Genomic DNA, 72,089 nt, shown 5'->3' on the forward strand with positions numbered 1-72,089 from the left:
ATATATAAGTTACCCTTTTATAAACCCCTATATTTATACACAATCAGACAGTGCAGATGTTTACAGTTATTTCAAAATTACACATATGGCAATCACTGTATGCTATCTGATACACGTTTTAGAGTGGAAATGATTCAGCACAAGCCGAACCCACGGAATGGCAAATTTCAATTCACATTTCTAGTTGAAACACACAAGCACATCTGATACACAAAAGGAAATCTGACACACTTTTTATTTTAGAAAAATATGGGATATCATATTGTACAGATGAAAAACGTAACAGATCAGCTCAGTCAGACCCTTAACTACTGCTTAAATCACTGGAAATAGTCACATCTATGCGTTTGGGTGCTTGAGTTGTAAAAAGATGCTGATTCACAAGCTTTGAGTATGGATGAATAGGATTCTACCAGCACTTCAGATTGGGTCCTCACTGCAATGCCTGGAGTATAACTTAAGTCATCTATTGGGTGTAATTCTGATAAAATTCATTTTATTTAACATATTAAGACTAATGCAAGTCCCCTATATTATAACATGACCTTCAAAAGCTGATAGCAATTTACTGATTTGAAAGCCACCCAAAGGAAGACATCAGTTCACAAAGTATTCTGACATCAATGTATCTGCAAGCGGTTGTACTGCTAAAGTGACTGAAAATGCTTTGATTTGAATGCGGACAGCTTTTACCGAATGCTCCAGGATCATTCAGTTATTCTTAAATGGCAACTGTGTAAAATCCTATTTCTAACTGAAGGGGAAAAAACCCCACAACAATCAGTTCAAAGTAATATAAGGAAACACTACTGAAGTGCCCAAACTGTTTTAATATTCATTTGAACCCAAGACTCTGGAGAGGTGAAGTATCCTGTTCTCAAACATGTATGGTCCACGATCTCATGTTAAATCCTTTGTTACTTTCACCCATGAGTGCACTGTATGATTAGTAGGAAATCTTTAGCAGACACAAAAAAATGGAAGATGAAACTTGCAGCAAGAGAGCATGGCAAACCTGAGAGATCTATTAGTGCATAAATCTGCTTAAAAACTAAAAAGATAGAAAGAGAGAGCTAACAAACTACAATAAAAGTTATGTCTTTAAAGCAGTAAGTTGTAACAGGGTGGGAAACGTTTGATTTGCACATATGCCTGCAAAGGGGTCACTATCTGAAAATAGAGTTGGTATTTTTCACAGCATCAGATTTATGGTAAAGAGCCATAAATAGCAGTTTTTAATACTACGCTTTTCCCACCCTGGCAGAGAATAAACATGAATTTAGAAGCACAGTAGAAGTGAAAAACAAAGAGGAGGAGAGATAGAAAGCAGCAGAGAAAGACAGAAAAGGTGAATACAGAGCTACAGAAGTGTTTATTGAGCATGCTACAGAGGTAAGCAGAGTACACACAAAATGAAATTAAACAACCATCAAACCTCCCAACTTTGTTAGAAAATTAATTTTTAATTGTGCCACTTTCAAACTATACTGAATTTTACAATTCTAAAGATGTAAAAACTCAACTAATAGAAAATATACATGACCTTTTTTTTCTACATAGATAACAGAATCTATGAATCTTGAAACTAAGTACATCAATTTCAAAAAGTATTGGTCATTTAAACAGAATCAAGGTAACAGTTCAGACTCTCAGTGAACTGCTTTCAAATTAACAGGATCTGCAGATTCTGAGCCATGTTTATAGTAAAGTCAGATCAATTTCTAAATACAAAATATTTTGAAGAGATTTATTAAAACTGAATATTACAATGCAAGGTAAATTAAGACTAAAGGCACATAAACTTTGGTCCCACCTGGTTGTCAGTTTTAGGAAACTGCCACAAAATTTCCTGCAAGCATTTGCAGCAAACTTTCTTCATCATTGAAAAATACATGCACCATTTCCTGAACTAGCTTGACCAGTCTGTACATGCTCAGAAATCCACAACCATATTCCATGTCTTAATTACAAACTAAAGATGGCAATATATATTGAAATGCACGTAAGTCATGTCAACTCCAAAAACATCTACGAAAAATATTCAGCCACAAACAAGACATTACTTAGTGCTGACATTTATATGATACATCCCACAAGAGTGTGTACAAAAAGGTTAAGATTCCACAATGCTTTTCACGTAGGGCTCAAAGTCACAGAAGTCACTTTTTGTCCTTTAAGAAATTAATATTCTGTACCTTGTTAATTTTAACTAATGCCTACATTCATAACTGAATCTAGACCAGAACAATGAAATACAAAAGGCCTTTTTTAAAAAAGAAAACAAAGCAAAAAGTAGCTAAACTCAAATAATATCATTTTACTCTTTCAGCATAATGCATCTTATCCAATTAAAAAGAAAAGTAAGTGACAAGCCAGCATATAAAGAAATCTATCAAGCAGGAGAAAACAAAAACTTAACCTTTTTACACACCCCTGCCTAAACATATTTAAATTATCATGTAACAATGTGCCCCAGACAACCAAATTTGCTTTTTACTAGTTATGCAATTCCAGCAGTACTAATTTTCCTTTTTAAGGCACGTACGTCAACTAAGTTGAAAAAATGTGGTATTAACTTGAAATCTTTTAAACAAAACAATGGTTTATCTAAACAACAGTTAAACAGTTGAAAGGCAGTTAATATCACTGCCTTTTTTTTTTTTTAAACAATCAAGGAATGATAACAGCATGAAAAAAAATAAAAAAACAGAAGACAAACTCTGGTCCCCACTTTCCTGAACAGTCAAAAGGTGACAACACCAAACAATGCAATACACCTTCATTCTCTATCTGCCTTTTTAAATAGTTGACTTAGAGAAAGAAACTCTCAGATGGTGACTTTCTCCCAGATTGTAATTGTGAAGATCAATCAAAGCCTGAATAGCTTCTTCTACTGTTGACATCTGAAGAAGTGCCATCTTGTGATCTCTTCTGAAACAAAATAATGGAATTAGGAACTTGAACACTGCAGGGGTTGCTCCTAATGTTTGCTATCTGATATGTACTTTTTCTTAAGATGTGCTGCAAAAACTCTTTTTTTAGAGCTATGTGCAGAAAAGCTACTTACTGAAAAAATTTAAATGCCTTCACAGTGCCTCCAGTGTTAGCAAACAATGTGCGTAGATCCTCTTCTGCTACTGATGGTCTACAGACAGACAAAATAAGCATAAGCAGGAAATCATTAGGCAATTCAGTGTGTTGTGATTCACATGAATATTAGCGGCTTACTGACAGGGAACACTTACGGAATATTGGACAGATGAAGTGTTGCAGAAGGAGGGAATATATTTTGAAAGTTTTTTGAACCAGGTTTCTTGAAGCGGTGCAAAGGTGAATTACCAAAATCTTTAGTCAGCCCTTGGTCATCGAGTCCCTCGCGAGGTAGTTGTACTGTCTGATGTTTAGAAAGGGTAACCCGAATAATCTTTCCATACATTTTTTGTCCATTAAGATGGCTCATGGCTGAAAAAGACAAGTTTACTCAGTTGAGTGCTACTTTTCAACAGCTTGTGGTACATTACACAAGCAAAGAAGAAAAACACCCAAGCAAATCAAAGGGTCAGTGTGCTAAAAGACTGGAATCAAGAAGTAGGTCTGCAGCCTCTTTGTGAATAATTAATTTTATTTAGGGATCACCACATTTGATTCGCTTTTGAATTCATTTAGGGTATTCATTTAGGTGCAGACCTTCTGGAACACAAGTGCATGCAAAAAGATTTTGGATCTGGTGGGTAACCAGAGTAAGAGGCAAACTGACAAATATAAACACACTTAGTTCACCTGATCTTACACAGCCTAATTTCCAAGTACTTAAACTAATGGGAATATAAACAGAAAACTAATCTTACCCAGCTGTGACTGGTTTCCATCAGCCATCTGTATAAGAGCACTATCTTTCTTATTGTACAAAATCTTCACACGCTGCACATCACCATAAACACCTTTTCAAAGTCAAAAGTAACCCAAAAGAAAAAGCTCATTTTAAAGCCAGCCACCTTAAGTAATGTATTTTGACATATCAATGGAACATTCAGACAGCAACAAGATCACTCACTCAAACTCAACACACTCACAAATGAATAAAGGAGATAAAGATTTTGAATAGTGAATTTTGAAAAGAATAATTTCTGATAAACCCTCAAAGCTATGTGAATGATATAAAATTAAAGACCATGCAAAATATATTAGCATGCATTAAAAGAAAATCTGTGTCTATGGAGAGATTTAAACAGCAAAAGAAAAATAGCAAAAGATTTACTATTCAACTTTAAGCCAAAGTGCTAGCTACAAATAAGAATTAAGGTGAAACAAAAAAACCAACCAAACAAAAACCATAAAAACAAAATCAAATCAATAATAAAAGTATAGTGCTAACAATAACATACCGAAGAGGGTAAACAGACTTTGGGGCGTAACCATCTTTAGAAGGAGAGAAGAGCAAGCAGCGTAAGACAAGAAGAGAGAAGAGTCGAGGAAGAGCGGAGATGAACAGATCATCCATAACGAAGGGTGGTTCCCGCAGAATGGTGAGGTGGTCATGGATCATGGTTCAAGGCGGTTAATTGGGGCAAGTTGGTCCGAGGAACATTTTGTTCAAGCACAGAAGCATGAACATAGGGAATGAAGACAGGGAATGGAGACAAAGACGAGGAGAAGGGTAAGACAGGGAAGGGCACGGGAATTTGGGTAAAGACAAGGAAAGGGAAGTTGAACACATAGGGAAAAGGATGAAATGGGGGAGGGAATACAGCAATGCAGAAGAAAAAAAAATAAGGAAGTGGGGAACAAAAAAAAATAAAATATAGGTCAGTACATAGGAAATGCAGGAATTTGGTCAGAAAATGGTTGGTTTATGTACTGTACAAGAAAAACTGAGTAAAATGTAGTCACCCAAGACAAATATGGGTAAAGTACATTCATATTAAGAGTAAACTACAGCATTTCATCTCAACATGAACATAAATTAAAAAAAGCATGCAATAGAAATTTTAAAATTTAAACTTTAACTGCGTAAGCATGGCTGGCTATGAAATGCAGGCAAAATATCTTTCAAAATGGCACTCTGATCTGAAACATTTTAACATGCAGGACTGTGGATGACAAAATAGTACCAGATGATAAAAAAAGCTTAATGATTTACAGTGACAGAGGCCAGTTAAAAATGGAACAGCTAGACTGATACAAACTTCCCACATTTCATACCAGCTTTCACAGCCATCAAAATAAATGTAAAGGACAGTAAAAATGCAAAACTAAATTAATCCCTTTAGACTTCAGAGTTAGCAAGAAAGATACAGTTAAGGTGAAAATGCTTTGCCACCACTTTTTTTTTTAAGACAAATGAGTAACTGCAAAGAAAAAAAAAATTACTAAGAGAGACTGGAAGACTGCCTCGTCAAGATCTTTGGGAGAACCTTCAAAGAAAAATGTGTTAGAGTAGTTCACATAAATTAAGACTCAAAAATGTGAGATACAAGCATGAAATGAAACAGCAAACAATTAGAAACAAAACAGAAATTCTAGTTTACATGATTACAATTACAAAAGAAAGAATAGTTGGTATTCAAACATGCAGTAGTTACCAAATTTTTCTTAGAAAAAAATAGGTAGCTGACTGTCAAAGGATATTTTAAGTTGTTAGCTACCTAGGAAAATAAATGTATTTAACAATAATGGCTTTAAAATAAGCTTTGGGGATTATTAAAAAAACCAGCAAAAATCCTTTGAGCTTAAAATCCAAATGTAAGACGCCAAATGCAAAGAAATTATAAACTACTGAAAAATGAAGTGTGACTCAAGAGGAAAAAAATAAGTAGAATTGTTTCACTGACCTCTTCATTTAAATTGCTAACCAGAAGGACTGTATTGCCACCAGCTGAAACTCCAGGCATTCCCACACGGCCAGCAGCAGCAGCTGCAGCTGCAGCTGCAGCATTTGGAATAGCCAAAGGACTCAGAGCTCCTGGAACAGCTGCAACAGGAAGCCCTAATTTTAAAATAAAGCATATTTTACGAAACACACACAAGTCGTTTTAAAAAAAAAAGTTCCTACATCAGTACTAGTGCTGCATACACCACTCTACACAGCAGACCATCCCACTGTTAAAGTCATCCAAAGGGTTGTGAAATGGGTTGCTAAATTAACATAAGAGAAATGTAGAAAATTTTTTTTCAGATCAAGTCTGCAAAGTTATGAGGTATAAAAAGTACTTTCTATTCAAACAACCATTATTGTGCACCAAAACTTTTTCCACTGCACTCCAAAATGCTTGAAGTGTCTAGTTTATCAAAATGGTACAAAGTAAATGTCGATTAAATCAGTAAGAATAAACACTAATTGTGCTCTCTGCATCATTACATGCTTATTTTCCATCATCATTTGAGAGACATTCCTCACTTCAACTTAATGCTTGGCTAAATACTCAACAGTGAAGCTGACCACATGAAGAGGTTTACTATCTCTCACAGCCTCAGCATGAGGTGGGGAGGCAACCCTCTAAATTCAAAATTCAACATGCTCTGTGGCTTTTGTAATCCTATTGTCTGAAGAAGCATGTTAGCCTCAGCTAAAGCTTCAGCTGTGCTTTTATGTTTTCTTCTTCCAAGGAAACTCAAATCCTACAGAGAAGTGTTGGTTTTGTCTGGTCAGGTCACTGGGGTATGAGATGAACGTGCTACTCCCAGGATTCACGAAAGGTTCTTGTGATACATATGCACTACACATAGTTTATATAGGAACAGCTTTATCATATTTGATCAACATTGTATTTGCACATCATGCAGGGCTCAGTAAAAGAGCACTGATGTATCCAAATACTTTTCCAGGGCAGTAAGGCATGACAGATGTCAACACAATGGAAATACAACTTATTTTATACTAGGTCAATAGCAATCACTTAAGTTTTAGAAAATGTCAAGCTACCAGGTCTTACTAGAGCATATCAAGTCTTCTAGTATGTCTAGACACCTCTCCCTAACCTTAGGAACTTTAAGCCAGTCCAGCATTTTTAGGAACAAAGGAATCTAAAGAAGACTAGTGAAGTTCTTATGGTTCTTTCCATAGCTGGGCACAGCACAGCCAAGTAACTCATACTTTAAAAGGCAAAATTCTTCATAGCATCAGACCCTCCCAAGGACATTCTTGGTCCCACTGAAGAAGTTAAAAAACAATGATTAATTAAACACCATTCCTATAAAAGTATTTTCAATTATTATCCTTCAAAATTATTAGTAAGAATCTTAAAAAGGGGCATTAGTGGAAAGTGCGAACAAAGAACGCCAGCAATGACAGCAAGGGATAAAGCTCTGGGAGCCCTAAGCACAACAACGTATTTCCAGCTCTAATATTAAACAAATATCTAAATTGCAATAGTGAGTAACGTATTATTTCATATCAGTATTTGCAATTATAAACAGTTCTTCTATGAAATACTTTGTGTTTGTTGTGGTTCAGTATAATACAGCTGCTGTCTATCCAAAGTTTTTCTGTAACATCTGTAACTTTGGGGGGGGGGGGGGGGGGGAGGGAGGAGGGAGAATGTATCTACTGTTTCATATGTGAGGTAAAAAACAGAAGATAAATAAATTTGCTTCTGATAATTCATTTGAAACCATTTCATCCACTAGTAATTTTCTCCTTCTTTCAAAAAATATTAAGACTCATTGAATATTGTCCAATTTACACTCTCAAAGATTTCTGAAACCTTATTTTATCACAGGTGAGGATGTAGTAGATGAATGAGTGATGATGCATGCAGGCTAGATCATCTATTTGATTGATATGTTTTTAACTGATTACATAGCACACACAGATTTCATTTTTTGAAAAGGTCAGACAAATTACAAAGCCACAGCAAACAGAATTCTTGGTCTGCAGGCTCCACTGTACTTTGTCATGCTGATTTAAGCAATTAAAAGGTTTTTAATAAATAAAAATAAGAAGAGTTTCTATTATGGATAAGTTACCATGTAACACACTGTTTAGGACTTACCTGAAACTATTTAGAAACCATCCCCATTTGATAGATGAAGAGTTAAGAATATAACAAGCTCACCCAACTGGCCACGAGCAGATTTAGAAAATGTACCCAGCTCCCTTAAGTCTCTTTTGAAACAATGAACATTTTTAAAGAACAAAAAGCCAAGATGATATAAAATCTCCACTGCGCATCAAAATAAACATGACTGACTTCACTGATGCTCTGAAAATGTTTCATAGCTGCAATGAAAGTCCCTCAGGTTGTGTACCTTTTATTTTTCTACCACTTGGAAAAACAGTGCATGTAAGGAGGTCTACCCAAGTAGTACAAATTATAATATTTAATTAGTTATTGAAACTGCCATCCTCATAATTTTTTTAGAAATTGCTTTTAATATACACAAAAGAATGAGTGATTAAAATCAAAATGTTAGAAAACTTTGTAGTTTTGCAGACAAAAATCAAAAGTATGTAAGTGACTTTCAGGTGTAAAGTACTAGATCATAAATTCCACTAAAGTCACTTGGATAACTGCAGAAAGTACAGTAACCCCAATTAAATATATCCATAGAAATGCAAAGCCCCAAGCATCTGCAGAGTGTGATTTCACCATGCCAAGCAAATTAAACCTGTTAATTTGATGCATACTGTAAGTATTATATACAAGGAAATACTTTAGTAAGCCTGAGACTAGAAACCAACTACTCAGGATTCAGGAAAATGTCAGAATCAGAGTTACATAAGTAGTGCTGCATTTGTCACTGTTTTGTAACTCATGAATCTTTACTCTCTCCTCTCCTAAATCCCTGCCTTACAATCCCTAATATTATGGGTCTCATTAATAAGCAGCTTTACTTTGCTTTTGTCTACTTAAAACTCATACTGCAGCCCCATGTCTACATTCTAGTCATTGTGGGCTGACAAAAGAATTACTAATTGCCTCAAGGGTGCTCCTACAGCACTCATCTCTATGGTGTCAAACTTCTCCACAAACACTCATCTACCTTCCCAACTGAAGCATGAAATGAGAGATTTCAATTTTTAAATTATGGGAAGTTAAAAGAGAAAAAAAGAAAATGAACTTTAGGTACAAGTTTTTTTCTGAGACTTCAGATTCTTACAGTATTTTTTACTTCCCAAAACTTTTGCTGTAGCTGCAAGTGATACATCATTTTGCAAGTCATGCTGGAGATGTAAAGTCAAGCGCTCTGGAATTTGGGGGAATTGGGTTTGTGTGTACTTTACAACTAGATATAAAATGTATCCTTCAAGTAGCCTGGTTTCAGAAAAGGGGCAAATACAATGCAACATTCAGTAGCCCTAGCTACAATATTCACCTCTTCCTGGGCTCACATCATTCACTAAGTGCCTTCTATCTTTCATAACAGAGAGCAGAGGCCCCTCTTTCCTACATTAACTCAAACTTACTTCAATTTGGCCCAGACTGTACAAAAAATCATGAAATCTATGTTGTTGTTATGTTTTCTTCAGAACAATAATGAGAAAGGATAAAAGAAAAAAAATAAGAGAAAGATTAAGTGGGAAGAACAATGATCACAACATAACATCAGCTTTCATAAAAGTAATGATTCTACATCTGAGTGCTATTACATTTTAAAGAGTGAAAGGTGTTCTCACTGAAAACCAATTTGACAGGAGTAGGAGTACACATTGATTATTTTGGTAATAGTCAGAAGATAGATATATCTGTACCTTTATCAGAGCATTTCACCAACTTCTGACAAACTCAAAGGCTGACAGGATATTAGAACTCATATACCGTAGCACTAGAAGTGCAACTACTGATTTTTTTTCTTTTATTCACAGAAAGATACAGGCTAGCACCACATGGTTTGGGTTTTTTAAGCAAAGAGCATAATCTTTTCCTCTTTGAAGGAAACCAGCAAAACATTATTTTCATTATCGGATAGTGCAAATAAACATTAGCATGAAGAAATCGTGCAAATCTTCTTAAGTCTCTCTTACAAACTTGGTGGGAAGGTGGGCAAGGTGGCCACAGACAGGAACATATGAAAGAGGGAAGGATGGATTTCGGGATACAAGTTGAACTAACTTGATGTTTTCTAACACTCTGTGCATTTGTCATTTTATCACGCAAGTTTGCATTCATTTTTCACAGTACTTCTAAAGACAATGTAATTACGTTACTACAATTCAGATCACAATATAGACTGAACCTTGAATGAGCCTTTGGACACTACTGCAATTTAAGTTGTTAGAAGGATTAATGAATATTTTAATGAAGAGGCTTTGCAATACAGAAGAAGAATGTCAGCGTCATACCGAGAAGAGAGGTCTCCTTTGCAAATGCTGCAGCAATAGCTGGGTCCAGCGTTGGCTGTCCATCTCCAGATGGAAGGTCAGGACGAGTGTAGTCCCTGCTTTTATCGTTGTTGTACTTGACATTCAAATTCACCAATTTGGAAAAATCAATTCGGAGGGTACAGCAAGCATTATAAATATTTTGACCATCTAAGGCCTGGAAAAGAGAGCACAATTTATTTAAAAGACACAATACAGGTTGGTTGCACAAGGTTGGGGTTTTTGGTTGTGTTTTTTTAAACAAGGTCAGCGTATAGATATTTATCTGTCTTACTGTCTAGCTTAAAACCAATTAAAATGCTTTAACCTCTCAACATGATTCCAGGAAGCTCGATGTTCCCTTCTTACCTAGAAACTGTTTTTATGCACCAAAGTAGCAAGGGACATTTTAATGCAGTCAAACTTAAATTTAGTCTGTTGAATATAGCTAATTAACCTGCATTCCATAGCACAGCTTAAATTCAGACATAACACCAAACAGACTTCTCAAAGAAAAATAATAATAAAAATCAAGAATCTCACAAGTACTCTTTTACATGGAAAATCAACTGAGGAAAAAATAAAATCTAGACTTAACTACCATGTTAGAAAGCCATCTGTTAAGGCATAATATATACATTATTCCTGCATGTTTTCCTTCTCCCGTTAAAGGTAATTAGTGCCAAAATTGAAAGAAAACCAACTTTAACTGCTAACCTGATGTTACTGTTTTTTAGAAATCTCATTTTCACAATTAATTGGTACTTCTGAAAGAATGCTTATTAGCATGACACCTAGTACTCTGTGAAAACACTCTTTAAAAAGGCCAATATATATACCTGGATTTCAGTCCATTTACATTTTGGGCATATCTTCCTTTCACTCAAAGTACTACCAGTTAAATATGAGAGACTTAAAAACACGGAAACTTTTTAAACAAAGTCAGTTTAATTCTTAAGGAATGTTAGGAAGTGAAGATGCAGCTAATCTTAAAAATTAGCATTCAATCAAGTCATTACGTTAAATATAAAACTACTTTTTATATATGTATTTATATATATATATATATATATATATGCGCTGAAAAAAAACCCAAATAAACCAAATTTTCAAATACAAACATCAGATCTTTTATTTCAATGTTTGGACTGAAACATTGGACTGAAATGTACCACTTCTGGACCTGAGCTAGCTCTTGCAGTTAGCTGGGTTACATCTACAGTGTACTTTACAACACATTCAAGTTCTGGTAGGGCTTCTTATTTTGAGCTAAGCACTGCACAAACCTTGTGTGCCTGCTGGCTGTGGAAGCAACATAGCTATTTTCATACAGTGATGAATCTGAAAACTGAACATCTTGCCGACACCCCTCTGCTAGGCCTGGGCCAGCAAGGCCATCCCTACAATATATATTATCACAGCTGACATCTCCAGGGCTCATGAAACCACTTAAAAGAACTACTCCCATTAGCAGCCAATGTAAAAGAATATCTAAGTCAACATAATTATTTTGCCATAGCTTGAAAGTTCTAAAAACATATAGAACAAAAAACCAATAGAAACTGGAAAATCTAGACTCTGTATCAACAAATCCTTAGCAATTAAAGAGAAACTCCTATGCTTGAAACTCCAATTAAAAAGTACTTTATATAATATTACAAAAGCAGAACTTACTGTCCTTATTCATAGAACACAAGCTGAGGATTAATTCTGTATTGTTGGGGTGGTGGTGGGTACCACCATTACAGCATACACAATTTGCTAGCTCTTTTACACATGGTGACAAAGCAGAATGCAAGACTCCTAATGTTGGTATTTGGGAAAAGAGTATCACTTGAACACTTACACCTAAAAAAGTTTATACTGAGAATCAGCCATCACTTTTAGAAGACTTCCTACCTTCTAAAATACACTAAGATATGAATTAGAGGAAGGTCCAATTTACATGGCCAGAGTTTACTTATTGTCAAATACAATGCCACTGCCCATCAAGGGAATACCCATTCCCCTAATGAAAAAAACAGGTATGAGTTAGACTGAAAGGTTGTATTCTTTAGCTTTGTCCCAATCACGGGACCCATCAGGATTCATACTATACCTCTATGTGGAGTCTGTAGAAATATTGACTTGTGGCTGGCAGAAGGCTGCTAAGTTGATGGAAATACTTCAGATTTAAAAAGTAGCAAACCAAGATATATCTGTGTTTGCAGTTCCGAGCAGTCAGTGTTTAAAGGGAGCTATGTAAGTAACTAAAACTTCTACTGAAACAGCAAAAACTCCTCTTTATGACTCAAAGTGACCAAAAGTACATATAAAAGGTCCTGCACAAGAGAAATCCATTGTAGCTGGGACACCAACAGGCTGAAAGAACATCCTGAACCAGAAAGGAAGGAGATGCACTCTTAAAAAGCACTGTAGTCAAACTCTAAGAAAGGCTTCAAGCACCAAAACAAAAAAAAAACCCTCACCCCAACCACCTCTACCATCAGCATTATACACCTCTAACAATGCAAGAAAAATGGTGGTTGGTGAGAATCTTTTTCAAGATTAATTGTTCACATGTAAAGTCACAAATGTGAATGCGTGTCCTGAGCTCTTACTTGTATGGCAAAAGAATGTGCAACAAACCGTCAAACACTGTTCCTCTCACAGACATACTGAAAAAAAAAAAGAGACCAGCCGTACTGCTAGTGAATGTACATTCTAACATCATCTCCAAGAACTCTAGTTACTGCTAAGCAACTTCTATTTCAAGTATTTATACATACATTCACATGGGATACCATACCACACACACATGGGCCAAACCAAGATCAAGTATCATGAGACCCTTCTACAAATGTGAGTACCATTCTTTATCTTGGCTGTGCCAGTAAACCCAAAAAACTAAAAACAAGATCTTAGAAGGGTGTAAGAGCTAAATTCATAAAAAAAACCCCAAACCAAGCAATACTTACAAAACATACTCCAGCTAAAATAAGTACCTCAAAGTAACTGAAGGTCATAAGATAAGTATCTCTTGGGAGAGATGTGTCCCAAGTGCATCCTATAGATAGGCATCTGAATGAAAGTAATTTCTTTTGAGACAGGTGTCTAAGACACAAGAAGTTTCTGTGGCTAAAAAGTGTGTGTAAATACATTCTGTTATCAAAAATTAACATATTTTATGTGCAAAGGACCTGTTGCTGCACTTCCTGGGCTTTCTGACTCAACGCAATCCAGCACTCTCCTGTTTACCTGAACACTGCTTATTATTTCTGAACATAAACTGTGCTCTTCAAAATTAAAGATGTCCAAAAAAGCCTAATACAATAATAGCAGATAATAGCCCTTCAGCTCAGTATCCTATCTGGAGATGTCCTTTCTTTCATTCTGCAATGACTACCTGAAGTTCCTATTACAGATTTTAGGGCAATGCAGACTAGCAGAGATCTTTTGCAGACTGCCCCCAGCACAGACCCACCCTGAAGTTGTAAGTCAAAACAACTGGAAAGACGACATCTTGAGTGCAGAGTCAAACCTCACTGGAATCTTTGAATAGCCTGTGGGCCAAGGAAGGATCAACTGGCCAACTGTAACAGAACCTCTGTGATATTTTTAACCTGTGCTGGGTCAAGATGACTGGCATGCACTACGTACGAGCCTCAGTTAATTTTCTATAGATGAGTCATTAATAACTGTTAACATCCATTATTTGGCAAGGGTCCTTCCAGTACATTTGCACAAAAGCAACACTCTGAATTAGCCAGCTTCTCAGACAGAAACACCAGCACTCTCATGTCTCCATGGTAATACCAAACTGCTGGTGTACTGCTGCTTATGCTAAGACTACTCATCATTTACAGTAAAAATGGGCTATTTTTAGTGCTTAGCTCCATACCCATACAGACATCTCCAAACAAAACCTTCAGCAGCAGCAGAAGCACAGCAGTCCGATATGCTCTACTCTTGCCTATTCTCAGTTACTTTCTCCACCTCGACTAGACTGCTGCATTATACGGAACCTCAAGTTCCCAGTCTTTACCCAAGGAACCTGTAAGGATACAACCTGAGGGTGGTGATAAAACAAGTATCAGTGTAGCCACACTCTACTTTTACAGGAAATGAGTTGCTTACAAAACAAGTGAAGCAGGAATGAGGCTTTTTACCAGCTGCTCATTCAAATAGCAGAGGAGATCCCACAGGGCTACAGGCTTCATATTGTATATTCTTGTCAGTGTCACTGTTTTCTCAGAACCTTCAAATGCATAGCATCTCTCCTTGGTACTTACATCACTTGAGTTTTTCAAATTGCTCTTTAACTTCCTTAATAAGTCTTCAATTTCTATTAAGGCCACATTCTGATTTCCTGTGAAGAGGGCCACCGGAAAATTAAATTTCCCCATTATCTTCTACAGTAACACGGATGGAAAACAAATCGAAAACTGTACTTTTTTACCATGTGTTTGATTGTGAACTCCATGCAACTTAATTGTAGCCACCACATCATCTTGCTTCTACTTCCAGATGTATTTAAACTGAAGGGGTTTTTTCCCCTATCACCTTACTGCTTCCTTTCTTTAGTTATTTTTGTTCTGGTGGCACTTGGCTTAACCGTAAGAACTGTATTTTACTCTATTTAGTTTGTGAGGGTAGTGGGGAAATCAAACCTTCCTTCCAATTTAGCATCCTTCAATACTACTCTTAACATTCTGTATATTTATGCATAGACTGCTTAAAATATGAAACTATAAACCTAAGACCATTTCAATTTGACATTAAGGCCCCAACATCACTGACAATGACTGTACATACAGGAGTCACATACTCAATGAAGTTTAGTCACTCTCACATGAGCTGCTACTAGTGAACATGTACCCTAATCAAAACATGCAAAACTGGAGAAACATACATGCTGGGCTTTTTTAAAGATAAATACAGTATCACACAAGCTAGTATCAGTTTGCCTGAAGTCAACAACAGAAAAAGATTTTTAGGTTCCTTTCATACCTTTACATACCTCATCCTTTCGTTTGTAACTTCTTTATAATATATTCCTAAACTGGTAATTTTCACATCACTACAGCCCATTTCGCAGACGTCATCTTTCCACTGAATTTTCTGATAATATGTATGACTCAAAAAACGAGGTCAAAAGATTTATCACTTGATGTCATATTTTGCGTCAGAAACGCACTCTAAAAGCAGCAGTAACATCTACTACTGAAAAATAGCTTTCCAAACACAAGTCAAGCCTGAATTACAACCTTCTGTAACAAATACATTTAGCATCCCACTATTTATCAAATATTTCTAATATAAATCTAAATGTCCACAATTGATTTCTGCAGCACTTGTAGGTTAAGATCTAGTTTCTGCATGACTATTTTAAACCCACAAGGTTTATCCCATCCATATAAATTCTTATGTAGTACAATGATATATCTGCATGTCTCTGAACTCTTTGATATTATTTCAACTCTGAAAAGCACATCCCTAATTTAAACTGTACTCCAGATCTACAAGTATTTCCAGACTGCTTTTCAGGAGTAGATTATCTTAAAGTTGACCACCATATATCAAGCTGCATATCATCTTGTCTCTTCTCTCTTCTTTGTTTTCCTCTATAGCATGAAAACTTACACTCTGCTTTTTGAAAACATGTCTTATTTTCTGTGATTCCCTGTCTTGATCATCTCACAGTTTTTTACTCAATGCCCAGTATTTCATTTGGCGATAAGGACAAAAACGACCATCCTCCAGCACTTAACGAAGTCTTTACTTCAATATAGTCCTCATTCTTTTCAACAGAAAATTAAGCCCATTTTTGTCTTTCCTCTACTAAGAGGAAAATTTGCCAACTTAGCCTGAGGTGTGAGCTTTTCACTTTGGTGAAGTTCTCAGCTCGTCTGTCTTTTACAGGCAATAAGCACTTTCTGTGCTGCCAAGCAACACTTAACCAGCACATCAATTTTAATCAGCCTTCCTCAAACCCAGACTGCATGTGAAGGTTTGAAAATATAAATTAATTCCATTTATCTCTTGAAAATTATAGTAATAATAATAATAATAATAAAAATCTCACCTTCCCCTTTGGTTCAACTTTCCTACTGCCACAAATGTGCACATATCTCATTCAATTAATTCAAACCATCTGGTCTAGATGACATGCTGTTGATCTTTGCCATAATTTATCCAAAGGCTCTCTCCTGCTATAATGAATAAAACCAGTTACCTGTTCTTGCCTCTCCTACCCAGGATAGGAGAGTTTCCTATAAAACAAAAGCAAGATCCTGCTCACCATCACTGCTACAAGGCTTCTTCACACTCTGGCCACATGAGTAAACTGCACTCTGTCTTCTGTGCATTTATGGTTACAAATAAGTTTACTCTTAACTAAATACTTTCACAAATCTGTAACTAATCCACAAATCACATCTTTGTACATATGCTTAAAAGTACCTGCTGACAACAATCCAATAGGGTTACTAAATTTGCTGCTTCTGGTGAATTAATTATGCATCACCATGACATCCTACATTCTTACTTCTGGTTGACATTTTTACTACTGCAGTCTTGCATATTATTTCATCTCTGTGCAGTCTTATTATAATATTTGTTCATACAAATGTCTAAAATAGTTCAGACACAGTATCCATAAACATACCATCATTAAACACCGATTTCACATGGTATAACAACATACTGTATAATAACTTCCACTTCTTTTTTTTTTTAATGTCAAAAAATTGTGGAGGAGTATGACACACTTATGGCAGTACTCTGTTAGATCAACATTTGTAGAATGTTGGGAGTACAGGAAGATCTCCAGCCTTAAAAGAGAACTATACTTACTTGTTTTGCTTGCTGTGCATTTACTGGATCACCAAACTGCAGTAAAGCTTGAAACTGGTTATTCTTTGTGAATGTGATTATCTTCAATACAGCACCAAACTTAGAGAATATCTGCCAAAAACATTATAAAGTTTTACATGTCTGTTTCTCCCAATCATAGCTCAAATTAAAATGAAATTTGACTTACCTGATGAAGAACATCCAGGGTTACTGGATAGTACATGTTGTCAATAATTATTCTAAGTACTGGACTCTGAGCTGGAGTCACTGCACTCTCACTAACAGTGGTCCCACTAATGGGAGCGTTTGATGCCTGCACAGCCGTCACTGCCTGAAGAACAGCTTGGGCCCGCTTAAAAAAAAAAAAGACAGAAGAGAGATTTTCTTAATATTTCAAGATAATCGCTTGAAATTAATTAAAAATATTAATATAGTTAACTCCAGAAACACAAAATAGTCCACTTATTTAAAACTCAGAGCTACAGACATAACACAACATTAAGTGCAATGCAGTCTGACTGTGAGAAGAGACAACAAAAATGAAAACATCAATTAATCCTTATGTCACATTAATGAAGGGCTTCAAACGGCACCAATATCAATCTTTCTAGTAGCAAGCTTATTGTTCTACTAGTAAGGATAAATAAAGTGAGGATTTTGTAGGTTTCAAGATTCTTTCCTTTACAGGAAATAAAACTAAACAAACCCACAAACCAACCAATGAAAAACCCCAACCCTATAGAAACCAGAAGTGCTTATCTTACTGTTCAAAAGACGGTATCTCAGCTCACATTTCACTGCCATTTTAATTATGTAGAAGGCTCTGATAGGAAGGGAAAATTCTAAACTAACACACCCAAACTTCTCAGTTTTAACACAATGAAATAATACACAAGACTAACAAATCTCAAAGAGTAGTATCCAGAGAGGTAAATGAACTGGTGTCTGTTATCCACCCTCTTTTGTAAAAAGAAAAACAAAATCCTCTCCATATATGGGGATTTCTTGTTTTAAACACAAGCAGGATTTTAGAAATTCAAAGGTAACCACATGATGATACCACGAGAACACACATCTATGTAACTACTTCCACTGCCAAAACTGACAGTATCAGAAAGATTAGATGTCTTTTTCTGAGAAAGAAAAAGTGCAGAAAAAAGGGGTTCCATTTACTACTTCCATTACAGTAGCCTTATGAAGCAAAACAATACAAAACAAGAGAGACAAGTGAGCATGCCAGGTAAAAATAATAACCATCATATTAATGCATACTGCATATTTTAAAGGTATTAGAGCTACTAAACAATTTCATGTCTCACAACTTACATGATACTCCTCATACTGAAACGAATCAATGAATAAGGAAAGTGGGGGGGGAAAAAAAAAAAAGACCTGGTGAACACCAGTTGGGAAAACAAAATTTACCTCTACATTTAACATTAATTACTGTAACTGTATAAAAAGGTCTTTTGATTACACTTCTTTTCCCTAATGTATGAAACACACAACTTTCAAGATGGCCAGATATTTGGCTGAGTTGCATAATTATTTCCTACTCATTCTATAAGCACCTATCAATTTACAGTCAGTCCTTAAAGTGACTGGAAAAGTTTAAACTGTATAACCCAACAAAATACAACTTGTGAAGTCAATTTTAACATATGACCCTTGTCAGCACTATCTACCTATGCTTATACATCATACTTCATTCCATTAAAATTAATGTGAATACATGAAGGAATAGAGAACTAAGCAATGCTAAGTATTAAAATTCTTATGAGTATTTTGTCAAACAAGTTCAAAATAACATCCAGCATCATATATAAGTAGCCAATTTGAAGACATTTAAGTAGTATGTAGCACCGTTTCCCTATTTTTGCAAAATTGAAACTAACATCATAAGATCAAGTACACCACCTGAAGTACATTTATTTCTAAAAGTTGCAGTGTCTGTGCAGAAGGACTAAACCCATGCATTTATGACAGGCTGATGATTAAAAAAAACCACAGTTAGAGGTCCTTCTATTCTCAATTCTCCTGAGTCTTGATAATGCACTAAAAGTAAGAGATATTTGTTTTATATCTGAGTTTAAATGCTCCTCTCAGTGTTTTGATGTCTCATAGGAAAAGGATTCTCACAGAATGATAAAACTGAAATGAAAACTTAAAAATGGTCCCTTTCCAGTGTGTTTATTCAGAATAGCTCATTCTGAGTATACAAGTAAAAATAATCTCTGAAGATACTATTACTGAGCAGTTCAGAAAGACACAGCTTAATGGAACCTTCCCAGCCAAGGCCTGGCTGTTTGAAGTACCCCTTGCTTAAATTTTTTTTCCTATCTTCTTTTTAACTAAGACACTTGCACATTTCTCCAATTCTTTTATTCTATCTTTCCAGTTACACATACTAACGTTCTAACATCTTCACATCTTCGTGACTTAACACCCAGAAAAAAACAATTTCAAATGAATTTGGGTTGATCAGAAAAACTTTTAATCTGATTTGAAAGCTAAGTTTTGAGTATCCGAAAAAATGCCAGACTACAAGCAATACCTGCGCTATCTTTATTTTTTCTTACAGGAAGAAGAATGTCTGACCATCTTTGTTTTATAGAATGCTTCAAGAGATAGTAGTTACAGAATGCTTACTGCCAAGTACCTATTTGTTTTATTTAGTTCTAAATAAAACTTGAATTAAGTTCTGAAAGACTTGGAATACAGGTCAAGATGGGGTATTAATATGCATGGTGCCATAAAAGCTGCTGAAAAGTCAGCACATCCTATACACTGAAAAGGCGAACATGTGAAGTACCAAATCAGTATCAGCAGAGAAACCACAAGACAACATAAGACAACACTTCTTAAGGGAGTATGTCCCTCCACTGTAAGATGAATAAATTCATCCCCTACTCTATTTTTCAAAAGTAAATGAAGGTATTTATTTTTCTTTGTAACTGACACTTGGGAGGGTGGGGAATCTCAATTTTAAAAAAAAAAAAAAATCAAAAGATTCTAAGGAACAAGAGTACTTAGAACAACAGGAAAATCAACACTATACTTGGCCTGAACCAAGTCTTTCAATAGATTAGCCTGAAATTGCTTTCAAAGGCAACAGCTATAACTTCACTATTTACATGTCCTAATAGAGGACACAATTAATAAAAACTAATTTGGCACTTACACTATTTTTTGTATCATCAAAAATGCAACAGAAGAAATTAATCTTAAAATAACCAGACTTGTGCTAGGTTTGAGTCTCTTATCTCTTTATAGTTTGTATGACTTGGTCACCACGTTACTTTTGCTAATTCTTCTGTTCTACTAAGAACAGATGTATGTATCTCTATTTATTGTGAAATGGGTCCTGGAGAGGCAAGAGCAAAATGTTTTTTTGTTATTAAGTACATTTGTCTCTGGAGTGATCATTATGGTATTATTCTCCAGAAAAAGCAGATCACAAGCTGAGGTTACCGGTGCTACTAGAGTGATCATTCAAAGCACTGAAACATAAGGCATTGGCGTCAGCCATTACCACTAGGGAAATTCAAATTGGCATTGGAATCTCAGGTGTCAGAACAAGAAAGTTAGTTTTATCATCCTACAGTCTATAAACTAAGACAGGAACTTTAAGTTATTTAGAACTTTTAAATAACTATTAAAAACACACTTCAGAATCTTTGCCTTTTGACATTAAGGAAACATTAAGAAAATTTATCTTAATGGAAAGATCATGCAGAAAGAAAATCCCTTTCAGTGTCACAAACTGGAATGATCATAGGTAAGACTACAGTAGTGTTAGAATGTGGACAAAACCGAATGATTCAAACATATGGCACATGAGCCAAGAACACATGCCATGCCTCATCTTCTACCGTCTGCATTTGTAATACTACTGAAAAGTAAATATACCTGGTTAAGTGTGTTATCAGTCTTTAGTTCTTTATGATTGGAATACTGGATATAAATGGGTTGGTTACGAAGATGAGGCGTCACAGCAGAGTAGTAATTAACCATAGTGATAGCTGCTTCTTCTGTAGCAAGTTCCAAAAACGCCTGTAATTAAAACAGGTAATTTTGAGTATTTACAAAGCAGATAATCTTCATATTAGCAGCACATAAAAAACCAAAAGGTTTTATAACACACTTTAACAAATACCAGTCTTCAGAAAATGTCATTCTACACATACCAACTTTATTTTCTAAGGTACTTCATCTCCAAAAATTCATCTGTGAAGATGCAGGAATAAATATTTCTCTTCCAGCTAACTTTTTGCTTTACGTAGCTGCCAGCCATCCTGCTTCCCCCCCAAATATACTAAAAGATGGTGTAAATGCATTAAAAAAAATAAAGGAACAAAAGCTCTTGTTTAATACTTACTGCTTTATGACTTACTTCAATAGAACTTTAACAAAGTATTTTGAAATCAGACAGTAAGCATATTAAAAAATGGAAAGCAATAAATTACCTGGTTTTTCCCTTTCAGCATCAGGATGTTGGTTACTTTACCAAAAGGTAAACCTAAAGCAATAACTTCTGTTTCTGTCACTTCCCCCGGCAATTTCCTGATATGAAGGACACGAGAAGGAGCCCCATCCATTTTATCATCACCTTTGAATTTCTTGTTGTCATTACCATTGGCTGAAAGACATATTCAGACTCTATTTGAAAAGCTTACTGATATTAATAATGCTTTATTAAAAAATGCTTTTATTTATAAGCAAGAAATTAAGTTTAAGTGAGCCATCTCCTCATTTGGTTTAAGCTAAATTCAAGAGTTCAGAACAAATTCTGCAGAGACAAATGTTAGTTTCACAAAAGGTGGACTGTTCAAGACTAACTTAGTCCACTGACTAAGACCACAGCAAATCCTTTACTTCTCACTTTCAGCGAAGCATCTCATACAATAACATGTAATAAAGTATTAATTATGTCTAACAAGGGCTCACATAAGAACTCCAACATACATTAAAGAAAAAACAGTTAGTGATTACCTAGAATTTTTTGAAAGCAATAAAATGGTGGTAAACCGTTAACAGATCCCTACTTTTTTTAAGAACTGCTTGCACCAAGGAACTGGACACAAAAAGTAGAAAAGTAACAAAGCAAGACAGGAAGAGTCATTAATGCTGGGAAAGATCAGAGTGGAGAAACGGGATGACCCAGAGGCCTGACATCACAAAAGGCTGATGAAGCCAATTTAAGGACAAAGTAGAAAAATGTCAATTTCGAACTACGAGCTCACTCACAGAAAAGGAAAAACCAACCAATAAACACAATGCAGCCAACACAGACAGGGGGTGGGGGAAGAGCCAGATAAATTTCCCTAAGAGAATCAGGGAAGCATTAGCATCAATGTACAAAGCCCCAGAAAGACACTGTCTAGAACATTCTTCAGAATTCTTGTACAGAATTCCAGCAAAATTCCAACTTGAGTTCCTTTTGCTTAATATGCAGCTAGCCAGTTGGATGGAAGAAGTCTTGCTGTTGGAGGAAGGCCAGAAAAAAATTACTTTGGTTAAAAATATGTCAGTGGAGTAAATATCAGAGTCAAGAGCTAAAGAAAACAGTGTCATAAAATATTTATATTAATGAATTAATCAGTGCTGGAAATCAGCATGCATTTAGGTATTAGTAAAACAAGTGATAAGACTTCCTTTTTTCTACCAAAAATGCAAGATATTTAGATCTAAATATAAAATTTGAAGTACTCTATTAGTTAAAAACAGTGCTTAGAGGCATGTCATGCAGTAATTCCATACCCACACCCTGTACCACCACCATCATCCCTCTTCCAAAAAAAATTTCCACAACTAAGCTTTTAGAAGTTCTTGCACTGAAGAACACGAAGTATTTTCTACCTTACTAGAGCACACAAAATAACAAAACCTAACAATATTCAAAACTGGTCAAAATTCAGCTAGCAGTATCTCCAACTGACAATGCTAGAATCTATGCAATAGAAAGTATTTTATTTAGGTCTGCTGCACAGAAAGACAAATTTTGGTGGAACACAAGAGTAAAATTTGAAAAATACACACTAAACTAGGATCTGAAGTCTCACAGGACTCTAACCTGTACCGTTTTGGCAAACATGGTGAGATTGAGCTTCCAGGTAGCCAGATTTCACCTATTCAAAACTATACATTATAACACTTTATCTCAACGAGACAGAAAGTCAAAGGTTGTGAAAAAGTATTTTTACTTTTCACCTGAAGCTCACCACACAATAGTCTTCCCTTGTTCTCAATTTAAATTTCCACAAAAATAAATAAATAAATAAAACCAAACAGAAGAAGCACAGCGAAGTGTGATAGGCTGGACAATGCATTCCAAACAAAACACTAAAAACAAACTTGCAAAGGATAAAAGAATTACGGTGATACTAAAACTACATGTCCAATGCCCCTCATACTTCAGCTTTCTGAATAATTTCAATTCATCACAAATTTCAAAAAATATGAAATATTAGCAAAGAGAAACAAGAATTCAAAAAAATTTTTAAACTGAAGGATTTTCTGAAATTAAGAAACCTCTTGTCTTTTTTCCATCACCAGAAAAATATTCACCATGACTGCTCAGATCAGTACTGACAGAGCTGTTTTGTTTTTTGTATGGTTTTCAACTGATAATTTTGACATATTAACTTTTCCACAGCATAATGTCCAAGGGTTTACTTTTTGTTAAACTAAAGCTCTTATTTAAATTAGGCTTTAGGTAATCTCAGCACTTCTAGTAAAAGTATCACTGGCCAGTATATAATCACTCACATCTATGAATATGAAATGTTCCTTTAATAATTATTCAACACAATAATTTAGTAATTACTGTATTACCCAACTGATTTTTTATCTAACAGCATTGCTACTTAATACTAGCAATTTACAAAGTTTTTCAACTTTTCCTGCAGTAAGTTTAAAGAACAAGCTTAAAAGAAACATTTTGTTACTAAATATATATTTTTCTAAATAGCAATTAAGAGCTTTAACTCATGTATACAAGCCTCTCAATTTTTTCACACTGTCTTAAACCTCAACCACACTATTCTTTAAACATTTTTACTTACTGTAAAAAAAAGTTATGTAGATAAGTGCCTGTACAAAAACATTTATGTAAAAAAGCAGAGAAACATATTAAAGTAACATATGCAAAAAATACAGAATTAGGCACGAAAGAATGTATGGCAATCAGAAAACGGGGCAGGAGGGACAGGAGGGGGAGACTGGCAACAAGCATTCTCAATGCTATGGAATTGCCCAAAAAAAGTTTTTAGCAGTAGGGCAAGTAACCATGACAAAAGCTGTTTATTACTTATTGGCAAAAGCATCTCTTGTACAATGAAAGCTGAACTGGTACCATTCATTAAAAAAGGAAGCCCACCTTCTTAAAGTAAAATTTAAGCCAAAACATTTTAAAATGGATTTTGGAAGACAGAAGAAATTAACACATCAGCTGTTGAAAGCAAAGAGAACATGTACTTTTTCTACTTTTGATTATCCATTCAGCATCGCCTAACACTAATTTCCTGTTTCAGTAATAGCAGTAATGAAGTGTGTATCATACACTAAATATGCATGCACATACACAAGTGAACTTTTCAAGACATTTGTGGAACAAATTAAATTTAGCTTTTAGGAGAGTTATTGAGAGATTCTGGCACTGCATGAAACCTCTCTAACTGTAGTCTCTTATTTGTCATTTTAAATGGTACTTCTCAGCTGAAGACACATCACTAAATTGCACTTGGGAATAGAAAACCAAATTTACAACATGGGAACACAACTTGTTTAAAGCCATTGAAAGGTGAATTTAACTACTGTTAAAACAACAATTTCATTCTCTAACAAATTTTATTAGCAGAATCAGTGTCCATAAAGGTTAAAAGCTAAGTCAAGGGGAGCAAAGTACTAGAAGAGTAACATGGTCTTTTGGTAGAAATAGAGTCTATGCCTAAGCAGCAACAAGCTGAAAGATCCTTCCCTATATGGCACTTCAAACAAAACTGCTGAAAACTGGGGGAAGGGGGTGGGGGGCAGGCCAAGAGATGTTAGAGGAGGAGACATCACAAGCTGACTAATAACTACTGCTGAGAAACTTCTGTTTAACTGGAGGCTTATTGGCAAGTAGCTATTTCATGAGGTAGTTTGACTTTAACTAGACTTGAAGATTCTGATGCAATTCAAATGTCTTGCTGTTAATGCTTTAACAAATACAAATATGCACTGAAAGCAGCAGGCTACAATATTTTTACGTTGGGGGAAAAGTTTTAAAAAGCACTGGGAGAATGACTAAAACAGAGTGTATTAGTTCATTTACAAATCAAGTTACAGCCACAAATATGTAGTTTAAAAAAAATAGAAAATCAAAAAAATTAGAAACCTAGCCCTGAATCACAGAAACACTTAGGTTGGAGAAGACCTTTAATATCATCAAGTCCAACCATTAACCCTGCGCTGTCAAGTTCAGTAACAGGAATGGTTATATTCAATTCAGACTACCACAAAATCCCATGTTCTGTAACAACCATAGCACTGATCTACGTCCTCTGCATCTTTCCAGCAAGGACATGAAAAATTCAGTTTCCATGTGACATCAGGCAACTATTTCAAAACAAGATCTCATCTTTACTAATGCTATTCAAAGCATTATTCTCACATCTAAATAGGATACTACAATTTAAATATAATTGATACATAAGCCACATCCCTGTTGCAGAGAGTTCCTTCAATTCAGCATAAATCAACTTGTTGAAATTGAATGCTTACAGGCTGACAAAGCCTTTAAATGGCCATAATCTGAGCAACTTGGGTCCTGGCATTATGAGTTAGAAACGCCTGTTTTATTAAACAGAGAAATAGGAACCTATATAAAAAAGCAACAAAATGAACTGCGATATACACAAGGCATAGTGTAAGTCCAAGTCATTCAATCATTCAAGCTATGAATATTCAATGCAACCAAGCAGTTTTTGCAGAAAAACTGTTCTTCAAGTTCAGCATAACTCCTGGCAAACAATGAATAGCTTACTTCTGATAATAACTGGTTTTGAAAACGTATTTTAATAAAAATTCCATCCTAGAGGAGCTTTTCTCTGCACTTTTTTTTTTTGAGAAATACATAAATATGACCCAAGAGTTCTGAGACCTTTATTTTAGATGCATGATTTTCCTGTACAATACTTTTTTCATAACTACACAATCTGCTAATATAGAAATGTAACTATGTGGCTATAGGCAAAAAATTTTGGATACAATAAAAAGTTGCTTTCACCCATTAGTTCCTGAAAAGAAGGGAAAAAAATGTAAAAATGACCACAAGACACTGGTTATAAATCCCTGCATATCTGCAGTAGTGAAACAATATATAAAGAAACATCCTTTCTGCAGAAATCACTCTGTTTCACAACTGTCAGTACATAACATAACTAAAAAAAAAAAAGGAAAAGAAGCTCAACAGCAGTAGTATTCATTGCCGTTGCTATGTAGAAAGCACTTCTTGTTTTACCTTGGCTTAATATATATAATTCAATGTTACCAGCTAGTAGAACATAGGACACATATCCAGACAGGAAATAAGTGACTAAGAGAAAGGCAGTGCAATTGAAGGTATCTAGTTTACAGTTGTAGATTATGACCAGACAAAAACATTAGAATGTTGCCCTGGCTACTGAACACAATCACCTGCCTCAAACAACCAGCTACACAAACTGCAAACAATCATAAATTGGGTGGGGGAGATATAATAGAGACCACTGTGGTTTCATTTCTGGAAGGTTCTTTTCTTAAAGAAAGTTTTCCTATATTTACCTAACCCTGATGTAACTGATAAAATGTAGGAAGAGAGCTGTTGTCTGCTTCAGTGACCTTTCCCAAGTTCCCTAAAGAAAATAAACAGGACCTTTGTTTTAGCATGTAAAACTTCAAAAGTTCAACCTAAAGTCTGGAATCCAAAATGTTTGAAAGAACAAGAAAACGAGATACTATACTCAAAAATGTGATAAAAACACACAGAATACGAAGTTGTCTGAAGCCTGCATTTGTTAGCCTTAAAGTTAGAGGCTACATGGTCAGTGTTAGTTACACTTCTGTTGGGGTTTTTTTGTCATTTATCACAGATATGGGCCATATGCATATGAAAATCTTGACCCAACCAATACTAAAACTATCTTACAATACAAACGCTGTTGCTTAACAGGAATTTGACCTTAAAGAAGTAAACACAGTGAAACAAAGAAAACTAACACAGCTTTTAACTGGCACATCTGCACCTAGGCTGTACCTGTTTCAAAATGCACTGAGCACTGAGCTTTCCAAGCAACTATGATAACACATTTACAGTATGGTATAGTGGCTGTTCGATGTTGCAATCTAAAACTAATGCACTTCAATTTAGTCCTTAAAAATATGTAAAAATACAGCTAGAGTGAAATCCAGCTGAAGTAGAACAATGAGTTACCGCAGAATAGTAATGCAAATTACCTAAATTAATATTAAGAGCCACATTTTGTTTCTCCCATCCTAATATTTTTTATTTTTCTAAGTTTCTAAGTCTGCATATTTGTAGAAATATGTACAGTATACTGTATTATTAAATTACTATACTTTCCAATCACGTGTAATGTACTTCTTAAAATCTTCCCAATTATTATTAATTGTAATCAATTTGCAAACTTCAGAAGTAAATTATTTATATTTAGGCATCATTAATTTTAACTAACAACCAATTTTACTTAACGCGCTATCAAAAATGGCACATCTATGGCACATCTATGTTTATTGCCCAAGTTAAACACAGCACTTGAAATATAATTAGCTTGTATGCCTCAGTGCTAAGTATTCTGTTAATATAGTGAATTACCTACCAAAGCCACTCCTAACATTCCCTGCCAGTTAAGTAAAAACACGATCAACAGTAACATTCAAAGCTCCAGGAGTTTGGTGAGCTCAGCTGCAAAACAATTTTGGAATGTTTCTACTGATCTACTTTAAACACACAAATGAAAACAATGAAATTGATGGCAGCTGTAACAAGAAAATCTGCCCATTCTTCTGCTTCGATCCCTTGTCTTTGACAAGCCAATTTTCATAAAACTTGCATCAACATCTTTCACTTTTTATCTACATCCCTTTAAAAATGTTACTTTTTTCTGTGCGTGGATTTCAGGAGTGGAGTTCACGGCATGCGCATCTTCATACAGATAACTCCTCCTACAACTTCCATTAAGCAGTCCTCCATCTGAACAGCAAAAGCCTCAGAAGAAGTTCAGCATAAAAGTAACCCCCTACAGAGGAAATACTTTTTCCAGTTTTTAAAGATAAAGATTTTTCTTGCATTTAAAATCTGCAGCTATGTATTTACTGAACATACATCACTGAAAAGTAAAAAAAATATTTATGTACAATCATTTGCAATGTGCCTTACTAATGTCTTCAAAAACATCCAGAGTCAGGAATATTTATTTAAAGATCCTGGTTTCAGCTCTGGTTTCTCAGAATCCTGTTACCAAATCATATTTTACCTTACCTAAAGAGCCTTTCTAGTCATTCTGCACCAACACAAAAAAAAAATTAATTCATAGATCTTTATGAGAAGACTATGCTCTCCAAAGAAATCAGAATCAAGCAACATTAGGCAGAAAATAAGAACAGACTTTGACAATATTTTCAGAAAAGCTAAAGGAAAACTAGTAGTAGTTCAAGCAGTAGTAAAAGGCCTGTGGTTCTGACAATACAACTTTAAGATATTCATGTCAGCTGGTGTTAAAAACATCAGAAACTTATACATCTAACATAAAAAAAGAACTTCTTAGAAAAGCTTAGATATTTGCTGATCTTGTACTTTACAAGCTGTCCTCCCTTGCTACAAATTCTAATCTAGTAGATGGGATCCTTCCCTTAATGTTTACACAATAATGTTCTGCCATACTGTCCAACCAAGTTCAGGAAAAAAAAATAAATCTTATATATTTAAATATAAATGCTTAACTGAAATGAAATTTCTCAACAATGACAGCAATCAAATTTGTCCAAAACAGGGCTCAGAATTAAGAGGTAAAAGTCATCTTCATCCAAGTCTAAATTCCTGTTAAGACTGCTCTTTTACAAAAGACACTGAAAGTACCTAAAACAATAACTTCACTTGTAGTGAATGTCAACTTCCTCTCATCTACAAAGTCTGGAGGATGGATACAGATGACAAAACTGTTTAGAAAATGTTCAAGGATCAGGCCTTATATTTTGAGCCATGTCCAACATGCTAGCCTTTTTCAGAGAATTACCAGTGGTTCAAATTAATCGGTAAGAATGCTAATCAAACATTTGTTCACCAATTACACAAGTTTCTTTCACAAAAAAGTAGGAAAGGATTTATCTGTAAGACTCCCTATAGAGCAGGGAAACCATTTCTCTTTCATGCCTTTCACTGGGAGAGATTAGAGCAAGAGTATTCATAAAAGCATTAAAGTACTACAGTATTCTCACTGAATGGCAGCTGAATACAAAAAAAAACCCAACCACTAATGGAACTGTTCCCATGATAAAAAGGTAGGGTGTTCATTTAAAAAAAATCATCTTCAGCCTCACCCTTAATAATGATACAGCCCTCAGTTCCACCAAACCCACTCCCTTCCAAGAAAAGGTAGTTTTTTGGACAACTTAAGCATTTTGGTTTAGGTTAATATTTCGATAGAAGAGAAAGAAATGAGGCTGCAATTGACACAGTTTGGCTCCAAGTTTAGGCCTGTTAAGGCACTGCTATTGACAACCAGTTTTTTGACTGTGTACACTTTCAGAGGATTACAAAGACAAACCATCTCTTTCTTCTGTTCTCGTAGCTATCTACTTAGAAAAATATCACGGGATCAGATAGTGGAAATATCACAGTCAAAACCAGAATAGGTTTCTATATTCTCCAGAAAACAATGGCCAAGTCTCATAATATCATGACACTTCCCAATTCTTAAGAATTAAAGGGCAAGACCAAGTATTAGTTTTACATAGGCAGGTATCTACAACTTGTCTCATTTACAAGGGACTTAACAAATGATCACAGGTTCCTTGAAGCCCTAGAAAATTTGAGAAAGATTCATCGCTACTATACCTTGGCTACAGAAAAAAATTGTTTAATTTAAAAATGTTTTAAATTCTTCTGAAGAGGAAAAGTAATAGCAGAACTGAAACAAAAAGGAGGACATCAATTCAGACAGAAAGAATACTTGAACTCATTTGGCTTCAGGAGATGGTTAGAGAAAAATTAACACACAGGTTTCCATTTCAATCTAACTACTTCTGAGTTGACAGTCTGAACTGGTAAACTCTGCAAGTCTGGAAAAAGTACTTCCTGGTCCCCAGTAAACAAGACAGCTATGGGAGGATATACTCAGAAGCAATAATGAACAGTGGATTTATCCAACTCTACAGAGGTTTTTTGTGCTGCTTAAATAAGGCAGGCAGAACGAAATTTGAATACAATACCAAGAAACTGTTTGAAAAATAAAATACCCAAACAAACTTAAACTATAGCACTGCATTCAGATTGTGGGTTTTTGTTTGTTTGGGATTATTTTTCCACCAACCTTCTTTACATATTATACAATTTATATGAAACTTTTTATAACAGGCATCTGATATTACAGGGGACAAACCAATACTCTGACTACTGCTGCTAATGACATCGTTTCTTGAATAGTCATTTATGGTTCTGGATGCCAAAAAAACCCAAATAAAAAACCCCCACCCACACCAAAAAAGAAACTTCCAAGAGTAAAACCCAAACCCTTAACGGCTTAAAGAGGGTAGAAATAAAAACAAGATGTGAAGCATCTTCTCTATTTGTAAAATACATCAAACTCCCATCCCATACATCAACCTAATGGGATCAAAACACACTTTGCCATTTTCAGAACTTTTCAGGAAGAATTTCTACGTAAAGTCTGCTTAGACAAGCTTCTGTATTTCTTTTTCTGAAAACTCAAAATTATAATTCTTACTTCATTTTCTTTTTAATCTCTTTTTTTCCTTTGCTAAATTAACTTGCATTTAATTTCCTGGAACTAAACGTTTATCTAAAAACATATGGAGAATTTGGTAACATTTAGGACTTTGTCTTGTCTTAATGCCCACTGCCCACAGCCAAACCCTCATGCACACAACCTGAGCTCCTTTTCATACCAGTTTCTCATTTAATTAAAGCAAACTGATGAAACACTAATTAATATCCAGGATTGAAGAGGACATCAAGAAATTGAAAACAAGAGGGACCTCTTTCAGAACCAGAAGGAAATAAGAAAAACAGGGAGGATAGACGAATGTTCTGGGGTTCCAAAATGGCTGTGAATGCACTACACTGCATTTCTGACTTACTCCAAAGTACGACCACCTCTTCACCTTTGGTTACAGAACTGCCAGTGGAAGTGGTTTTCTTCTGCTGCCACACTCTTCCACTCAACACTGCACTGTCTAAAACTGTGCAATCACATGACTGATCAGTAAGCTGCTGCAAGGAAAAACTACTTTTTCTTGTTAGAGTAGTTTAGTGCTGCATTAACTTATTCTGCAAGTGTATGAGCACTCCAACAGAAGAAAGTGTAGCAGGAACATGTGGATTTGGGGGTTTTTCTGCTTGTGCCAAAGATGTAGCATGAGAAAGCACAGAGCTACCCATTCTGGCAAGAGCTGTCACCACAGCACCCTAATTCTAACATGAAATTGCACCCTAAATCCCAATCTCTTACTAATAAATTAAAATGGAAAGAGTCTGCTACTAATAACAGAGATTATACTGCTCAGCCCATAAATACAGAAAATCAGGCACAGTAAAACAGTGAACCAGGCAACTGACTGGAAAGTCCAGAAACCCTCTAATGCCATGAACCAACTCCTCCACATCTCTAAGGCAAAAGCAAAAAAAAGAAAAAAAAAAACCCACAAAAAATAAATGGTATGGTAGAAAAAGAAAACAGAAAAAAGAGAAAAAGGAAGACTTCTGAAATGAGCCTTCCAAGGGAGCTCAATGCACATTCAACATACAGAAGCATCAACTGCAATAGATGGTGTTTTAGTGTGTGCCAATTCATGAAAAACTTTTCTTTCTATCTAGCATCACTAGAAAACTGATTCCAGCACAGCCACGCTCACTTTGCACTGATATTCTGAGATTCTACCACTGCAACCTCAAACTGAAGGAAGAAAAGTGAAGCTTCCTGCTTTAGCAGTGAACCAGAACTCTGCCTTCCTGAATCCACACTACATTATGAAACTGGCACAGTGTTCTTTCCTATAATGCCCAGGCTTGCAGATGTCCATGTGTAAAAAAGTTGATGTCACACAGGAGTTAAGCTGTTTACCTTCGCTTGGCAGTTGAGATCCCTTACTTTAAAGGCAGCTGTACAAGACAACTGTACGTTTTCATCCCATCACCCACCAACAATTTAGTGCGCAGACATCTGAAAATTGCCTATTTTTTAATGGGATTATTCTTCTCAGACACTCAAGGTTTGTAGGAAATACAAAGTCACTATATTCTAATACAAGCCAGCAGTTTATCCCCCTATAGCACAACGGATTCTTGTTTCGGTGTTCTCCCCTTGTAAACAGGAAATGAGTCCAAGTATAAATTATAGATTTCTCCTTTGAAAGGGCATCACTTACCAGTAACTACCATGCTGCTCATGTTAGAGTTCGGGCTACTGAGTACACTGCCTGAAAGAAGTTCGTCAGATCCTCTCTAAAAAGAAAGAGACAGTAAGAGATTTTTTTCCTCTATTTTGTGATTTTTAAAGATGATACTTCCTCTTTTCAGATAAGTGCAACAACTTGAAATCTAAGTAAAGCGGTATATTTACATGGCAATCTGAAATGAGAGCAGCTTAAGCACAGTTGTTTAACCCACCACTGAAATGAAGCCATCTCTGGGTACAGTGAGAACTGCTGAACAATAATTTTGTCCAGCATTTCAAATTAAAATATAATTAAATATACTTATTCTACTTCAGTAACATTTAAATTAAGTTTTAATATTTTAATAGACATATATAAAACTATTATATCTAGCTGAAACTACAAGGGAAATCTATGCAAGTAGAAATATGGAGTTTAGCTCAATCTTAACACCCCTATTTAAAAAAAAAAAAGATTTAATGTTCACAGGAAATAATCGGTTTAGTTTTGGGGACATCCATTTCTTCTGCAAAACACAATTTAGGGCAGGGAATTACATCTTCATTGTAATTCTTAAACTATGACAAATATCAATTAATGAATGACTTAAAAGTGGGCTGCAAAAATCAGAGGAGGGTTTATATTGAAAACATACAAGATGGCCCTTTCCACAAATTGTTTGTAGGACGGGCATTTGACGCAGCTGAAGAAACGCTTCTTTTATCTTGTTCTTTCTTTTTTTCTTTTATGCCCCAACCCCCCTCAACCTCAAGATTTCATCTCTCAAAAAGCCTACAAAATCTTTATGTGATTTTTCAATAAACAAAATATTTCAAACATCCTTTGAATATTATATTTAACTTCTTATAGGTTCTTTCCCACTTCAGAAGTATTTCCGCAGCACCCTTAAGACTAATCCAGGTCACTGATCACTGCTAAAATGGTAATGATGAAAAAAACCAGTTACTACTCATCCTTATAAAAATAAATGGGTTTAATTCTGTTGTGGACACTACAAGAGAATCAAGAATAGTTAATGAATATGTTTTACAGGGCACCTCAATAGTTCATAACAAATTAATCTGAGACTATTACCCTTATAGACAGCACAGTTGCAAGACTTACAAAAATCAAATCTCTACCTTTTTATCATACTGCACTATATCTGTGTCCACACAGGGAACAGTACATTAAAGTTTGTATATGTGTATGCACGCATAGAGCCATTAAAGTTTACTTGGTTTTCAACATCAGCTCTGAAGAATTTCTTTACAGTTTATTGAATGCTCTAAACTTGTAAGGGTACATAGCAAGAAACAAAGCTGTGCCTATCAGATCAGCAACAGAGCTCCTTTAAAATTGCCTCATGCCTAATACCAAGATTAGGTAGGACCATGAGAAGGACCATGTCTTGTCCTTTTCAGTGTAAGGATGCATTTCTAATCAGATTTAACTAAGAAAAAATTTAGCTAGATAGAACTGAAAAACAACATAGACAAGTTATAGAAACTCTGTTATTCTAACTACATTGCTTTCTACTATAATACGCAAGTACTCAGTGTAAGTTGAAATAGAAACATTCTTTCTCTTTCAATGTTCTATTTTTTCTAACAATAATCACAAGGGAAGAACACTGCAAAGTTGCAGATTACTAGCAGCATTATGTTACTCAGTGGCAAGCGCAGTTTCTCCTGCTTGCAGCTACCCATCTAGCTTTGCCTGGGAGCCCGTCTGCAGCCTGGCCAGCTCAGCTGAATAGGCAGAAGTAGCAGCAGACACTGAATCTGTTCATAGTCTGGCTGATTAGGATCATTCAGCAGCCTTTTTTTCCCCCTTAGTATGACAAGCATCAATTTGCAATGGTACAGTAGTTACTACATAAACAGCTGAAGAAACCCCAGTACCAAATGAATGCTCTTCCCAAAACCTGTAGAAACTTCACAATTCTGAAATATCTCAAATTTGAGTTGCCTTCAGCTTCAGAAAGTTACTTACAACAGCAACTGCTGAATGAAAGACTGCAAGAATGATTACATAAACTTCTGGTTCCTAGTAAATCAGGCTTTCAAAAAAGCTGTTAATTTCTTAATCCACAGCAGAAAAATCCAAAAGAAGCACAAATTACTCAAAAGAGTGGATATTCAGTTCCTGTATTTGTGTTTCATGAACAGTTCTCTCTTCATTTTCAAACATACCATTTTACATTTCATTAACACCTTCATAGTCAGTAACAAGATTTTGTCACTGCACTTGAAAGTTTTAACATTGTTGCTTCAGAAGGAAAACTAAACGTGAATTTCTTACACTGGCCTGCAGCATAAATTCTACACTTGTCTTATCTGCATAAATTAGTGTTCAAAAGTCTGATTCACAGATGTACACGTTCATACATGGAATATTCTTCCAATTACCCCATGAAATCAGAAATGTATAGCAAACTTCTCCTAACTCACTCCCATACACATTTCCCAAGCTTTTGGTCAAAGATAAAGACACCTCTTATCGTGTGAGTAATGATCCTATTGGATACACATGGTTATTTTTCCTAATTGGTTCTTAAGCAGCCTGGACCCTTCTGTACTTCATTTCAGTATGTAACTTTAAAACCAGCTATGCAGCAAAAAACATGATGGACTTGGACACAGAGTGGTTAAATTACAAAATCAAAACCAGTACCTGCCTGGTTATTGTGATTTACTTCAAAAGAGCTATCTGAAGATCTTGATTGTCTACTAAAGCAATTTCATATAAGCACCTCAAGTAAGCCAATGCGTGCTGTTAAGACTGGCACCACAGTGTGACACAATCCCTCCTGAATTACATAGACATAAATACTTATTTTACTTACATTTATTCAGCAGAGATAAGGCTTTATTCGATTTGTGGTTTAGGGTGCTTGGTTTTGGTTTTATGTGCATCTTCTTTTAGAGAGTGCTAAGCCAAAAAGGACTGACATCTTTCTCCAAGAGCAAAGCTTTCCATCACTCTGCTATGTCATACATGAATTTCAAAATCATAACCAATTTTCCAAGCATCTTGAATATTTAATTAGTCTCAAGCACAGAAGTTCTGCTAGTTGAATGGTACAAAACAAACCTTTGAACTAAATTAGGTAATTGTATTGATTGTTTCAGAGCTAAGGAAACCAAACTCAGATCTTTGAGTTTCACAGAGAATCAGACTCAAGAAAGGAAGATCCCAGAGCAATGCTCACTTAACTCTTTTTCCCTGTCTGTGCAAATTGCTGTGTTCTAAAGAATCAAAGCAAGTTTGAGATGGCATAACAATATTGAAGATCACAAATACAGAGATAGCAAAAACATTCACATCTAAGTTAAAATAATAAACAAATAAAAAAAAACACCACAATGATTATATTTCACCATAAACTGCAAAGGGAAGTTACTGCAATAGCAACACAGTAGAGACTAATTGAATACCCATTTTAGCATGAGGCTAGGAGATTATTAAGAACAAAGTAAGTACAAACTGCTATTATACTATAAATAGGTCATCTTCTAACATCTAGTCCTCAACAGCAGAAGTTTTCAATGCCGTATTTCTATTCCTACCAGTGTCTTAATTACACTTAATCTACATTCATCTTCCACAAAACCTGACAACTACTCAGATCAGATATCTAGACCATTTCTTTATGAAATCAGCATCTGGCAAAATACAAGTACACAAAATAAACAAGGGAATTGCCAAGCTAACATCTTGCAGTGAGTGAACCCAGAATTTGTCACAGAGTCACTGAAGCCCATGTTATCACCCCCCATGACCCCAAGAGAGCATTTCCATGCATGGTGGGAAAACATCATGTTTAATGCATGGCTTCAATCAGTGGATTTAGGTAAAACTGACACGTAGGACCACTTTCAAAAAAGACAAAAAATATGACAACTCAGACTTTTAGTGCATATCTAAGTGAAAATTCAAAATTATACATACAAAAATTGTTTTATATACTGTAAATTAAAGACAGCACTTTGATATTTTAGCTAATTCCCCATAGTGAATAGTTATTTCATATACTGTCACTCCTGCAATTTACAAAGTCAATTATACAAAGAGAAAGAAGAAGCCCCTAGCTCAGCAAAATAATGTCCTAAATCCTTGCTTTAAGTTACAGCTAACTCAAAATCCCTCACCACACAAGTTGCATTTACATAGCAGAATTTCAGATTTCTTTTCCCCACATAAAAGACTACTATAAAGCTTCATGCTATCACAGGTTGTATTATGCAGCTATGTAATTTCAGGAAGTCATTACAGTCATACTATCCTTCCAGGCTAATCAAAAATATACTATTTAGAAGCCTTTGCCAACTATTTTCCTCACGTTCCAGATCGGGCTTTAAATACTTCACACATTCCCCAGATTTTATTACATCTAAAGTACTACCAGAGAGTAACAACTTTGGCTTGAGAGTTACCAAAAGGTTTACTCTTTTATGCATCAAAATACTTTCTGACAACTATTTAAATCAGAGACACGTCAGCTTTTTTCCTAATAATTCAGGGCTGTGGAGACTCTGATCAGAAGTTATGGCTATACCTAACCTAACAGTGTATTACAGAGAGCTTATTGGAAGCATGTGTAGAAGCAGTACTATATTCCTAGAAATAGTAAACAAGTGACAGAATTGCACTTTGTATCATCTAAAATAATTTCTTAAATTCCCACTAGAAAATATAAAGAAGACATTCAAAGATATTGAAAAATACACTTTCTTACAAATACTGTCATTGGTGGTATTTATACTTGCTGGTATTACAAATCTCTCTCAAAGATGCTTCTGCCCTCCCCATTTCCTTCTCTGCTCCTTTCTCCCCAAATGAAAGATAAGTAAGAGAACTTTAGCTGCACTGCACATTTACCACAGTCATTCTCAGCCTACAGGCATGAATTTCCCAAGGGGTATGACAAGCCAGGAGACAGATCTCATGATTTAAGGAAATCCAACAGCATTGTAAAACACTTTATTTCTAACAACATCTGGGAACAATTTAAAAGAAAGAGCCAGAAACCTGATGGTTTGGGAGAGGAATAAGCACATGACAATTTCAACCCAGACATTAAAACATTCCCCTCTAACAGTTACACATTGTAAACACACTGCTTCGATATCTGAAGTAACTTTGGGGACTGGATGTTTTAAACAACAGAACAAGACACTTTAAACTCCCAAACACAGCCTTTATAAACTTTGTTCAGTTTACATGTGATGGATCAGAATTCAAAGGATGCTTTATTTTTAACATGATAAATTTTTGTATGAAACACTACATAAATATACCCTCACATAATCTTTTGTGACGAAAAAACACTTGATCTGCCTTATGCTCTGATTACACGCACAAGTGTCAAAACACATAAGCCAAACTACCCTAAGGAATTTGTTACACCTCTCATACGTATAGGATCACAGAAGACCTATAAGGTTTCTGTGGAAAAAGAAACCTAATTTCAGGACAGGACAAGCTAAGTCTACATATACAACAGAAACTCCATGCAGGTTCTTAAGTATTTTACAAAGTGTACAGTTTAACTATACACATGTTATCACTTCATTAGAACCTCACATGCAAGGAGTACACCTATTTGAATTTTTTTAAGAATACACTATTTAACTATATTGGCATGAAATCTTATCAGTTAGGGTGGTGAACTCCATGGGTGCTTAATAACTTACTTGTAACATCACTTGCTTTTCATCCAGTATTAACTGTATACAATACGACCTTTACATACTTACTCTCTCTATACATTCTTTTTTACCCTACTTCAATTATTTTCATATTCTCCTCAGCCAAGGATATATTGTTTGTATAGCCTAACAACTAACTTGCCATTTTAACACTCTCAATTTTTCAGTAAGAAAGGAGCTAGGAGAAAATTAATAAAACATTAATAAAAACACACAAATTTTGTAGAAATTGAGAGAGAGCAATCAAGGGAATTTGAAAAGTCTTCCAGATTAACAAAACCCAATGTCCCTGAAAAACCTCCAGGTTCCCAAAACACAGTGTTGAAAAGAAACAAATTTCTCAAAGCACCAGAAGATCAAGACGGACTATTAAACCAAAAAGCCAAAGAGTAAAGAATCAAATTTCAATTTACACCATGTCACACAGCCTCATTTGGAAACTTCCAAATTTCAATTGTAATGAAAGACTGCAGGCAAGAACCTCTTCTAATATAAGTCAATGCTTCAAACACCCAAGAGAAGTAAACTAACAAGACAACTTATTCCAACATTTCAGACTTTCGATTCCACTTTTACCAGGAAAGAAAGTACTACTCTCAAACAGCTGTACATTACTGGTAGTAAATTAGAGTAGGTGAGAACAACTCACTAGAGCTACCACCTGGATGTGTCCTCTGCCTTCCCAAGAACCATGGCACCTTCAGTAGCAATTTCTACACCACAAAATGTGATCTACATGGAAGGTATTTTCTATTCCGTTATCCCCTATTTTTCACTAATAAATTAAAAGTGGTAATGCTATTTTGTCTGTGACTCAATACTCGTGTTACACATTCACAGAAAAACTGATTTTATGAAAAGCCAAACATGGCTACATGTACTTGCAGCTATAAAAAATACCCAAACCCCTAAATCCAACATCACAGTCCCATTAACAGCTTGTGAAACCACAACCTCATTTGAATCAACTACCACCAAAAGCAAGAATCCTACCTTCTCCCTGACCTTAGCAACTTGTTCATATTCTGTCCTTTGTAACTGTATAAAGTTACAAGTACCTATGCAATCACAATGCTTTGGTACAAACCTGAGTAAAAAGATGCAGCTTGCTGTTGTGTCAGCTCAGCTTTATCCTGGTTAAGTTCACAAGAGAGGTTTGTGAATTGGCTACCTAAACATCTGTTGCACAAGTATTACAGTGACAGAAAAAAGGAATGCAACTTGATTCGCTTGTGAAAACATGGCCCAAAGCTCTAGGAAATGGGAAAGGTATTTTCATGCTGGTATTAGTGCATGTTTTCAGAGATGGTGCAGGTGATTGCATTTCTCTTTGTACAACTCCTCAATTAAGATGCAAACTTAAGTGTTCTGCTACAAATGAAAACTAGGTGATTTTCAGTTAGTGAAAGATATCAAAACATATCAAGTAAGTATACTAGAGCTTCCTTACACTGTTGCATACTTACTACAGAGAACAAACTAATTTTCACTGCACTTCCTTTCTTTCCATTTTCAGCTTTCCTTACTTTTTCCACATATATTAAAGTGGCAGAAAGAGCATTACAAAAAACCCCAAAGGCACAAAGAAAAAGAACTGGAATCAGCTGTTCTGAGAATAAATATGAAAGCCATTTCAAACAGAGTCAATTTATAGAAGTTACTGTTATCAGATATCTCTAGTGTTAACAGACAGCTTTCATTGTAAGAAGCTATTTTCTGTCACTATGGACATGTTCCCCATACCACTTCTGAAAAGACAAATTCAGATGCCAGTTCTAAACTTTTGAACATGGTCAGACTTCAGTCTTACTTGACTGCTATAATGTTAAACACATTTTTTTTTCCTGTTTACTGCTGCTATCACTACTAAGTATTATTGAATACAAAGGTTGTCTAAAAACATTATCATAGCAAACACAAGATTAAAACACATCCAATTCACAAACAACCCATTTTTCTCATATCACTGCATCTTTGTCTCATCTACTAGCAATCTACTAATGATTACCCTATGCAAGGGTAGCTCAAAACTCCAATTCTAACATTTTAAGTGAAACAGACCGTAACATGGGCATTTGCCTGTATGAATAAATCAATTTTTTATCCTACCACTCCCTTCTTTTTAAGTAGCCAAAATTACAAGTGAAGGCAAAAAATTTCAGAGAGAAAAAAACCGATAGCAACAGGCTTCTGAAATAAGTTTAGACTAAATTTTACAAGTCGAAAAATTTATCATCTGACAACTTGCTAGAATCTAACTTTTCAATCCCATTTTCATTATACAGTATACAGTTGAAACAAAAAGTCGCAGCATATCTACAGTATCTCCTTGTTTCCACCATGAAGAAATTCTCAGTTATTACTAGCAAAAAGGGTTCAGAGTTCTGTAATTTTGGAAGAGAAGGCTACTCCTCAGAATCTGAGTTAAAAAACCAAAGTGCTTCAAGAGTATTTACACAATGCTACTTTGTGCTCTCTCCCCCTTCTCCATCAGTTCCTCTCTATCAGATTTTAGCTACTGCCCTTCCCCCATACTACTATATTCCTGCATGTTAAGTTTCAGCAATCAGGAAAAAGGAGGACTTAGTGATACTTTACTGTTTGCAAAACTTAGAAAGTACTAGGACAGTGTTTCTTAGCATCTTCTACCCATCCCAAACAAAACCAACTAAATACACACCACCAATTCTCTCAAGTGCACTGCAAAGGCTGCAGCCCTGACTTTGGGGTGAAGAAGGCCATCTCCACATCTTTAAACATTACAAAACTGTGTTTATAGGAATGACTTTTTCCCTCCTGGCTATAACTAGGGCTGTCCACACTTGGCAGCTGAAACTTGGTTTTTGGCCAGTGTCCAAAACACTGTCAGGAAGGTCAAAAATGTCCCAAATGCTGTGTACCAAATAATGCATCCAAGAAGAAATGGCTGGTTCTTTTCTCCTGTTAGATAGAACACCTCAGCCATTGTGAAACATGCAATGCAGATACACAAAATGAGTCACTCAATTGTTCAGGCCCCATTTACTGCACAGCTACCCATCCCTTCCAGGAGATCCATTAGACTGAAGTGGCAGACACTGAAATACAATAGGAGACATCAGCCTCAATGTGCACCCAAAGTTCACCTAAGTTATTCCCTACACCTATGTGACATATATTCCTTGTATCATGTTTTATACCCCTCCAAAGATTCTTTTAATTACTCCAGAGGAAAGATACATTATATACTTCATGCATTCAACGGCTGAAAAAGGCTCTATCACACCAAGTGCCAAATCAGTTATCAAGATTAAAGCATTGTAATTGTAAAGAGAGCACAAGAGAGCAATTCACAGTACAGTTATTAGATGCTGATGCTCAAAAATATATAACCAGAGAGTAACTAAGGACCTGATGTAATAAGAACAGAGCAGCTGTAATGTACTTTTTTAAAAAGAAAAAGCAAACATTTTATATGATATGACAATTTTTTGAAGCCACACATAAAGGAATCTATAAAATGTATAAATTTCTTCAAGGAACTAAAATGTTTTAAAAACTGATGAACTGTGTAAATACTATCAGCTCTCTTCTCAGCTCCTCAGCTCCCTTCTATTCAAGTATACTTTACACAAACTGCTTATATATAACACAAGTTCACAAATTAGCATCAGACAGAGAGCTAAGGCTCACTCTTTTTTGCATTTTGCAAAATGTAATGTAAGGGTGAACTGTGTGCAGTGACATTTCCCTGCCTCCATGAATTCTAGGTAAGCAAAACAAGACATTACAGACCAAATCAAGTATGATTTATTTCATATGTACTTACAAGATGACTGGGTTGTGACATGTTCTAATGCTTTCAGAAGTTAAAGCACACTGCTGTTCTGACAGATTTGAGCTAGGAAGCGTGTTCCCACTGCATATTTTGAGTCACACAAATCCCCACATTTACTCTATGTAAACCAAGTTTTCAAGTTGTATTTGTCATTTTTTCCACCTCCATTTTAAGTTTTATGTTTTGTATCGGTTTCTGGTGTTAATTTCTGGTGACTCAACATGTAAATAGAATTAAGACTGAACATCAGATGAACAAAAATGTTTTAAATCAAATCAAGTGTACAGTACAAATAAATGGTAACAGTTTCAAATGTATCCCTCATTTGTAGATAACTCAGATTATAAAACTGTTAATAAAACATTATAAGGAAGCAGTCCTTATACTTTTTACTTGCCTTGACCACATGCAGTCCCCAAAGCTAAAAAGCCCTCCTTTAATTGAAAGACAATACCCAGACTACAGTAGTTAACTTCTCTTACTCTTTTATGAATGGGTTTAAAAACATAACTACCACGTTCACTTTTCTGTTTAAGAGAACAACCTGCCAGACAACAGTTAATATAACTTTCAAATTTGTATTGACATGACTAATGATGATAAAATAAAGCTGATTTTCCAAACAGAAGAGTCATATGTCACAATCCATTTCTCCAAGTATAATTGAGTATATCACAAACATGTTTTGCAGGTGATTAGCATATACACTGTAAATGAAAAATCTCAGAAAGCAATGAGTAAAAAAATTATTCTGCATAAGGTGATTTCTCACATGTAAATCCCTGCCCACATCCAATGACTATCCAGTCACAATAAAAGCAGTGTTGGAAGAGTAATGCTAATGCAAGTCCTTGGATTCAAAACTGACTCCCTACACATTCCCACGGCACCCCATGAAAAAGATGACAGGCAAGGGAAGGCCAGATGATTCATCCCAGTTGTTCACATACACTTGATAGGCAAAGCGTTCCTCAACTTTAACACATCAGTCCATCAAAAGCAATGAATAGTCACCAGAGAACATAAGGACAAACATGTCCTTTTGTTTCACATATCCTTCCACAAAACATAAATGAAGCTGGCACACTGTATACCTCAATTAGACAGAAATCCCATTTTCCATTCTTACTAGTATCTTGAGATAATTACAGAAGCTCCAGAATATAATCCAGTTATTCCTCCCATATTTAACAGCTTTCTTCAGGATACCATCATCCTTATTTATCTGCGCTACTTCCACACACAGATTGTTTTCTTTTAAAAACCAGCCAGCAAGTCCATTTTACATGGCAAAGAGCACAACTTTTTGATACTTCTGAGCCTTTCCTTGTATTTAGTTTAACCACTGCCTCCAATACTTATCTTGCCTTCTTTTTTATATTCATAATATAACTTCTACAATCAACAGAAAGAAGGAGTTATGTCATCTGAAGCATCTCTCTTTCATTGTCTGGCTAGTATCTTAAAATTTGGTTCCAAAACTGCACTATCCACTTAGGACATATTTCATAACACTGAAATTCTCCTAGACTGAAGTTGCTCACAGTAAAGGCTGAAAGGGATACTGAATCCATTTACTTCTCCTGAAGTGAGAAATGTCAGAATTTAAGATCCAAGTAATACATGGTCTACCTGAAACTACTTCTTTGCTAGACATGACTACGGGCAATTTATGATTTTATTTTTTTTGCCCCAAAGCTGTGTATGTGGAGTAGTCTGCTGCTGAAAGACATGGAACATCCTCAGGTATTCCTCCAAACTACTAAATACATTGCTAAGTTTTAATGAGTAAACACTTTGTCCTCCCAGGCAACAGAAAAATAATCATGTCAGTTCATATTTCTATTGTGATTAGCTCCCACAGAAGTACTTTAATAACTACACTTTACTCACGATTTAGAGAATGATTTTAAGCTTGTCTCCAATACTGCAAGAACATCTGGAGCCAGATGGGTCCAAAATCTATGTAACTGACTTCTTATAGCTCTTCCTAGAAGCAAGCTTACCCAGAAACATTATATAGGTACATCTGACAGAACAGCTGCTGTATCTACAGGCTGGCTGTATTACGTAAGAACTAGTCCAAATCCAGCAGGACCAATACTGAATCTGAGCAACTGGGCCTTACTAGACAAAGCTGGGCTTAGCAAGCAGTTAACACAGATCAGCTTCAGGTGAAAAGGCAGGTACGTAGCACAAGCTACAACGTCCCTGAACACACGTGAAGAGTTAACTGTATGCACTACAAAACCTGTGTTTCTACCACTGAAATAGAATTGCTCTCATGCATTCTTTGAGGTTCTCTTGTCCCATATATCTTTGCATAAACATTATTTCTCACTCTGCTACTACGTAGTACTGATCTAATTCCTGTGACAGATTTGAATAAAAAAAGCAAAATGAACAGTAAATTAACAGCTATTTGGAAGCCCATTGCTTGTTATAAAAATATGATAAATTCTTAACTGAACTTCAGAAATAAAAAGTACAGCAAAGCAAACACCTTCTTTTGTGTCTACCTAACAAATTCTAGCTCCCATTTTTTGTGTCCAATTACAGATAGTCACTTCTTTTTTAACTTCAGTGAGAACTGTTTTGAAAAATGGAGGGGGAGAGACAGAAAAAAGCATGACTTCTACAGTTCCCATGCAACAATATGAGAGTGTTGTTTCGGAAAAAATATGCAAAATCAAGTTTTAAAACAAGAGGCTGACACCACTACATTAATCGAGAAGCACTGTTTACAGTTCAGTGCCTAGAAAAGTCTTTTGTGTAGAGCCTCCAATTTACCCCTAGAGATTTTTGTTTATAAAGCATATACGGCTGACAAGATATCAGCTCACAATGACCAGCTAAAATATTCCAACATGCAATTACTGATGCTCAAAGTAGTTAATTTTGTATCAGCACTCTGCCCCCTTATTTAAGTGTAAATCCTACCTTCACACCAACTGCAACATCAGTGACAATGCTGTAAAAAAAGAAAAAAACAAGAACAGAAGTCAATCAATTTATCCTCACAAACCCAACTTTTCAGTGTATTCAAATGACAAAACAGTGAGGAAACAAACAGGCAACAACCACCCTGAGCAATAAACTATGTTCAAATAACATGCAGGACTGAAATACAAAAGAAACTTTAAAAAGCCACTGGGCTCCCATAGCTTATAGGCCTTTCCAAAGAGTACAAAGTTTCAAGTAAATGTTACTCCAGTGCAGCGCTGCAAGGAAATTATTTAGGAAACTCGGGTTTCTGGACTACGTGAGATTATAGGGTGAGAACAGAGTAATTTAAAAGTAAGTACAGAACTTCTCACACACCTCTATTAACTAAACAGCTAGTTCAGCAACATAGGCTGACCTACTCTTTGAACAGCACAGAGCAATGGAACCGGTTTTGTTTTTTTGTTAATTAGCTTGGAAAAAAAAACCCAACGCATTGGCAGCTACACCTATACGAAATTTAAAGAGGTACACCTATGCAAAATGCTGCAACAGGTATGTCTAGGTAAATCTTTTTCTTAGAGGTTGTGACATCATCACTCACTGTGTATACCACAATCCTAGAAGAAACCTTAGTCCACACAAACACACACACAAAAAAACCCCCAGCAATATGAGAGAGCATTCCACAATGTAGTACTCATTACTGACAAGAGTTCTCAGACAGGATTTGTAACTCCTACCATTATAATCACAACCATAAAAAGCCTTTGGAACTCTCACAGTTGAAAGGTTATATGCTTAAAGCATACCAAAGAGATGGTTTTTCTGTTTGAAGCAAAGTAAACAACCGAATAAGAGATTTGGAAGCTGAAGGTTGCTGTATTTACACTGATGAAGGCTACAGCCAGCAGCCCCATTTTCCAGGTCCAACAAAAAGCAGGCCTGCGTGCAGTGCCTGCCCATCCCAGCCCTCGCTGTCCCACACGGCCGACTCCTTCCAACCTTCCCTTCTTTGGTTTTTACAGCCAGTCCACTGCATATACAAAGGCATCTTTCCACCTGGGGAGGGGGGAAAGCCGAAGGGCTTATTAGGCAGTTCTGAAAACAAAAGATCTCGACATCTGGCTCCTGCTGGCATCGCTCCTCCCCTCCAGCCAGCCCCAAAACAAACCCGAGCCCTGCAGCGCGCCCCTCCTCACCCCCGGCCGGGGGAGAGATGCCAAAGGCGAGGGGGAAGGAGGGAGGGAGAGGCTCTGGGGGGGACGGATGAGGGTAGATGGCGTTGCTTCTCTACATCGAGACGCGGCGTCTCGGGCACTAGACCTAAGTAGGGGGCGGCCCAAAGCCCTCGGCGATTTGAACGGGAGACCCTACAGAAGGGCCCACGTTACGGAGAGACTGAGCCCCCTCCTGCCCCGCTCCCAGCTTGTGCGGGGCCTCACGCTTCAGCTGTCCCGCGGCGGGAAGCTCACCGCTCCCCACACCCTCGGAGCAGCCCGCCGACAGCGAGCGAGCGCCCGGCACCGGGACAGGTCCCACCACCGACGGGCAGCAGAAGCGCGGCGGTGCGCTCGCTCCCAGCGCCCCGGTGCCCACTCACCCGTCCATCGCCGAGCAGGACAGAGCGCGGGCAGCGGGACAGGAGCCGCGCACGGGGAAGCTGAGAGAAAATGGCGGCCTGGCCTGCACGGAAACCGCCGAGCGTTGCCGAGTGCCGGGCTCCGCTCCGCGTCCCCCTCCGCTACCGCGCAGGCGCCGGCGCCGGCCAAACGCGCATGCGCCGTGCGCGCCGGTGAAGGTTTTGCCCTCAGGTGCCCGGCCTGGGCCCGCTCGTGAGGCGGCGCGAGCCTGCGCCGCGGGGTGCGGGGGACAGGGGCGGCGGCGGCGGGGCCCGCTCCCGGCCCGCCTCTCCTGCCCCAGCGCCGCTGCGGGAGTGCGCGGGGTGCGGGCAGCGGCAGCGCCCACACAGCTGGCGGCGGCGGAGGGCACAGCGGCAGCGGGGGCTTTCCTTGCCGCCCCGCCCGGGCCGCCGTTGAGGCGCCGGACCCCACTTGTTGAAGGGGCAGAGTTTCCGCGCTTGGAGCCAGCTCTTCCCAGCGCCGGGAACCCGGCCTTTCTCCTCAGGGAAAACGTTCAGAGAGGCCCGGGCACCGCTGCGCACCCCGCCCCGCCGAGGTCCGGCCCCGACAGGGAGCCCTGTCTCCATCGGTCGCTGCCCTCGGCTACGCAGTCGCTTCCCAGAAAACAACCTGTATTACACAGTTCATTATGTAACTGATCACTAACACTTTATAAAAAATAATGAGGGACGTACAAAGGAACTGCTGCAGTGGATTGGGTTTTTTCTTCACAGAAATCAGTGTGTCCGTGGTTCTCTGTAAACTTACCACATCAGGGTACAAAATACGTGGCTATTAAGAAACACATTTTCTCTTTTTTTTTGCCAGATCTCAGTATTTCATCACATATCTTAAAATGTTCGATACAGATTTTCTAGAAGACTCAGCTGTGCATGAGAAAATCCTGAATTGCATTCAAACAAAAAGTCACTATGAAAGAAAATTTGAAAACGTGATCCAAATGTTCCTGTAAGATCCAAAACCCAGAAAAATGTTTTAAAGTATTCAAAGTATCTTCTGTGATTTCAATATTTTGATCTAGCAATACTGGTTTCAAACATATGTTCAGAGAAGATAGCCCATTACTTGATTGCACCTTAACTTTTCAGGTTAGTGTAAATTCCTCGGAGTCTGATATCAAAACTACTGCAATGAAGCCTGATAAAGAATTTAGGAGCTGAAAAACTATGCATACATCCATAACTAGAAAATTTTCAGCATGCTTTAATATTCCAGTATCCTTCTCCTCTAACTGACCCCACAAATAGTTCAGTAACTGGATTAACAATTAGGAGTGTGTACAAATTCTCCTTCTACTCTGCAACTTTTTGTTCTGTTCTGGAAAGGCCACTCTGATTCTCTGGAGCAGTTTACTGATAATGCTTCTCCTAAATGCCATCCATTATCATTTGGATATCTGCAGCTACTTCCTTTTTCAGAAATTGTCTTCAGCACCCATCACTGACCACTAGACTAAATTACTTATTACTCACTTTCTTAGAAAATCTCTCTTAAATTTGCTTAGATTGTATATAAAACTCATCATGCCAAATGCTTTAAGGTTTTGCCTTCCACATTGTTTTGTTTGGGTTCTTTTTGAAGTCTGTGGTTGTGGCATTCTTTACTGATTACATGTGATAAAGTACCATGGTCAAAAGTAACATTGAAGACATCAGAGACGTAGGTGTGCATATAAAAATCTCCATAAATCCAGGGCATTTTTATATATTTACTCTATATATATATAATTCCTGTAGATTCTGGCATACTTAGCAGGCTTTGCACCATTGGAGGTTGAGTTTATAGTTGGTTTCTCTCATTTTCCATTGCTTTCAATCCTGTTTGTTGCCACATTGTACTGGGGATTTTTTTGTCTTTTTTCCCCCTTATAAATCTAAATACATCTTATGCAGTTTTGTATTGGTAGAAGTACTAATCCCTCTACTTCTTAGCAATTAGTAGAAAATCTGATTTCCATCTGATTTCTCTCACTGCCTGACTTGCTTACCTTCTTTGCCTTTATAGTAATGCCATATTCAAACCTGTTTTTCTCTTTCTTTTCTTTTGTCTCCTTCATTCATGACACTTACCAAAATCTATCTGATTAAGTAAGCTAATACTCATTCAGTTTATTGTCTGAGTTAAATGCTCTTGATATAAAGGAGGGTGAGGAGCACCTGTTGAGTATTTATAGCAGAAAAGACACTGGAACTGAGTTTGCAAATCTGATTGAAATAATGGATGTGACTTTATAGAGCAAAACTCTGGTCCCCCCCAAACCATCAATAAAAGTGATAATCAATCAGGATTTTACCTAGAGCATTTAATTATAGAAGGGATAAAAAAGATCCGAGCGCTCAGTGTGTTTCTAATAAAATGCCATGGCACCTTCTTGATCAGTTGTTCACGCAGTGTAGTATTCCACTTTCCTCTTCATATAACTTTGCCTTTTTACACTACTAGATAATTTTTAGTACACTTTTTGGATGCCTTGTGAAAAGTCTGCCATATTTGGAACGTCATGACAGCATCGTTTGTTTATCTGGTCATCTGTTTTCTGTGTTGCTAGATTACCTCTTTGCTTTGTCTTTCTCATGTTTCAGAAGGTCAGAAAAAAAAATTGTTGCCAAAAAACACCCTCTTGTCCTTAGGACCTGTCAACTTTCTGCTGAAGTCCTGCATCAGATGTTTCAGAAGGCAGCTGAAATGTCCAGTAATAGACAACCATTAAGTAAAACACCTCGAGCAAAGCCCTCCGCATTAAGTTGTTACATTACAAAACACAAGGGCTTATATCCTCTATCCATTTTATTCTAACCAAAATTTAAGTGTAGATACTACTATCAGCTGTTCAAAAGTTCCGTACCTTTAAAATTACAGTAATCCTACTGCTGCAGCAATATTTTGTTTTCCAAAATAATTTCCTTTGACCATGGATACACTTAGATGTTTCACTTCGATTGGTTGTTTCCGTTTCATTTCAAGAACAGCTAATGAATACCATCTGTGTAGTTCAGTAGTAGTATGAGTAGTTAATAATGTTTTGTTTGTGAAAGACTGTAGGAACCAGAAAGCACACAAAGACATTTTCTGCTGTGCATTGTCCCAGACTGAGTCTCTGGAGTTGCTGGGGAAAAAACAGCATCTGCACTCTCAGAGGAGAAGCTTGTCCAAGAATTTGCCTGAACACTTTTTGACATCCACAGCATTCTAGGGCAACAAGTCTTCCAATTTAGGAAATCATTGTCTGAAAAATATTTTCTTTTGTTTGTGTCGGGCTCACTGCCTGATAATTTCCTTTGATGTCCACTAGTTCTTTTTTTTAAAAAAGCAGAGGGATAATTTTTCCTGTGTACCTACACATGCCGTTCTTGAATGCGTATACCTCCATCATACAGTCTTCAGTTCTCTTTCAGGAGTTCTAGTAAATGTAATGTTTCCTCTATTAGAAGTCATTCCCTGTTTTCAATGATTTGTTTTGCTTTTTTTTACACCTTTCATAATCCTATTCTAGAAGACCACAGTGGTCCTCATTATTCAAGTTACACACTCAATGGCTTTATATAGGTGCATAATAAATGCTTTCTGGTTTTATATTATTTTTCTTTCTTATAATACCAATTTCATTTGCATGTTTGAATCCTACTGAGCCATGAGCTGGTGTTTTCACAGAACCCCCCACAACTCAAGCACTCTGTGCTGCGTGAAAGCCATTTATTTAGATTCCAGGATTTTGCATGTATATTTTGGCTTGTTTTCTCTCTCACATATTACTTCCATTTTTCAGCACAGAATTTAACTTGCCATTTTATCATTCAGTCACACAGTATCACGAGAGCTTTCCACAATTCTTCACGGTCAGCTTTTGTTTTTATTACCATGAATAATTCAGCATCATCAGCAAACTTGGTCGCCTCGATAATCACTCTTTTTTCCAGATCATTTAAGAATATGCTGAACAACACAGGTCCCACTGGACCATCACAACATTGGTAGTGTACCAATGACCTCCCCTGTACTGTGAAAAAAAGAGCTTTTTTCTTGTCCTTCATTTAATATATTTTATTAATCCAGTATTAATAACTAATAATTAACAATTTATTAATATATCAAAGAATGTACCTGTTAATTCTGTGTCAGCTTAGTTTCTCTCAAGAGCTTTGGGCAGAGAATTTCAACAAATTATTGTTTTTTTAAATTTTTATCATGTTGTTTCAATCAGACTATGCTAAAACTCAGTGACTCCTTCAAAGAATATGATGCTTCTTGCTATTAGATGCACTTACACAGTAACAACTCTTCATCTGTCCTTATCTCCAAATAGCCCCTTCCCTTTAGTTTCCCCGAATTGTTAACGGCAGTGTCATTAAATGGTGTTGCTTAGAACAACAGATCCTCGGGATATTATGGGAAAGGTTGATCGTTTGGTTTACCAGTCTTTGTTATATTAAACCACATTATTCTATCTTAAGCCAGTCCTTATCATCTTCATAAATTCCCCAGATGCCTTTGAGCAAAGTCCCAACATTTATTAGTAGCTATTCATCTTTTTGTGCGCCTGTAAACAATGCCCTTAATCAACATTTCTTCCCAGCAGTCTATGTTGATTTACTTTGTTTTCTTAAACTAAGTTTTGAGGCTATTGTGTAGCTCTTCCAAGCACAGTGCCCTAAATAAATGTCTCTTTTTCAAGTTCAGGTCAGAACTCGTCTTGCTGGCCTGAATCCCACAGGCTGCTCTCCAGCATTTTATTTCTAGCATCCTTGCTAGAAAGACAGCTCATCTTGGGCAGGCTGGGAGTGTAACTGCTCTCTACCATCTCAAACACTGAAACATGTGACATAGCTCATCCTGTACTTCACTGAACATTCATATGAGTCCAAAGGTCTGTTCTTGACAACTAGATTATTATCTGTCTGCCCACTTTCTCTTGCTTCTACTGTATCCACCTGGAAATTTATTTTCCACAGCAGATTCACTTTTTTCTGTCACTGTGATTAAAAACATGTACATTTGCTTTCTCCAGGACTGGAGATCAGTTTTACTTTTTATTACAAACAATATATGCCAGCAGTGATTGCAAATGTCTTTCATTCCTTGGTTTTTGTCTTGGAGTAGTGGTGGAGTAAAGATCATGTTGTGGGTCATGTACAGCCATGGCCACAGCTGTTTTCTGTCAGGGGGAAGAAGTGAAATGAATCTTTTTCTTTCTGTCTGGTTTTTTTTTCCGAATGCAAAGGTGTCTGCTGATGTTATAAAACAAAGGTTAGAACTTCTCTGCTTCTTGATCTAAAAAAATGTGAAGATCTTTCTGTTGTTCCAAACAGGTGTCTAAGTGCTGGCCTGGCTCCCTACGTGACACAGGTGAAATACTCCAACACCAAAATTATGATTGTTCTCCAAGTACATTAGTAAAGTAATTTAGTCAATGTGCAATGAGAACCTAGTTTTCCTCTGACTGCAGTGTGGCTGACCAGTTCCCATGAGGACTGCTCCCTTAATGGTGGTGCTTTTACCAGCTTGGATCTTCACATTGCAGACAGCAGAGCTGGCAGTCACAAAATCCAGGAAAAAAGTCTCTAAGCACTGTACTTTCAAAATCAATATTTAATGCTTATTTTCATGGGTGGGCTACATGCAAGACCCACAATCAAAAAAGGCTGGCTTTAGTTCTTAGCAAGTCCTTCATTACTACAACAGCTTTTGCCAATCAGTATTCCACGCAACAAAGGTTCTCCATTTGAGGATCAGACAAGGACTAAATTTAGGGACTTGAAGAAGATTTTTATTTTTGAGCTGAAGTGAAGCTGCCTAAACTTTGGCTAGTGATACACATATAAGGGTATGAGTAACTTAACTGAGCTGGAGCATTTAGTCCAGTGATGCCCTGGCAATCTGTTGCTTTGTGCAAATTGGAGCCCAGTCTGTCCCCACAAGTATGTGGTGTCTGAGCAGTGGCAAACTTTAACCCCTCATCCCATAAGCCTGCTTTGGTGGGGGGGACTTCTTTCTGTTCCTGCACAAAATCAGGTAGATCCACTGCTGCACGTGATCTAAACTCTTCTGGTTTGACTTCACTGAAGCGATCTGACAGATTCAGAGTCATTTTTGTCAGAGGAGAGCCCCTGAGACCCCAGCTCTCCTGCCTCCAGCTACTCATTTGCAGTCCAGGAGCCTTTCCTACTCTATGCTCTGCAGGCAGGAGCAAGTGCAGGCCAGAGGTTTCAGCCACAGCCTGAGTAATACCAGAATTTGAACTCTGAACTCAAATAATTTAAAAGGAGTAAAAAGTGTCCCACAGTAATTTTTAAAAGGCCATATAAGTGACAGATTAGCTCACCTTTCACTTTACTATTTGATGTTAGAAAATGGAATTATTTTTGTACAATTTTTCCAAAACCATGCTCTCATAACATCCTATCCTACAGAAGTTCTTCCACATGCTTTTGCACTTTATGTAGGAACAGCATTATGTTCCTGGGCTTTTTTGATAGGGAATATTTTAGGGACTCCTACAAGACTGTATAAATTATCAAAAAGAATATCACAGAGGAGAAGTATTTTCAAGTGAATGCTGTCCATGGTGGCAAAAGATATTTACAATGGGAACCTTTTAAGTGATACAGAAAAATGTCTTCAAAGAGGACACCCCAGAAATGTGACTGTTTTTTAAGAAATGAAAATGTTCAAAGCAGACACCTCTTTCTGTGAGGAAATCCTCAAAGGGGCATTTCACCAGAGTGAGAATCTTTGAAAATGAAATCTCTTAAATGATCTGAAAACTTTGAAAGCAATAAACCATTCCTAAAACTGAAAGCAGTATTTCCTTGAGAGAATATAGGGTGTTCCTAAAGAGAGAAATAACTGCACCATTGTTAACCATAGAGGTGATCAATGCTTCTTCTCTTACAAGAGAAATAAGTATTATTTTAAATCCTTTTAATCTTAACAAAATTATTAAAATACATTATTACATATTTTAATCAATAAATAGTATTGGTGGCAACATACTCTTTCATCACTGGGCAGGCAGTTGCTGACTTAAAAAAAAAATTCTTAATTTTTAAAGATGTAAATAAGAAAGTCCATGGAGCGGAGCTTGGTGGAAATATTTCTGCGAATGATATTCCCATGGAATTCCCTTTTTTTTCTTAAAAGACAGGAAATGGCAGCTGTACAGTATATTTTTTCAGTTAAGAATAGTATGATTTTTGGAATCTGGACTATTTGTATAGGATGGAAATCCATATTCAGGTGTTTTCCAACTAGCACATTCCATGGAGTGCTTGCTGGTCAAAAGCTTTACAGGGAAGTGATACAGAAGCAAAGTTGTTACAAGCAAAGTAAATAGCCTCTATATAGCTTAGAAAGCAAACAATGAACAGACAATTTGTTAATTTTGCCACACTGAAACTACATGGCCTTGAAGATGACTGCTGTTGAAGCATTTCCTTGAGCAATGCAGGGAGATGGATCTGTAGTATCATTTAAAGAGGCTGACTGCTGGGGCACTTCACAAGCTGTTGGACTGGGAGTGAATTGCAGCTGACCTAAAGCCAAGGGCAAGCAGAATTATTTGCAGGGTAAGGCACTGGAGTTTAAAGCATCCTGGGGAGACACAGTCTTTTTTGAATCAAGAAATTCAGAAATTAGCAGATAAAATACGTATTTGCTTGCCTGAGTGGCCACTTTCTCTCTTACCCATGAGACTCATGGAAGCAACATTTTAGTCATCTTCTGCTCCTGATTGTGTGAACCTACAATGGTACCACCACCTTCACACTGTTCTTATGCTCAAAAATACTCAACAACGTAGTGTCTCCTCCGCTCTCTCTTACTATCTTTTCATGCTGTCCTCATACACTTCTCACTTCAGGATTTGGGTATCATAAGTACCCCTAGGAAAATGTAGCTAAGGGGATGCATTATGACACTCTGGTTTTTAATTGCTTTACTGTACATACTTTTCCCACTGGTCTGTTTGTCTAGCAGCAAATTTAACTGAGATCACTTAAGCATCTTTCCGTATTAAATGTTATAGATAACATTACTCTTCCAGATCTACTCAGCTGCAATAGTTTTTAGCATATCAATTTCACAGACCTGTGATTTCTGTAGTGTGCAGTACTGGGAGGTTCAATATGCATACACAGGAGGCAAATTTGACCCAACTGACATAGCCTATACAACAAAGTTCTTTAATGATAGCTTATAACTGGGGTGTGGGTTTGCATTTTAGAAAAAATAAAAAGACAACCACAAAAAGTAGAAGTTGCTTGCATGCTAAAAGGTAGATGTGAATAGTGGTTTTGCTAATAGCAGAAAAGAAATCCAGGTTGCAAGGACCAATTACCATGTTCAGTTGCTATTACAGTCTTTTCACTCACTGAATACAGGCAGTCAATGCAGCTGGCAATGCTCAGAGAATTTAAGTAAAAGCTACAAATACCTTGTGAGACCATTTGAAGACAATCTGCCCAAATAAGCTGCACATAGAAACCTTTCTGTTGCACTGCCTCTCAAAACACCAAAACTCCTGAAGCAGGCTGCAGGTGTCCACTGCCAGCCATGAAGCCAGAGCAGATGCAGGGCCCGGCCTTTGTGGCACTGAAGCAGAGCAGCCCATGCTGGGGACACCGCAGTGCTCTCCCTTCTGCCCCCCCTGCAGCCAACACACAGCCCCCAGAGCTGCCTTAGGCTGGCACCTAAACTGCAGGCACTGTTGAGCTTTTCTGTGTCTAAAACTTTCCCAGCAGGATAGCCAGAGTCTCACATCAATCCTTAAGAAAACACCAAAGCCCTTTTCCATGCTCTTGCTGAAGCTGGGACTGGTATATGTACTCCCACCCTCCAAATGAGATTTTTGGAGAGGTGCATACCCCTGCAGCTCTGGTGTGGCACATGAGCACCTGAATAATCAGAAACCGAGATGTCACTGTCACAAGTAGAATTAGTGACTTCTGTCATGCCTTAGGCTGCAAGGCTAAAAAACACCAGAAAGCAACCCATAAACTAATTTTTTGCAGGTTTTTTTTCTATTCCTCCTGCTCCACAGGAATTTCATGGTATGTTAGCTGTAATTTAGAGTTGACCTGCTACAGCTAACAAAAATCTCACTTATGGTGGAGTAGGGGCAACAGATCAAGGCACCTCAGTAATTTTCCTTGTCAAACCTAACTCTTGTCTTTTTAATATGGAAATAATAGAAAAATCCAAATGTTTCTGAGGTTCCAAATATTCCTCTCTAGACGAAATGATATTTTCCATTTAAAAATTGTAATTTTCTCTATCGACCATAAAAAGCAGATACAATTTTCTTTCATATGTACTGTAAACAGTTACAGAAATGTTGAGTGGTAAAAGGCACATCAACTCACTGCAAATCTGAAAATGGGTCCTGAGAAGAGCAACAGATTAGAGATGGAAGTCAGAAATAATTCTGTTCTTAAATTCATTATGTATCCAGAATGGATATTATTAAAAAAAAAAAAAAATCACTTTGCCATCCCCAAAACTAATTTACTTTATAATTTCAAGAGTAATCTTCTGTGTAGTCTACTGTCCTTTAGGAGTGCTGATGTAGCTGGAGAACAAGAGCAGCTTGTCACACTGCATTACTAACCGTCTGCTTGCAAATTACAGAGAATTTCTGGCCACATGTGACATAATATCTCATTAACCTTTTGCAATATCTGAACCCAACAAAGATATCTGCATTTTCAGAATAAGCAGCAGCTATCATCTCAACTTCCACCATGAACAGCAGCAACTTTTAACAAATACCATCAGCAGCATGAGATGCAGTCCAGTGATATGCTGATTCCTCATGGCTTGGACTATAGCAACCATCTTTGTGTCAAATTTACATCTATATTTCTTTATTCATTTCTTAGTTCAGCTATCAGTCCAATATTGTGCTTGCTGTCTAATGTGGTGACTTAGCAGATGTAAAATATGATTTTAAAAGGGCAAAATTGATGATTTACAGCCACTGTAGGCACAGAGCATGTAAAGTAGAACTCATCATCCTGTAGTAAGTAATCAAAATACTGCTGCAGTCCTGATGCAGGTTTTCTAGGGGATTGGAGTCAGGGTAGTCATATCCCTCCTGTTTTCTGCACTAGGGCAGGCAGAGTTAAGCCTTGGCCTCGGGGCACAGGAACTCACTGACAGGAATGAGAAGGGATCAAGGCCACTGACACATACAAGTGCTAGTCAGGATGAGCTGGGTATTTGGAGGTGCAAAAGATCTCTCAGCTCCAACCCAACCTGAGGCAATGCACCTCACTCTTATTAAAGAAAGGCATGCGGTGCTGAACAAAATATGGCTCTGCACAAACACGGTTCTAAAAGCTGTAGAGACTCTGCTTACCTATCTCTACACTCCTTTTTTCAGCTCTTATTATTTTAGTTCAGGCAGAAATTGCCCTGCACTGATTTTTACTCTTAGTTGCAGTTATAATGTTGCTGAGATAATCTCAGACTTTAAGCTTAGGGACCACCAGACCTAAACCCTAAAAACTCTGGATTTTGATTGTCTAACAGTGCTAAAGGCAAGTTCTTAATGGTGGGGAAACAGCAGTCACTCTTGCTTGGTAAAAATGAAAACTTTAGTGCACAACAATTCTTATTCAGACACCACATATTTTTATTGCCAGCAAACAGTGAAGCACCAGGTTGTCATTATAGTATCCAAGGTATGTCTAGTCCTCAGCTTGCTTCTTACTTGCAGCATGCTTCCCCAGTCTGTCACCTTGGAACTAGATGTGACACCCTATGTAGTGCCCCATTGAAACCATACTCAGCTGGACAATGCATTAATTGCAAAAGCCAACAAAAACTTCAGGACTGATTTTCACCGTCTTCTGTTTTCTTTTTGCTCTGTTTTTCTCTTTAAGGACACAAGCAAACCAAGCAGGCTTGACTGAAGCATTATTTTGGAGAGGTTTGCAACAAGATGTGAAGTTTTATTAACACATAACCTTTCATCCCAAGATCGCAAATGCCATACCAGTATAAATTAAGTCTTACTTGTCCTCTGTAAGACATATAATAATTTTTATTATTATTATTATGTATTCCTATTGTTGTACACACTGATTCTTTCAAGTCATGAGAACAGCAGTGCAGTAGCTGAGAAAGAAAAAGAGGTTTAGGGTTGAGTCCAAAACTGCCAATGTAACCACAATGGTACCTTCAAAACTGTAATACACACAGTGGAAGTCCTTGGTAACTGGACAGTCATGCCTTTGAATTTTTTATCTGCAACAATAAAATACTCCATTCAAAAAATGAATTAAAATGCAAATTTTATGGGACTTTAAAAATTGTATTTTGAATTTCCAAGTATTCAAGAAGATTCTCATCAGCTACAGGCTCCTTCCCTTGTGGTGATTTTATACTCTATATGCTTAGTTTTTAGTGAAAAATATAATGATCTCAATGGTCATGGTCAGAAAGATAATTTTTAAACCATTTCACTCTTGGAGGTACAGCCAGTCTGATGTATTAAGCTGTCTGAGGTGTCTGAGCTGCCTTACTAAACTGATCTGAACCATCAACTTATCAATGCAAGTATCGAGATTTTTAACTGATTTAGAGACTATCAGAGTACCTCTAAAATGTAGGACATGACGTGAAACACCCCGAATCTATTATCATCCTAAAATGATCCAAAAATCAATCTATCATGCATGGTGCCTATCAAGAGTCAATAATAAGCCATGAGCATTAATCTCCATTATAGGTATGTATAAAGTATGACACTTATATAGATTCAGTGCAGATTTGGACAGTGTCTTACCATGAAAGCAAATAATTTCTCAATGGCCAGTGATTTTTAGGCAGCCTCATTAAGTACAGGGAATTTTGGTGCCAAGTCTACCAAAGGGAAATAGGCATCTCCAAAAAAGTAGGGGCCCTTGATTACCCAGAACAACTTTGAAATGGCCTCCTAAATTAGCTAAGAATCAATAACATGTGAGGCAAAGAGAGAAGATGTGATTTTGAATGACCCACTGAGCAATCCACAAGAGAGGGAAGAGGGCAGAAAAGGAAGCTGGCTGGCAGGTGTCAGCTGGTGGCTCTCTGCAGCCCAGGGTCTGAGGGAAGGCACTGCCTTACAGCATGGATTCATTAGCCACTCCACAGCCTGTCAGTTGCATACGGAGAAGGAAAAGACAAGAAGGACAAGCTATTACATTTGATTTTCAGATGAGTGTACTTGTCTTTCTGTATTTGCCATCGTAACTTGGTCTGGTTTGGATTTTGTAAAGAAATGCTTCACTTTAACATGGTTTCCGTTAAGGGCAAGATTTCAAGGTTAGTGGATAAATTCACACCATTCCATCTCTGTAGTTGTAATGATCCATAAATCCAGCTTACTGGAACCCTTTTGGAGTGCTCACTCTCCATTTCTCTAGGTATTGAAAGCATTAAGCATCTGGTATTGTATTAGCTGCACAATTTAGGCGATGGGGACAAAAGAAGTTCCCTTGGATGGCCTGCGTGAGCCACATAGACAGCAGAACATGCAGAAAGGAGAGAGAACAGTGCCAGAAAATAACTACATTCTGGTCTAGTCTCTACATTTGCAATTGTCAATTAATAAAAGCAGGCAGATGTTAATTAAGCTGAAAGTGATGTAGAACTTTCAGCAAAGCAGCACTTGACTCCATAGATCTGGCTGCAGAATTTAAGTTGTTTTTAATTCTGGATATAGAGGACCTTTGTTAAACGTCACAAGAGTAAATGTAGTCTGAAGACGGGGAGAGCTGCTCCTATGTCCAGATTTTTACCTAATGAAAAAGTAATTAAACTAAGATAAATTCTAACATGACTTGTAACTGAAAAACATTATACACTGTATTAATTCACCCTTGATTAAAATTTTAACAAAAACTAGAAAACTGCACTCATGAAACGACCAAGAAGAAAAGCAACTACAGAAACCCCTCTCTGAAACTGTTACATTTATGCAATGGAATTTCTGATCTCATGAGAGGAAAAGCTGAGGAACAGAAACTTTCCACAATATTTCTTTCACAACCTGGTAGAGCTGCCAGAAGAAATTCCTGGCGGATGTAATGCTGACCATAGCGATGCAGCGAGCTTTTAGTTACATACTTGCTCCCTGAGTCACCCTCTGTGGCAGTCTGGCTGCCTTGCCTCAGCCTACATCCATATAAAGAAAGAAGCAGTACTTAAGCACATCATCAATAGCAGCATGACATTAAGAGGGTCAGTCCCTTGCTTGTTGTGCATCACATTCCTCCCAGACCGGCACAGGTCTTTCTTTTCCTCTGAGCACCCTTCATTTATTGTGATATAAATAGAAAAAAAATAGCTTGTATAAATACTGTATTTGAATTAATAAGTGTACATGGATGAGGACATAGGCAAAAAGCTAAATTTTTTTTTTTTTTCTTTTTTATTCCATAGTTTAAAAATCCATCAGTGCTGATAACGTAATAGAATATTAGAAGCCAGAGTCTAAAATGTCATTTTTATGTCAGGAAGAGATACACAAAAAATATTTTTTCAAAGCCAAACAGGGCAGTAAGTGACCTGCAAAACATTAAAATATTTACAAATATTCACAGGTCAAGACTGTGTATTACCCATCTTTGCATAGAGACAGAAGCTGAAACTGCAGTGCCAGTACTGTGTGCAGTCCAGGCTCACAGTCAAGGAGGAGTCCCTTCCAGAGTCCCTGGCACAGGAGAGAACCAGCCAGGGCTGGAGAGTGAAGTGACTCATCCAGCCAGTGGTAACACAGGCGAGACTGGAGCCCTGTGGTGGCACTCAGCTCTGAGGAGAAGAGAGGGTGTCTGCCTAGGAGTAAACAAGCTACTTAATTAGTATTTTCCCCAAACAGAGGAAAACCTCCCTGCAGCTGCTGTGTGACCTAGCCTAGGTCTGGGAGACGCTGCCTTCCCTCCTGCTGCTGCTCCTGCTCTGTGACTGGGGGCTTGCACACTGAGCCATCTTTATTTTAGGTTTATTTCAATGTTCTGCCAAGAGACATTCCAATATCTCTCAACAGGCTGGAACAGGGCATATTACAAGCTTTGAAAATGCAGAAACTGTGATTTACTGGTAGCACATGCCACGCTATGGTATATTTCTTTAAGCATTGTTTATTCCAGCTTCCATAGTACCTGAAAATAAACAATTAATATTTTCCTGTTAACCAAATTAAAGGATGTCAAAATTTTAATGGCTGTTGAAATGAGCACTTCATTACCAAACCTACAGCCAGTTCACTGAGCACATAGATTTGTTTGAAGCTTGCCGGAGCTGTGCTGCGGTGCTTGCTTTGAGAGATGAAGCTTGCAGACAACTGCGCCTTCCTTTAAGTAGCAGTAACTTTCTCATCTGCCTCAAGCAATTCTTTGGGATGTCACACATCAAAACACAGCTTTTGTTCGTTCATCCTAATAGGTAGCAAAGAGTTCAGAGTTTTTAGGTTCAGAAGCTGATGTAGTCTTGTTTTGACCTTTCTCAACATGCTGAATGCCCTCCAGTGCTCTGCACTGGAGTGTGGCAAGCACAGCAGAATCCCCATCAATCTCATGAAGGGAGGCAGTACAGCTGAGCTACACCACAGTTTGAGAGCATTGGCCCTATATATTGAAATCTGATGTTGCAGCCCATTTGCCGCAACGGTGGGTGCCTCAATAGCTGCACTTAACCTTGCTGAATATTCAGCAGCGGCTCTATGTTTCTCAGCACTATCAATTCACTGACAGCATTTAATATCTTTTAATTAAGAGTGAGTGGCAATAACCATATACTTCAACCAAATGTTATCAAGAAAAAAAATCTTTTATTTTCTTTTTTGTTTGGGGTGAGATTGCCATTATCGTCCCTAGGGCCCAAAGCATCGTTTTAGGATGTAGATCTTGCCAGGGTGACTGACATACAATGTTACACTTCCAACCCTGCATAGCCAGCAGCTCCTCACCTCCCCCGGGTAAGAAACTTCAGCTAGTGCCAGGTGCTAAATCTGTGTAATGGATCACTGTACCACTTTGTTTTTATTTATAATGTTGCTGTTCTCCCAGCACCTGACAGAGGTACATATGATTAACACCATTTGGTGGCTCAAGGAGTTGAGGGTAAGCTATGGCAACTGGCCCAGCAAAAGGGGTTGGAGAAATGGAGCTTTTCTCATACCACCTTAAGCTTCTTGAAGCCAAAATCAAAATCCAGACAAAACATGTTATACTTCCAACTCACTGGGAGATTTTTCAGTGACCTGCCACTTTGAGATATGACAAACCTCAGACAGAAGAACAAAATGTGAGAAGGCAAATGAAGAGTATATGAAGTGAAGCAAAATGTGGACAACAAAGAGAATGTGACCATAATTTACAAATTAATTAGGAGACCTCTAAAAAAAGTACTCATACATCATTTGCTTTAGACAACTTCTGGCATCCAAATTAGGTATGATGAGGATTGTTTCACTCATCTGCTGTTGGCCTCTTACCCAAACACTGGAGCACACCCCATATATGCCCTCATCCACCAGGTAAAGAGGAATATTCCCCATTATGGGAAAGACAATTTTGTCATATGACAAGACATACACAAAGTCCTAGTTACATGACCAGGCATGAGATCATCATGCAGTAATACATGGCTTTTTTGCCAGCAGCAAAGAGAGCAGCAACTCACAAGGAAGATTAGTTGCTCTGGAAAACCCTGAGGTAGGTTTCCCCTGAGCAGGGCAACCCCTGCTTTTTGAAAGTTAGGAGCATAAGTTTCCTATAAAACCAGTAGGTGGTAATGAAAGGACAATCTGACTTATCCATGTAATGTCAGACACTTCAGTATTAACTACAGAATGCAAAACTCTGTCTTTCTGCTTGCTGTGCAATCCCATCTCTCATTCTGATTTACAAACAAGGTAAATCAAAGTTAAGACATGCACGTTAAGGTTAAGATCCGCTTCATGTGGTGTGCTCTGGCCATTCAGACAGCAAACGTGGGGGGTCATTTCCACAGTTTTCCTTTCAAGGAATCTTGGCTACAAGCAAAGGAATGAGAGTGTGACTCTGCAAGTTCCCACTGGACAGAAAGCTGATTTCAGATGGGCTTCAGCAGACCAGGCTGTGGTGCCACCGGGCTGCTCTCATTTGTGTCTTGTAGCAAAGAGCACAGGGCCTGAGAACCAGCCTGGAATTACATCAGCCGGGGCTGACTGAGCAGCTGGATGACTCTGGCAGCAGGACTCAGGTATCACAGCCACAGACAATCCTGCTAAACAGTCAACAAAACACAGTTTGCAGTGCAAAGTAGCTGATAGTTACCACCACAGAGCTGTATATTATTGCATGAAGAGAAGCTAGACTTTATGATAAAGTTAATGATGTACCATGTGTAAGTTAGTTCTATCAACACCTGAAGCATTTCCACAAAACTTAATTTAATATTCCAACTTGTTAAAAATCTTATTATATAAACAACTTACAGGCTTTATGAACACATTTTCATATTATTAGGAAAAGATCTTGATAAAAAATAATTTGAATGTAAAATGCACCTGTAGAGTAAGTTGCTTATAGTATAACTAGCTAAATGAAATTTGCTGTCAGCAAACCTCTTGACAAGTTTCCCTGTCTGAGTTACAAACAGACTGTTCTTTTATGTACTTGGACCTTTTTCTAATAGAAAGAGTGGGCCAGAGAATTCAAGCAATGGAGATCATAGTATAAGTATTGGCCATAATCCCCACTCTGAGGACCAAAACATTCTAGAGCAGACTCTGCAGCTGATTATAACAAGTGATGGAACTCATATCTGTATAAATTTCTCTCTCAAGCTATAACAATTCTATCATAGTGAAAATGAGAAACTATATTGGCTTTTAGGACAAGGCTCTACTGTAGTTCTGGTGGAAATGAAGTTTTGATAAACACAGAACAGTATTTGTTATGTTTAGCTAGTAAATAATCTAGTTGCTTATTATTTTAATTGATTATAATACTGTGACATTGTATGCTGATATACCAGTAAAACTACTCATTAAAAGAATGACCTTAAAGTGAGCATGATTCAACTATATAACTGGTTATTAAATGAGGCAATAGACTTACAGTGATTGGTGTATGATTTATTGTCAGAATAGAAACCAGTAAAGGTTTACACCACCTGTATTCTTCACTGATATTATTTGGAGCTGCTATTCAGAGCATGTATATTTTAGAAGCCTATAATATTTGAATCTTATATGACATTTTTATACTTGTGTTTTAAATTATATGCTCTAACAGGTTCAAGTAGGTAGAATTTTAAATCTTTATAAATAACAAAATTTGTTGTTTTCAGTAACACTTGAAACATTAATCTGCAGATCCCTGTTTTAATAAATTTGTAGTGTTTTCTATGTACAAAATAAATGCAAAAGGTCAGCTTATTATTCCCCAAAACTACTGTGAAGTCATCGGAGAATTAATTTTGTTATTCTGCTGAAGCTGCATGCAATCACCAAGGTTCATATGGGTGAAGTATTATTAAGTTCTGCTCAGTGACACATACTGCACTACACAAAATAAGAGCTAAGAAGTGCAGACCACTGAAATTACTCCTATATGCAATCAGATTGGTTTTTAAAACAGGCTTTTCAGATACTTTGGCAGCAGCCCTGTAGGTGCAGCTAATCCTCCATTGCTGCTCCCAGGTTTTCCTAGTCCCCTCTCCAGAAGTGCTCCTGGAGTGCAGTGGAGCAGCGCAGGCTCCCTCAGCCCATGGACAGCCCTGAACAGTGGGACCCACGTCGGGCTTTACACTGGGCTGTGAACACCCTCTGGGCCTGAGAGAGGGAAGGAGAACCTGCTCCATCTTCCATTGCAGCCAGACCAGGTGGGAAAGGATGGGAAGGGGTGGGGAGCCAGAGTTTCAGGCCCCAGGGAAGGCCAGGCTGTGAGATACATATTTAGTGACACACTGCTGATTATGAAAATACTGTCCCAGACAGCAAGACCCGGAGAGCTGCCCAGGGCAGTGCGATGTGCACCTTCCCCTTGGTAAACCCCGGGCAAAGCCTGCCTGGACTGGACCGGCTGCCCTGATTTTAAACAAACTTTGAAAAGTCAGTATTGTATTTCATACAGCTGTGCTGTTTCATCCTCCTCTAGTGCATTGGCTCATGACCCTTTCATTTATCACAGCAATAGGTCTCACATTTACAAGTATGAAGGACTTAAAAAGAAACAAGGTTTTTTTGTTCTTTTCAATATCTGTTCCATTGATGCTGCCCTTGTGGGCTTTCTGCTGCTGTACCTCACTCCCAATGCAAATGTCATCATCAGGTAAAAATAAACTTTAAGACTACCTAGCAAAGTAGTTTTGTTTGCCTTTAGCAATTTAATATAGCTTCAACATAAAAGTTTGCCCACATGCGGATGAAAAAGCTTCAGTGCATCTGTGTGCACTCTGGAGCTGACTTTTCTCTCCTCTGGGCCCATGGGCTGAACTGATTTAAAGGTGCCAGCTCATCTTTTAAGTACATAGCCACAAAGTTCAGCCAAGGCTTTGTGGTTAAATCTTAGCTCAAAAGCCAGAAATCTGAAGTGGCAGCACTGAGCCTACAACCCAAGTGCCTTTAGCAGTTCCTTTGTATGAAGACTGTTGACACAGAGTCCAAGAAAAGATGACAGAAGAAATGTAGTTATAATGTAATTATGACCGTGCTCCCATGCTTTTTGTAAATGCCTGATATTGAAGTAAAATAACAAATATTCATTTATTAACAGGAGTTACTGATACAAGCCAAAGGCAGATGGAAATGTTGAGGGTTTTTCAAGCCACAGATGTTAGGTTATCTCAGGAAAACAACAGCAGGTTCTGAGGCACAATGCTGAACTTTTCCACTGTATCTGCTGTTCTATCAAATAGGCTGTCGTGACCCCAGTTCTTACTGTGATGTGCCAACAAAACTGGCTTTATATCACTTCTAAGGACTCCATAACAGGATGTTATTCACTGCTAATGTATTTTGGTTCATATAAATGCAGAAAGAGTCTGTGGCAGGTCACAGTGTGTCACCCTGTTCTTTTTAGTCCATGTACATAATTTACGTTATTCATTGATACAGGGGCTCCACAACTGATTCAGGGCTGTGATAGAGGCTCAAATGAAGCTAGAAAAAATATTTAGCATTTCAATCGGTACAAAGTATGAACCAAAAAACTCAGATTCAATTTAGGGGATGAGAGTTAGACTGGAAATGCTTCACCTGCTCCTAATAATGCCATGAGTGCTATGCAACCAAATTCGTTAGATAAGGATTTCCTGGTCTAATGGTGAGCATAAATAAAGAAGAACGGTGCTCTGATGATGAAAATCACATGCTTTTGTTAAAATATTGGAGCTACAATGATCTAACAGAGTGTCGTGAGATGGTTTAAAGGTAGTGTTTTCATGTAACTTGGCAGGATCACTCAAATCAGTGAGATGAGAAAGAGCTGGCAAATGATCAGAAAACCTTTTGCCTGTTAAAATTCAAAGCTTCCATTTCTGGGTTTTCTGAAAAACAAAGGGTGGGCAGATGGATTCTGTTTGCTCCTCCTTTAATTCTATCAGTTAAATAGCTAACCAGCAGACTTACAGTTACCGCATCTTGACATGACAGTTAATCTTTACGTCTTTCATGACACTCATATATTAAATATTGGAGATCAGGTTTTATTTACTGCTCTCACTTTCTGTAATCCAATAAAATTAGTCTTCCCAGCTGCCCTCAAAGCAAAGTAAATCTTCTTTTCTAAACCATTTGCAAACAAATCCTCAGTGTTCATTGTCAGATCTAAGCTAGGAGGTATTTTATATGACCACAAGCAGATAACTGTCAACAGAAAAATCAGATGCTACATCCCAAAATATTTCCAAGCATATTTCCACAGACTAGCATACGTGAACATTATTTATTTTGAAAGAGAAATTGTAGCAGAAAAGTCCTACCATCCAGTCCATGTAGTGTATTCCATGTATATGGATGAAATTATGTGCTTAGGAAGCTATAATATGTAATTAATAATTACCATATTTGTCTCCTCCTCAAATCATGATCCTTCCCATGAAATCAGACTTACTTCCTGATCAAGGTACTGTTCTGCTTGAAAAAAATAAGATGTGAAGTATCATAAACAGTAATGAATAACTGAAAGTCTTGCTTTGCATATCTGTAAAGCTCTGAGTTAAAAAGGATCTCAGATCATGCTTCATAAACTTTAATTGAGCTGCCTATATCATGCCTATGACATAGGAAAAGATTACTTCCTGTGTTTTATAGCTAAATGATAGCAAGACAAATACAGATGCAAATCTTGCCCTCAAGCAAATGGTCACAGAGTCTCCTCATTGCCTTACCAACACAGTACTACCATGCAAGCACCACTCTGAATTTATCGTAGAGATAAGGAACAAGAGGAAGATGCTCTAGCTTTCAATACTAAAGAGCCAGGATCATCTCCAAGGCACCTGGAGGAAACAAAGAGGAGCCTGACAAAGCAGGAGGCAGAGTTCTGCAGCTGCCCTCCCCTGCACTATACTTGTTCCCACTGCTATTTTGTGGCATCTCCTGGAGACCTGCAGTCCTGATGCACAGCCTCTGTCACTCTGCGTGTGCAAGAGTGCAGGAGACATTCGTGAAATACAGCCACTGCAAGTGGAGAGCTCATAGGTAGCCAGTTATCTGCTGGCAGAGGGGAACTTCTCAAATGCACAGGAAGTAGAAACCCGCTGTCTGTAATTGTAGCAACTGGTCTTAGCTGGGCTCTCTCAGTGGTGACCCTCCTCTCTGCTGCCCACTGTTAGCAACCAAGCCCTACTTTCACCTTATGAATACTCTTGCCATTGCCAGGAGGACAGCACAATGCTGATATGAAACAGGATGCCCAAATCATCACTTATTTTTCAAATTCCAGTACCACATGAGCCAAGATGAGCAAAGTACAGACCAAGGAATGATCTTGCACCGCAGGATGGTATTAAGTGGTCATAAGAAACAAGTAACAGCCTCACAGAGACAACAGCATTGTTCTATTTAAGTCAAAGAATAAGTCTCGAACAGGTATAATCAGGAGTAACAAGACAAGTGTGACAAACAGCAGGGCACAAAACATTTTACTGGGGAAAAGAAGGGCATGGTTTGATTAGTGGTAATTTTCAAGACATATGACTGTTAGTGGGTTTAGCTGCCTCCCATAAAAAGGACTTTTAAGATATTTTTACTAAATTAACATTGGTTTTGTTTCCTAGTGAATACTCTCTTTTGTATTTCTGTTTCCAAACATGTAGGGTAACATCCTTGATTCTCCAGCAAATACTTGTTTCCTCTTGGTTAAGCTATGGAGAAACGAAAGGTTCCGATCTCACCAGGAGAAATCACCTGCCTTTGCTGTTCAGCTCACCACAAAGCCATCTTCTGTTCAGGCACTTCTTCCTTAACAGGAAGAAGTAACTAATGCAACTGTATTATTTTAAGCCTTTTTGCAGATGTAGATTTTCCCCAAGCTCTTTGGTGTTCAACCCTGCCAAGCCACCAACTGGCTTTCTAGGATTCTTTTTTGGCTGTTTATTCTGCCATTTTTGGACATCAATACTTCTTTAGCAGGAGTGTTTCTGTGAATGGCCAGAGGAATTTTTGAACTCCAAATAAATAGCTTAGAATTTCAGTTTGTCCTGTATTCTCCAAAGTTCTCCAAGGTCACATACTGTCAGGCTGGAGCAGCATCTCTGACTGAATCTGTCTGAAAAAGCAGGAGGCAGAGCACCAGGTCAGGTGTTGTCTCCCAGTCACTCCTGTTCATTATGGCAGAAGGGTTCCTGACCTGGGGAAACAGGCATTTCTTGTTGCTGCTGAGCTCATTTTCTCTGCATGTGCATGATAAGCAGGAAAGCAGATGAACTCTTAAGAAACAAAGATACTTTTTTAATGCAAATCTTTCCAGTAACTCAGAATAAGGATAGGGAAATATGGAAAATATAGGCTATACAAGCAGAATTGTTCTTGCACAAAGAAACATTTAGTGAGACTTTCCATAAGGCAGCTGCATCCCTGTGAAGTCAGCAGAATTGTAAAATGACAACATTCAGTGTTTATTGTTTATAATTAGTGACTTATCTCTCCACTTCGACTTCAGTGGCCATATTACTATGTAGGAACCCAGCTCAATTATCCTCATTTACAGATATTTTGAAAACTATCTTCTCCTAGACATTATAATTCAAAATGGCTTTCTGTGTGTATATTTATATTTAAAGGTGGTAATATTATGGATAGGATACATAAAATTTAACAATAACAGCCCTTTCCTAAAGGTGCAACTAAACTTCTGGAATGAACGTTTCTTGTTCTTTGTATTTTTAAAGAATAGATTACATAGCTTCTCAATGATGTGAAATGCAGAACTGAGCATGCAACCTTCTGATGGGGTCCAGCAGAAGGCTGGGTTAGCGTAGCAATTAAAGTCTACACATGAAGAAACATCTGGACCTCTTTGGCAGAGACAAAGAGCTCAGAAAGTGCTCATGGTTATGGGAAAAACAGGCATGTTAGAGTGTGACACCATGTCAAGCTGAGATGGCTCAGCCCCAGAGACAGGGGCACAATGTGCGACACCTCTGCACGAGGCAGCAGGTTCCATCCCAAGCTGGGAAGCGCAGTTGTGACAAAGGTCTGACACTGCTGCCAGGAGAATACTCAGCAAAACAGCTTTGTTTTATACAAAGCTCTGCTTTTGAGTCTTTTAGGTTTTTTTTTTTTTCACTTCAGAATGCTTTAAACTCTAAAATTTAAAAATTCCCTGTGAAATGAAACAGCTGGGAGAAATGATTTGCACATGAGCAAGATGTTTTATCTCAGTAAAAACAAGCTGTATTCTGGTTTTGACCTTTATAACCTCTTGCCATAGGAAACAATACCACACTGAGAAAAATAACTTCATAGCTAAAAATAAAATTAATTTCTCCTTTGAAATGTCAAAACAGGTTGAGGATGGGGGTTTTGGTTCTTTTTTTTTACCCACCAAGAAGGTCAGGTTCTGACCACTAGTAAATCCTTTCTGGTGTGCTGACAAGTGGGGCTGGGACTGGAAGGCTTTGCTGGCTGGATGGCCCAGTCTGGGTGGTGGGACTTGCTCCCATGCACGGTGCAGACCTGCACAGCTGACACTGAACATCATGGAACAGTGCTGCTCCTTTTCGACTGGGCTTAGAAAACATCTGAGATGGTGTGTGATGAAAGGCCATGATCTTGTGACAGATAGATCATTATTGCAGAGACTAATTACCCTTTGCTGATTCCTGAACAATGAGATTAGCATCAATGAGGCTGGGGAAATCCATCTGAATGAAAAGGGACACAAAAGACAAACAATGGAAATTAAATCCCTTGGTTAAACAGAGCGATGAGCCACTCCTCCCAAGGCAGACTGAAGCCAGGGTGCGTCCCCCGCCTCCCTGCTGCAGGGAGAGGTGGGAAGGAAAGAGAGAGACAAACTACAGCCCCTATGGCACGGGCTACGGTACAGACAGGACCCTGAACAACCGCTCAGACTGGGCTGAGCTGCATGTGCTGTACCTGCATCACAGCATGACTTGGGAACAGCCCGGCAGTTCTGTCTGGGACACACCTTCCTTCCCTGGAGTGACACTGGAATAACCGATGGCACCTGGGGATCAGCACGTTGCTGACAGCGGTGCCGCTCGGGCTCCTGCAGCTGCAAGAATTTGAGCATATATGCTTAAAGATAATTATGTGCCTACAAATTCAGGTCTTAAGACAGAAAAGTGGGGTGACATTTTTAGAAGCGCTCAGCAGTGATAAACTTCGCTTGTATTGAGGTCAATGGGATTTCTTTCTACGTGTCTTAAGTGGGAACTGAATTAGGTCAGTGCCAAAGTGCTTTTGTAAATCAGACCTGTGTGGTAAGCAAAGAGGTACAGTGTTTTCCTTGCCTTTAATGGCAGCTTAGGGACATCTCCTCCCATGCAGTGCAGTATGAAGTCCCTCTTCCTGACAAAGGCACTAGTATGTGTGAAACCCCAAGGTAATTGTGTATATGTGTGCAAAAACCCCCTTTTCTACGAAATGTCCTTAATAGGTTACAAAATTATGTATTTGAAATTTTAGGAAATTATGGAATGTATCTATTTAGGTCTCCTGTTTAGAAATTCCCTGCCTAATTAGGAAAAGAGCACACCTGCACTAAGACCAAGAATGAAAAGCCATCTTTCAAGAGATCAGTCCACTTGCAGTGGAGAACTATTAACCACTAAAGAGTCAGAAAGGCTTGGAATAGAAGAGTTTTCAAATCCTTACCTCGAGCAAGAGTGTCCCAGTAATGCTACACCAGAGTAAAGGATAGAAAATGAGAAAAATTGTCAGAAAAAAAAATTATTTATGAAAAGATTAGACACACAAGTGTGTGTTGAATATGCATGCACAATTGCATGCTTAATTTGCACACCCAATTATTGCCATTGTGCATAAAATTGAATAATTACCCATGAAAATAAATGATTATGGTTATTTACTTCCATAATTACTTGATTTGCACATACAATCATGGTAATTAGGCACACAAATTAGTCATCACACAATTGCATGACTAACCTTATTAAGAATCAGAATCAATGCATTTATTTTAAATTGCCTTTGTCCAATTTGTACTATTTTTTTTTTATAGCTGGGTTTGGAACTGATGTATGTACCAGGGCCAAGCTTCCCAGTGTGCCTCTGTGCTGATACCACCCTTCAGGCATCAGCAGAGCCCACAGAATGCCCCCATGGCACAATGCTCCCTTCGTGCACAAATCACAAAGGAAATGATATAAAAGGGGGAAAAAATCATGTATGTGTGTGTGACAAGAAATGGGGAATAACACACTTTTCAAGTTGTTACTTTCAATTCAGGAATGAAGTCACTAAAAAAAGTCTCAGACGTTCATGAGGAAGAAATGGGTAGTGTTATAGAGGAAACAAAGCTTTAATGACTTTTTCTGGCATTAAAACTTTTAAAAATTTAAGTACTATAGTTAGTTAGCATAATGTTTCTGAAAATCCAGAAAAACTATTACGTTCATTTTATAGGCAAAGCCAGTTAAGAATACAGATGTTAAATGTCCAAGCCTGCATCAGTTCTTTGCTGCACTCACAGAAATAAAATCCAATTTCAGCTTCCAGATTTGTGATT

General features: G+C 37.5%; 1 protein-coding gene across 9 annotated transcripts; it reads right to left on the minus strand.

Moving 5' to 3' along the window:
• Positions 1–202: 202 nt before the first annotated feature.
• On the minus strand, positions 203–47,020 carry PTBP2 (polypyrimidine tract binding protein 2). Of its 9 annotated transcripts, none has more exons than XM_048312599.1 (15): positions 46,866–47,020; positions 45,260–45,290; positions 32,780–32,855; positions 21,601–21,773; positions 21,044–21,187; positions 18,461–18,475; positions 17,322–17,486; positions 17,135–17,245; positions 10,283–10,478; positions 5,832–5,971; positions 4,386–4,419; positions 3,849–3,941; positions 3,246–3,462; positions 3,068–3,145; positions 203–2,931 (listed from the first exon to the last, which is right to left on the minus strand). In XM_048312599.1, the coding sequence occupies exons 1-15, from the start codon at positions 46,871–46,873 to the stop codon at positions 2,799–2,801; spliced, it is 1,614 nt and encodes a 537-aa protein (XP_048168556.1). In that variant the 5' UTR covers positions 46,874–47,020; the 3' UTR covers positions 203–2,798. The 9 variants fall into 9 exon arrangements, with proteins under 9 accessions (XP_048168556.1, XP_048168554.1, XP_048168553.1 ...); XM_048312597.1 differs by having other exon boundaries at positions 203–2,928; positions 5,832–5,986; XM_048312596.1 differs by having other exon boundaries at positions 5,832–5,986.
• Between the last annotated feature and the right edge of the window lie 25,069 nt (positions 47,021–72,089).

The sequence above is a fragment of the Corvus hawaiiensis genome, chromosome 9, assembly GCF_020740725.1.
Source record: "Corvus hawaiiensis isolate bCorHaw1 chromosome 9, bCorHaw1.pri.cur, whole genome shotgun sequence".
Taxonomy (NCBI): Eukaryota; Metazoa; Chordata; class Aves; order Passeriformes; family Corvidae; genus Corvus; species Corvus hawaiiensis.

Excerpts from the sequence above, each read along its gene's own strand:
- PTBP2 (XM_048312596.1), bottom strand. Across the intron at positions 32,856-45,259 it reads ATGTTGCAGTTGGTGTGAAG|AGAGGATCTGACGAACTTCT; the intron begins GTAGGATTTACA and ends CTTTCTTTTTAG. Across the intron at positions 3,942-4,385 it reads AAGTCTGTTTACCCTCTTCG|GTGTTTATGGTGATGTGCAG; the intron begins GTATGTTATTGT and ends GACTTTGAAAAG.